This window comes from Cyprinodon tularosa, unplaced genomic scaffold (genome assembly GCF_016077235.1).
Source record: "Cyprinodon tularosa strain WSP-4 unplaced genomic scaffold, ASM1607723v1 ctg1312, whole genome shotgun sequence".
Taxonomy (NCBI): domain Eukaryota; kingdom Metazoa; phylum Chordata; class Actinopteri; order Cyprinodontiformes; family Cyprinodontidae; genus Cyprinodon; species Cyprinodon tularosa.
Window position 1 is genome coordinate 9,638 of NW_024038129.1, and position 71,691 is coordinate 81,328.

The window sequence follows — 71,691 nt, forward strand, 5'->3', positions numbered from 1 at the left end:
TCCACATCACTAAGTTTGCTACCAATCTTTGAATATTTTTTGTGGAGCATTCTAATTTCATCATCAGTGAATGTACTCGGAGGCTCTTTCTTTGTTTCAGGGCCATCTTCTCCTGGTTCCTGCTGTCTTTTTGAGTCCTGAAGGGATGAAATCTGCAGCTTTTCCTGAGATGACATGCCAGCAACATTTTCTGTTGAGTTATTCTCAGAGACGTCTATCACGTCTGATACTGCTGGTGAAACCTTGGAGGAATATTTACCTTTAAACAGGTTTGTGAAAAAGCGTTTACATGCAGCAACTGCAGGAAAGGTTTCCTTTTCTGGTAGCTCCTTCTCATCAAAGATTGCATAAATATCTTCCTCTTCAGAATCGTCATCTTCCTCACTAACATTTAGCTCCCTCTGATATTTTTCGTAGAGCCGTTGAACTTCAAGATCAATCAATACACTTGGATGCTGTGGTTCAGTTTCTGTTTGCTGGTGTTTTGAGTCTTCAGAGGAATAACTTTGCTTTCCCAAAGTTGCCAGCAACATGGTTCCTATGCCAGCAACATTGTTCTGTATTGTAGAGTGTTTCTCAGTGACAGAGACGTCTGTCACATCTGATGAAGACTGTGAATCCTCTCCAAAACATTTACCTTTGCAAAGCTTACTGATATGATACTTGGATCTGGCACCCTTAGATTTTTTAGGTACAGCAAACTCTTCCTTTTCTGCATCTTTCCCTTCCTGTTCAGACTCATCTTTGATGTGTCCTGATATGTCATTTTCTTTTGCTAATTTTGTCCCACACTTCAGCTCTATGGGATCAACTTCTCCAAGGCACTGTTCCAAAAACTGCCTAATTCTTTGTTTGAAGTCATTTCCTTCCAGCCTTTCACTTAAGTCTGATCGTGTTGAGAGATAATTCATTACTCTTGTAAACGCCTCAGAGATCAAATACTTGTCCAGAACATTTGAGCTTACATACCTTAATTGCTGGCTTCCATCTTTCCCCTGATTAAAATTTTTCAAAATCAGTTCAATTACATGGGGAACATATTTATTTATCATCTCAGAAATCCGCTTTTGTGTTTCACAATGAATTCTGCCCGAATGCAAACAAATCCACTCCTGTTCAGTCAATTCATTGAAAATATTAAGAGTATCCACTCTAAACTGGTCATAAAATGCCACAACTTCAAGATTTGATTCACTTTTTCCTTCCATCTTTAAATCAATGAGTTTGTTTGCAAATAAATTTCTTGTAACACTTTAGTTTGTTTAAACAGCAATTCTGATGACTTGCCAAACACAACAGTAATAATTCTGTATTGTTTGAAAGAAATGTTAGCTAAATAGAACTGGTGTGTTACCTCCAGAAACTGCAGCCTCAAATGACACGTAGCACCTTGAAGCAAGTCAGTTGAAATGGTCTGAGCAGAAAATAACCACAGACATTCTAAAACTGACGATGACATCATAGTCCACGCCCACAAAGAACACATGTCCACGCCCAAAGAACACATGTCAATCTAGCTTGTTGCCTAGCAACCATAAAAAAAGACTAAAATGCTCTGGATTCCATGTGGTCAGGGTCAGTTAGAGAACTCAGGCAAAAAGTTATATTTTCACAGAATTAAAATATATTGCAATACATTTTATATAAAATTGTATTCCTTACTTTCCTTTTGAATTTAATAAAGCAATGTTTCATTCCACTGAATGACCAGATACATTCTTATCTATGGAAAAATAGTGCTAATATTTTTCTATATACCGCAATATATTAATTAACATACCTAAGACGATTTCCTTTGATTTTCAGTCATTTTCAACCCTTTCTATGCCCTAACCCTAAAACTAACCCTTACCAGTGCATACCCCACCCTAACCCAATTGACCCCTTAGCCATAAACCTATCCATTAGCAAAATAGCTTGTGAGGACCAGCAAACTGTCCTTACTTTGCAACAGCTGGTCCTCAATCTGATGGTGAAAATGGAATCAGAATCTGTAAGTGGTCTTCCAGCTGCTCGGAGGAAGGATCTGTGATAACGTTCCCTGGTGCATTTAGGGTGCTGCAGTCTGTCACTGAAGGACATTTCCAGCTCTGCACCAGCTTCATGCATTGGTTGGGAGACATTATCCATTATTCCCACCTCCTGCCCTGAGGTGGCATTCCTGATCAGCTTATCAAGCTGCTTCCTCTCAGCTACAGATAAGCCACTGCTTCAACAGACTGACTATGACTGTCTATGACTCTTCTATGACTCTGTTGTGCCATCAGCATAGAAGATGGCTGATGGCACAACAGAGTCATAGAAGGTCTTTAGGAGCGCCCCCTGCATTCCAAAAGACCTCAGTCTCCTCAGCAAGAAGAGTCTTCTCTGACCTTTCTTATACAGAGCCTCAGTGTTGTGAGTCCAGTCCAGTTTGTTATTCAGGGGAACACCCAGGTACTTCTAAGAGTCCACTCTCTCAATGGCAGTGGTGTCAAAAGTACACACATTTGTTACTTAAGTAGAAGTATAGATACTGCAGTTTAAAAACAAGTTGAAGTATCAATTTGACCTCTTTACTTAAGTAAAAGTGAAAAAGTATGTGCTCCAAAAACTACTTAAAGTATAAAAGTATAAAGTAACCTTTAAAAAATGCCACTATATGAATGGAAAGCTTAATTTACACACTGATTAGTTCTACATGTGGCCCAAGACACAACATAATCATTAACCCATTAGTCAAAGACAAAGTCACTCAAGGAGCATGTTCTCCCTCAAACTTTATTAGAATTCAATTCCAAACAGAGGTAGTATTCAAGCCTGCAGAACTGTGTGAGTTCCATCAAATACCTAAGGTAAACTATACCCTTTGGTGCAAAAACATTCTATGTAGTTTGTGTGTGGAGAGAGAGAGAGAGAGAGAGAGAGAGAGAGAGAGAGAGAGAGAGAGAGAGAGAGAGAGAGAGAGAGAGAGAGAGAGAGAGAGAGAGAGAGAGAAAGAGAGGCCTCCTCCTTCCCTCTTCCCCCTGCCCTGTGTCGCCTCCTCCTTCCCTCCTCCCCCTGCCCTGTGTCGCCTCCTCCTTCCCTCCTCCCCCTGCCCTGTGTCGCCTCCTCCTTCCCTCTTCCCCCTGCCCTGTGTCGCCTCCTCCTTCCCTCTTCCCCCTGCCCTGTGTCGCCTCCTCCTTCCCTCCTCCCCCTGCCCTGTGTCGCCTCCTCCTTCCCTCCTCCCCCTGCCCTGTGTCGCCTCCTCCTTCCCTCCTCCCCCTGCCCTGTGTCGCCTCCTCCTTCCCTCTTCCCCCTGCCCTGTGTCGCCTCCTCCTTCCCTCTTCCCCCTGCCCTGTGTCGCCTCCTCCTTCCCTCTTCCCCCTTCCCTGTGTCGCCTCCTCCTTCCCCCTTCCCTGTGTCGCCTCCTCCTTCCCCCTTCCCTGTGTCGCCTCCTCCTTCCCTCCTCCCCCTGCCCTGTGTCGCCTCCTCCTTCCCTCTTCCCCCTGCCCTGTGTCGCCTCCTCCTTCCCTCTTCCCCCTGCCCTGTGTCGCCTCCTCCTTCCCTCTTCCCCCTGCCCTGTGTCGCCTCCTCCTTCCCTCTTCCCCCTGCCCTGTGTCGCCTCCTCCTTCCCTCTTCCCCCTGCCCTGTGTCGCCTCCTCCTTCCCTCTTCCCCCTGCCCTGTGTCGCCTCCTCCTTCCCTCTTCTCCCTGCCCTGCTCCCTGCCCTGTGTCGCCTCCTCCTTCCCTCTTCCCCCCTGCCCTGTGTCGCCTCCTCCTTCCCTCTTCCCCCTGCCCTGTGTCGCCTCCTCCTTCCCTCTTCCCCCTGCCCTGTGTCGCCTCCTCCTTCCCTCTTCTCCCTGCCCTGCTCCCTGCCCTGTGTCGCCTCCTCCTTCCCTCTTCCCCCTGCCCTGTGTCGCCTCCTCCTTCCCTCTTCCCCCTGCCCTGTGTCGCCTCCTCCTTCCCTCCTCCCCCTGCCCTGTGTCGCCTCCTCCTTCCCTCCTCCCCCTGCCCTGTGTCGCCTCCTCCTTCCCTCCTCCCCCTGCCCTGTGTCGCCTCCTCCTTCCCTCTTCCCCCTGCCCTGTGTCGCCTCCTCCTTCCCTCTTCCCCCTTCCCTGTGTCGCCTCCTCCTTCCCTCTTCTCCCTGCCCTGCTCCCTGCCCTGTGTCGCCTCCTCCTTCCCTCTTCTCCCTTCCCTGTGTCGCCTCCTCCTTCCCTCTTCCTCCTGCCCTGTGTCGCCTCCTCCTTCCCTCTTCCCCCTGCCCTGTGTCGCCTCCTCCTTCCTCTCTCCCCCTGCCCTGTGTCGCCTCCTCCTTCCTCTCCCCTGCCCTGTGTCGCCTCCTCCTTCCCTCCTCCCCCTGCCCTGTGTCGCCTCCTCCTTCCCTCCTTCCCCCCTGCCCTGTGTCGCCTCCTCCTTCCCTCTTCCCCCTGCCCTGTGTCGCCTCCTCCTTCCCTCTTCCCCCTGCCCTGTGTCGCCTCCTCCTTCCCTCTTCTCCCTGCCCTGCTCCCTGCCCTGTGTCGCCTCCTCCTTCCCTCTTCCCCCTGCCCTGTGTCGCCTCCTCCTTCCCTCTTCCCTCCTGCCCTGTGTCGCCTCCTCCTTCCCTCTTCCCCCTTCCCTGTGTCGCCTCCTCCTTCCCTCCTCCCCCTGCCCTGTGTCGCCTCCTCCTTCCCTCTTCCCCCTGCCCTGTGTCGCCTCCTCCTTCCCTGTGTCGCCTCCTCCTTCCCTCTTCCCCCTTCCCTGTGTCGCCTCCTCCTTCCCCCTTCCCTGTGTCGCCTCCTCCTTCCCTCCTCCCCCTGCCCTGTGTCGCCTCCTCCTTCCCTCCTCCCCCTGCCCTGTGTCGCCTCCTCCTTCCCTCCTCCCCCTGCCCTGTGTCGCCTCCTCCTTCCCTCCTCCCCCTGCCCTGTGTCGCCTCCTCCTTCCCTCTTCCCCCTGCCCTGTGTCGCCTCCTCCTTCCCTCTTCCCCCTGCCCTGTGTCGCCTCCTCCTTCCCTCTTCCCCCCTGCCCTGTGTCGCCTCCTCCTTCCCTCTTCCCCCTGCCCTGTGTCGCCTCCTCCTTCCCTCTTCCCCCTTCCCTGTGTCGCCTCCTCCTTCCCCCTTCCCTGTGTCGCCTCCTCCTTCCCCCTTCCCTGTGTCGCCTCCTCCTTCCCTCCTCCCCCTGCCCTGTGTCGCCTCCTCCTTCCCTCTTCCCCCTGCCCTGTGTCGCCTCCTCCTTCCCTCTTCCCCCTGCCCTGTGTCGCGTCCTCCTTCCCTCTTCCCCCTGCCCTGTGTCGCCTCCTCCTTCCCTCTTCCCCCTGCCCTGTGTCGCCTCCTCCTTCCCTCTTCCCCCTGCCCTGTGTCGCCTCCTCCTTCCCTCTTCCCCCTGCCCTGTGTCGCCTCCTCCTTCCCTCTTCCCCCTGCCCTGTGTCGCCTCCTCCTTCCCTCTTCCCCCTGCCCTGTGTCGCCTCCTCCTTCCCTCTTCCCCCTGCCCTGTGTCGCCTCCTCCTTCCCTCTTCCCCCTGCCCTGTGTCGCCTCCTCCTTCCCTCTTCCCCCTGCCCTGTGTCGCCTCCTCCTTCCCTCTTCCCCCTGCCCTGTGTCGCCTCCTCCTTCCCTCTTCCCCCTGCCCTGTGTCGCCTCCTCCTTCCCTCTTCTCCCTGCCCTGCTCCCTGCCCTGTGTCGCCTCCTCCTTCCCTCTTCCCCCTGCCCTGTGTCGCCTCCTCCTTCCCTCTTCCCCCTGCCCTGTGTCGCCTCCTCCTTCCCTCTTCCCCCTGCCCTGTGTCGCCTCCTCCTTCCCTCTTCCCCCTGCCCTGTGTCGCCTCCTCCTTCCCTCTTCTCCCTGCCCTGCTCCCTGCCCTGTGTCGCCTCCTCCTTCCCTCTTCCCCCCTGCCCTGTGTCGCCTCCTCCTTCCCTCTTCCCCCTGCCCCTGTGTCGCCTCCTCCTTCCCTCTTCCCCCTGCCCTGTGTCGCCTCCTCCTTCCCTCCTCCCCCTGCCCTGTGTCGCCTCCTCCTTCCCTCTTCCCCCTGCCCTGTGTCGCCTCCTCCTTCCCTCTTCCCCCTGCCCCTGTGTCGCCTCCTCCTTCCCTCTTCCCCCTCTTCCCCTGCCCTGTGTCGCCTCCTCCTTCCCTCTTCCTCCCTGCCCTGTGTCGCCTCCTCCTTCCCTCTTCCCCCTGCCCTGTGTCGCCTCCTCCTTCCCTCTTCCCCCTGCCCTGTGTCGCCTCCTCCTTCCCTCTTCCCCCTGCCCTGTGTCGCCTCCTCCTTCCCTCTTCCCCCTGCCCTGTGTCGCCTCCTCCTTCCCTCTTCCCCCTGCCCTGTGTCGCCTCCTCCTTCCCTCTTCCCCCTGCCCTGTGTCGCCCTCCTCCTTCCCTCTTCCCCCTGCCCTGTGTCGCCTCCTCCTTCCCTCTTCCCCCTGCCCTGTGTCGCCTCCTCCTTCCCTCTTCTCCCTGCCCTGCTCCCTGCCCCTGTGTCGCCTCCTCCTTCCCTCTTCCCCCTGCCCTGTGTCGCCTCCTCCTTCCCTCTTCCCCCTGCCCTGTGTCGCCTCCTCCTTCCCTCTTCCCCCTTCCCTGTGGTCGCCTCCTCCTTCCCTCCTCCCCCTGCCCTGTGTCGCCTCCTCCTTCCCCTCTTCCCCCTGCCCTGTGTCGCCTCCTCCTTCCCTGTGTCGCCTCCTCCTTCCCTCTTCCCCTGTCCCTGTGTCGCCTCCTCTGTCCCTCCTTCCCCCCTGTGTCGCCTCCTCCTTCCCTCCTCCCCCTGCCCTGTGTCGCCTCCTCCTTCCCTCCTCCCCCTGCCCTGTGTCGCCTCCTCCTTCCCTCCTCCCCCTGCCCTGTGTCGCCTCCCTCCTTCCCTCCTCCCCCCTGCCCTGTGTCGCCTCCTCCTTCCCTCTTCCCCCTGCCCTGTGTCGCCTCCTCCTTCCCTCTTCCCCCTGCCCTGTGTCGCCTCCTCCTTCCCTCTTCCCCCTGCCCTGTGTCGCCTCCTCCTTCCCTCTTCCCCCTGCCCTGTGTCGCCTCCTCCTTCCCTCTTCCCCCTGCCCTGTGTCGCCTCCTCCTTCCCTCTTCCCCCTGCCCTGTGTCGCCTCCTCCTTCCCTCTTCCCCCTGCCCTGTGTCGCCTCCTCCTTCCCTCTTCCCCCCTGCCCTGTGTCGCCTCCTCCTTCCCTCTTCCCCCTGCCCTGTGTCGCCTCCTCCTTCCCTCTTCCCCCTGCCCTGTGTCGCCTCCTCCTTCCCTCTTCCCCCTGCCCTGTGTCGCTCCTCCTTCCCTCTTCCCCCTGCCCTGTGTCGCCTCCTCCTTCCCTCTTCCCTGCCTGTGTCGCCTCCTCCTTCCCTCTTCCCCCTGCCCTGTGTCGCCTCCTCCTTCCCTCTTCCCCCTTGCCCTGTGTCGCCTCCTCCTTCCTCTTCCCCCCTGCCTGTGTCGCCTCCTCCTTCCCTCTTCCCCCTGCCTGTGTCGCCTCCTCCTTCCCTCTTCCCCCTGCCCTGTGTCGCCTCCTCCTTCCTCTTTCCCTGCCCTGCTCCCTGCCCTGTGTCGCCTCCTCCTTCCCTCTTCCCCCTGCCCTGTGTCGCCTCCTCCTTCCCTCTTCCTCCTGCCCTGTGTCGCCTCCTCCTTCCCTCTTCCCCCTTCCCTGTGTCGCCTCCTCCTTCCCTCTTCCCCTTCCCTGTGTCGCTCCTCCTTCCCCTTCCTGTGTCGCCTCCTCCTTCCCTCCTCCCCCTGCCTGTGTCGCCTCTCACTTCCCTCCTCCCCCTGCCCTGTGTCGCCTCCTCCTTCCCTCCTCCTCCTGCCCTGTGTCGCCTCCTCCTTCCCTCTTCCCCCTGCCCTGTGTCGCCTCCTCCTTCCCTCTTCCCCCTGCCCTGTGTCGCCTCCTCCTTCCCTCTTCTCCCTGCCCTGCTCCCTGCCCTGTGTCGCCTCCTCCTTCCCTCTTCCCCCTTCCCTGTGTCGTCTCCTCCTTCCCTCTTCCCCCTTCCCTGTGTCGCCTCCTCCTTCCCCTCTTCCCCCTTCCCTGTGTCGCCTCCTCCTTCCCCCTTCCCTGTGTCGCCTCCTCCTTCCCTCCTCCCCCTGCCCTGTGTCGCCTCCTCCTTCCCTCCTCCCCCTGCCCTGTGTCGCCTCCTCCCTTCCCTCTTCCTCCTGCCCTGTGTCGCCTCCTCCTTCCCTCTTCCCCTGCCCTGTGTCGCCTCCTCCTTCCCTCTTCCCCCTGCCCTGTGTCGCCTCCTCCTTCCCTCTTCCCCCTGCCCTGTGTCGCCTCCTCCTTCCCTCCTCCCCCTGCCCTGTGTCGCCTCCTCCTTCCCTCCTTCCCCCTGCCCTGTGTCGCCTCCTCCTTCCCTCTTCCCCCTGCCCTGTGTCGCCTCCTCCTTCCCTCTTCCCCCTGCCCTGTGTCGCCTCCTCCTTCCCTCTTCCCCCTGCCCTGTGTCGCCTCCTCCTTCCCTCTTCCCCCTGCCCTGTGTCGCCTCCTCCTTCCCTCTTCCCCCTGCCGTGTGTCGCCTCCTCCTTCCCTATTCCCCCTGCCCTGTGTCGCCTCCTCCTTCCCTCTTCTCCCTGCCCTGCTCCCTGCCCTGTGTCGCCTCCTCCTTCCCTCTTCCCCCTTCCCTGTGTCGCCTCCTCCTTCCCTCTTCCCCCTTCCCTGTGTCGCCTCCTCCTTCCCTCTTCCCCCTTCCCTGTGTCGCCTCCTCCTTCCCTCTTCCCCCTTCCCTGTGTCGCCTCCTCCTTCCCTCTTCCCCCTTCCCTGTGTCGCCTCCTCCTTCCCTCCTCCCCCTGCCCTGTGTCGCCTCCTCCTTCCCTCCTCCCCCTTCCCTGTGTCGCCTCCTCCTTCCCTCTTCCCCCTTCCCTGTGTCGCATCCTCCTTCCCTCTTCCCCCTTCCCTGTGTCGCATCCTCCTTCCCTCTTCCCCCTGCCCTGTGTCGCCTCCTCCTTCCCTCTTCCCCCTGCCCTGTGTCGCCTCCTCCTTCCCTCCTTCCCCCTGCCCCTGTGTCGCCTCCTCCTTCCCTCTTCCCCCTGCCCTGTGTCGCCTCCTCCTTCCCTCTTCCCCCTGCCCTGTGTCGCCTCCTCCTTCCCTCTTCCCCCTGCCCTGTGTCGCCTCCTCCTTCCCTCTTCCCCCTGCCCTGTGTCGCCTCCTCCTTCCCTCTTCCCCCCTGCCCTGTGTCGCCTCCTCCTTCCCTCTTCCCCCTGCCCTGTGTCGCCTCCTCCTTCCCTCTTCCCCCTGCCCTGTGTCGCCTCCTCCTTCCCTCTTCCCCCTGCCCTGTGTCGCCTCCTCCTTCCCTCTTCCCCCTGCCCTGTGTCGCCTCCTCCTTCCCTCTTCCCCCTGCCCTGTGTCGCCTCCTCCTTCCCTCTTCCCCCTGCCCTGTGTCGCCTCCTCCTTCCCTCTTCCCCCTGCCCTGTGTCGCCTCCTCCTTCCCTCTTCCCCCTGCCCCTGTGTCGCCTCCTCCTTCCCTCTTCCCCCTGCCCTGTGTCGCCTCCTCCTTCCCTCTTCCCCCTGCCCTGTGTCGCCTCCTCCTTCCCTCTTCCCCCTGCCCTGTGTCGCCTCCTCCTTCCCTCTTCCCCCTGCCCTGTGTCGCCTCCTCCTTCCCTCTTCTCCCTGCCCTGCTCCCTGCCCTGTGTCGCCTCCTCCTTCCCTCTTCCCCCTGCCCTGTGTCGCCTCCTCCTTCCCTCTTCCTCCTGCCCTGTGTCGCCTCCTCCTTCCCTCTTCCCCCTTCCCTGTGTCGCCTCCTCCTTCCCTCTTCCCCCTTCCCTGTGTCGCCTCCTCCTTCCCCCTTCCCTGTGTCGCCTCCTCCTTCCCTCCTCCCCCTGCCCTGTGTCGCCTCCTCCTTCCCTCCTCCCCCTGCCCTGTGTCGCCTCCTCCTTCCCTCTTCCTCCTGCCCTGTGTCGCCTCCTCCTTCCCTCTTCCCCCTGCCCTGTGTCGCCTCCTCCTTCCCTCTTCCCCCTGCCCTGTGTCGCCTCCTCCTTCCCTCTTTTCCCTGCCCTGCTCCCTGCCCTGTTTCGCCTCCTCCTTCCCTCTTCCCCCTTCCCTGTGTCGTATCCTCCTTCCCTCTTCCCCCTTCCCTGTGTCGCCTCCTCCTTCCCTCTTCCCCCTTCCCTGTGTCGCCTCCTCCTTCCCCCTTCCCTGTGTCGCCTCCTCCTTCCCTCCTCCCCCTGCCCTGTGTCGCCTCCTCCTTCCCTCCTCCCCCTGCCCTGTGTCGCCTCCTCCTTCCCTCTTCCTCCTGCCCTGTGTCGCCTCCTCCTTCCCTCTTCCCCCTGCCCTGTGTCGCCTCCTCCTTCCCTCTTCCCCCTGCCCTGTGTCGCCTCCTCCTTCCCTCTTCCCCCTGCCCTGTGTCGCCTCCTCCTTCCCTCTTCCCCCTGCCCTGTGTCGCCTCCTCCTTCCCTCTTCCCCCTGCCCTGTGTCGCCTCCTCCTTCCCTCTTCCCCCTGCCCTGTGTCGCCTCCTCCTTCCCTCTTCCCCCTGCCCTGTGTCGCCTCCTCCTTCCCTCTTCCTCCTGCCCTGTGTCGCCTCCTCCTTCCCTCTTCCCCCTGCCCTGTGTCGCCTCCTCCTTCCCTCTTCCCCCTGCCGTGTGTCGCCTCCTCCTTCCCTATTCCCCCTGCCCTGTGTCGCCTCCTCCTTCCCTCTTCTCCCTGCCCTGCTCCCTGCCCTGTGTCGCCTCCTCCTTCCCTCTTCCCCCTTCCCTGTGTCGCCTCCTCCTTCCCTCTTCCCCCTTCCCTGTGTCGCCTCCTCCTTCCCTCTTCCCCCTTCCCTGTGTCGCCTCCTCCTTCCCTCTTCCCCCTTCCCTGTGTCGTATCCTCCTTCCCTCTTCCCCCTTCCCTGTGTCGCCTCCTCCTTCCCTCTTCCCCCTGCCCTGTGTCGCCTCCTCCTTCCCTCTTCCCCCTTCCCTGTGTCGCCTCCTCCTTCCCTCTTCCCCCTTCCCTGTGTCGTATCCTCCTTCCCTCTTCCCCCTTCCCTGTGTCGTATCCTCCTTCCCTCTTCCCCCTTCCCTGTGTCGCCTCCTCCTTCCCACTTCCCCCTGCCCTGTGTCGCCTCCTCCTTCCCTCTTCCCCCTTCCCTGTGTCGCCTCCTCCTTCCCACTTCCCCCTGCCCTGTGTCGCCTCCTCCTTCCCACTTCCCCCTGCCCTGTGTCGCCTCCTCCTTCCCTCTTCCCTCTTAACACATCCATAAATGAAAGTTCAGAATTAATTACATTAAACAAAACACCTTCATAGTCCCAAATATTATGAAAAGTATTTAGTTCATCCATTTTTAGATAATATTTAAATTCTAACATAACTCTTGCCCTAACCATACTCTTAAAGAGCATTACACAATCCATATTCTGTCCATTCTTAATTTTAAATGTTCTGCTTAAATAAATAGCAAGCTTTGCTTGACCCAGAAAAAAATGTAACAATCGTCCAATTTTCTTCTTTCCTTTGTCATATAAAAACCCCAAAATAAAAAGCTGCTCTGTGAAATTTTCTCCAAATCTCTTCCAAATATCTCTTAGAAAAGCAAATTAATTCATTAATCTAAAACACTGTACAAAACAATGAAAAATGGTTTCTCTCATTAAACAAAAGGGACATTTATCTGAAACACCAGGATTAATAATAGAAACAAAAGCATTAACTGCAATAATACCATGCAAGATTCTCCATTGTAAATCACCACCATTTTTAGTCAATGGTGGTTTATAAAGTAACCCCCATGCAGGTTTCACCTCAAGTCCAACTTTAAAAAAATCTCTCCAAGGAGTATCTTTTTTTTCTTTTAGCTTTACTTTGTTCAAAGCCTTAACACATTTCGTATATATCGCCTTTCCCCTCACTGAATCAAAAAGTTTCCATTCATTTTTTTCTTTCTCTAAAAAAAGTCCAGGACATTCAAAGTCTTTCAATTGTGCCTTAAAACACAATTTAAAGAAAGGATCTGCTTTATCTGGTGTTAGACGTCCATCAAACCATTCCTTTATGAGTCTTTTGTCTTCTTCTGACAACATTCGCTTAAACATTGTCAGCATCATGCCTACAGTTCAGAGTGAATCTCCAATTTTCGGGCCAATGAAACAACATCATCCATTTCAGGTCCAACAAGTTCAAGGAAATGTTTCAGTGTGACCACCCCTTTTTCCATCAACAGCTCAGAAATCATCACCATGTTGAGACCTTGAGGACAGGTTCCAATAGTAACCAGTTTAAAGATGTGGACGCTCCAACTCTCTTCATTTCCATGAGGTTCCAAGATTTTAACACACTTACATAAAAAGATGGCAAACACTTTACATTATATTTTGAAATATCAACAATAAACAACATTTTTCCAAAACCTAAATTACCAACTTTTGAAAAAAAAAACATTCTGTGACTTGTTTCCATAAAACATTTTGATCACCATACAAGAAACTCTGTATAAACTGTAATCTGAAGGCTGCTTTTTTTTACTCTCTAAATGAACTAAACCTTGTCCTCCTTCTTCCTTTGGTAAATACAAAACACTCTGAGGGACCCAATGTAATCTGTCCCAAAAGAAATCTAAAATGATAGTCTGTAGTTTTACTAAAAGCCCTGGTGGGGGCTCCAAAACAGATAAACGATGCCACAAAGTTGAAGCAACAAGATTATTAATAATTAGAGTACGACCCCTGTAAGACAATCGTGGCAACAGCCAGTGCCATTTCTTTAACCTACCTTCCATCAGTTCGATAAAACCTTCCCAATTTTTCCTTACCTCTATTTGATCTCCCAAGTAAACACCCAAATATTTAAAACCATTTTTCAACCACTTTAATTCACCAGGTAATTTAGGTTCTTTTTTTTCCACTTACCAACTAGCAAAGCTTTACTCTTGCTCCAGTTAACTTTGGATGAAGAAATTTTGGCAAACCGCTCAATAATTTTAGTTAAAGTGGAAACATCTGATTTTTCTGTAATAGCCACTATAATATCATCCGCTTATGCAGAAAGATGAAAGGGTAAGGAAACTTCATTCAACTTTACCCCTTGCAACCTTTTCCTAATTTGACATAACAAAGGTTCTATACTCAACAAATACAACATTCCTGACATTGCACAACCTTGACGAATACCTCGCTTAACATTAAAAGGTGCACTTAAACCACCATTGACTTTCAATACACTTTCGATGTAACAATAGAGTGTTTTGATCATGGCAATAAAACTAGAGGAGAAACCAAAAGCTTTCAAACTGTTCCATAAATATTGGTGCTCCACTCGATCAAAAGCCTTTTCTTGGTCAATGGAAATTAGACCAAAGTTCAAACCCAATAAATCAGAGAGATCCAAATAGTCTCGAATTAAAGTTATATTATCTCTGATTGATCTGCCAGGGATGCAGTAGGACTGATCGACAAGTATCACTTGATCAATCACTTTTCTCAGTCTGGACGCCAACACTTTTGTAATCAGTACACAACAGACCGACAGGTCTCCAGTTCCTTATTTCATACAGATCACCCTTCTTGGGGAGAAGAGTGAGCACAGCTCTGCGACAGCTAAGGGGCATTCCCCTTGCCACACTACTATTGAGGACTTCCAGCAGATCTTCAGCCAGCACAGGCCAACACGATTTTTAAAACTCCACAGGCAAACCATCTATTCCTGGAGCTTTGCCATTCTCCATGCTCATCAGCGCCTCCTGCAGTTCTTCCAACGTCAGAGCATGCTCCAAAATGGCATTGTCTTGATCTGACACCTTTGGCAGATCGCTGTGAAACTCTTCTGTCATCACAGAGTCTTCTCTAAGCTCATTGGCATATAACATTGAGAAAAAGTCAACAGCCCTTTTCCGCAGTTCAGTGGGATCAGTCAACTCTTTTCCATCTTCAGAACGAATACAATGAATAAGACGATTTTGTCCATTTTTCTTCTCCAAACTGAAGAAGAATTTTGAAGGAGCATCCATTTCAGAGATATTTTGAAAACGTGAACGTACCACTGCTCCCTGCGCTCTGAGCCCAAGCAGATCAGCCAAAGCAGATTTTTTCATTTTGAGAGCCTGAAAATGGCCTCGACTTCCTGTGGACTCGCAAAAACTCTGAAGATCCACAATTTCATTCTCTAATTCTTCAATGGATCTTACCAGTTCTCTTGTGACATTGTAAGTATATTGATTACAAAACTGCTGAATTTTAATTTTACCAATATCCCACCACTGCTGTACAGACGTAAACTGACATTTCATAAGTCTCTACTGCTTCCAAAAAAAAGAAAATCCTTTTTTTAAAACAACCATCGTTTAACAAAACAGTATTGAAATGCCAATATGCACTTTTAGGTCTTAAATTATTAATAAACACATTCCCTATAATCATACAATGATCAGAAAAGCCGACTGGACATAAAGTACATGATTTAAATATTTGTAAATGGTGCCCAAAACAATAGAACCTATCTAATCTAGCCAAAGTAATATAATTCTCTTTACAGTGAGTCCAGGAATATTGCCTTATCTTTCCATTTTTAAACCGCCACACATCAGCTAAATCAAATGTTTCAATAATACGTTTCAATTTTTTCCTTGACTGTAGATGTGGCTCCAAATGATTCCTATCTAAATCATCTACTGTACAGTTAAAATCACCTCCTAAAATTAAATAATCTGTTGGCACACAATTTAAAAGTGTATCTGCTACCTTTTCTAAAAACACACAATGTTCACTTGGATTCACAGGAGCATACACATTCAGTAAAATAAACTTTATATTTTCATACTTAACAGTAACTTTTAACAATATTCCTTTAACAACGTTTTCAGTCTCAATAGAAACTGGAAGAAAGTTCCTCGAAAAAAGAATAGCTACTCCAGTACTTCGCGAAGTTTTATGACTCAGAACAAGATTTCCATCCCATTCTTTCTTCCAATCAACCTCATTATCAACATCACTATGAGTTTCTTGAGCAAAAGCTATATCAATACATTTAGATTTTAAAAGTTCAAAATACACAGCCCTTTTTTTCACATCCCTTGCACCATTAAGGTTTAAAGATGAGATTTTAAATCTGCTCATATTCACACAAGAACAAAACAAAAGGAAAGAAACCACACTAACTTTCATGAAAATCACAAAAGTTGAGCTCTGACCTTTTGCACCAGTTTTCGAAGTCTATACACTTCAGTGTCTCTTAACCCATCGGAATTCCTTTGTCTCATCAACCATTTAGCAGAGTCAACAAACAATTTTCTATTTGGAAAGAAATCATCTACGACCACATCCCGTTTTCCTTTTGTTACTTCCAAAAACCTTCTAATCTGCTCTAGACTGTAGCCATTAGTATTCTGTCCATCAGGAATAGAGGAATCAGATTCTCTATCACTATCAGAATCAGATAAAGCCTCAGAGTCACTTTCCTTCCCACTCTTTTCTTTCAACTGAGTCTTTTTGGGTTTTACCCCTTTAGTTTCTCTAGATTTTCTTTTAGTGTTTGGTACTTTAAAAACACTTTCATCATCCCTGTTCAGATTCCTTTCACTATGAACTAAGTCATCAACATCCATCTCTTCTTGTGTAGTTGTTTGACTCTTTTTACTCTCTTCAGGAGAAGTAATGACTTCCTCAATGTCACGTTCTGAAACATTAGACTGGTTTTGGTCTCCTGTTGAAACTCCCTCCCCAGGGTTGATTTCTTGATCTCCTTCCCCAGCATCAGCCACCGGAGTTCCCTCCCCAGCTGCGCTCACTGTCGCTCCAATCACAGCATCTGCTGATGTCCCTGGCTCTGGATTTTCATTAACCTGAACAGTCTCTTTTTGAACTTTTTCAGGGCAATTACGAACCGAATGGCCCTCCTGGTTACATCCAAAACACTTCATAGTTTCAGTTGTTGCAAAAATAGTATAATCAAAGCCATCAACTTTAAATTTCATCACTATGCTCAGTTCCTCGATATCATTCTTGAGAATCATAAACACTTGTCTTCGAAATGAAACAACGTGTTTCAGCTTCGCTGATTTGCATCCCGACGGGAGCATTTTCATTGCCGACACGATCTGACCGTGACGTGACAGTTCCTTCATCAATACATCATCACTGATGAAAGGTGGCAAGTTTGACAGGATGATCTTTTTAGCAGGGTTCATTAAAGGGAAAACAGTAGTATGTGTGTTTCTCAAAACAATTCCCCTCTCAACTACGCTGTTCACCTTGTCAATCGAGTCCAAAAACATAACCACTGCATTATTCATCCTGGACGCTGCCTTCACACTTTCACACCCAACAAGTTCCCCAACAGCCAAACCACACTCCTCAACCGAAAAATCCACGCCAACTGGTATTTTAATACCATGTCGGCGTGAAAGGCTCCTAAAGCCTAGCCTGGGTGCCATTCCGAACTTAGTCCCGCCCACAAAGTTTGAGGTCGGGAAGTTCGGTCTGGCTCTGCTCCATAGTAGCGCAAGTATTATCGCCCACTGTCAGGCGATCCAATCAAATTGTCAGGGCGGGCTTTATACGATGATGGACAGATGACCAACAGTAACGTAATCAACCACGTGACCAATGCGCGCTTGGGTGACAACAATAATGGCTGCCGCTGGAGAGTTTAGGTGAGTAGATTCTGCTATTAGGTCTGTTCTAGAAGATATCGACAGCAAATTAATTTTAAAAGAGGAACAGAGAAACACGATCAGGGCTCATCTTCTTATTCTAGGTGTGCAACTGCACGCTTTGATTTTTGTTGACAACAACTATGCCTCGCTTAACATACGTCACGCACTCAATTCAATTCAATTCAATTCAGTTTATTTATATAGCGCCAAATTCACAACACATGTCATCTCAAGGCACTTTACAGTTCAACCAGATCATACAGTCAAATTGATACAAAGTTTTCTATCTAAGGAAAACCAGTTGATTGCATTGACTCATTGACTCAAATACAATCCCCCACACTAAGCATGCTTGTAGCGACAGTGGAGAGGAAAAACTCCCTTTTAACAGGAAGAAACCTCCAGCAGAACCAGGCTCAGTGTGAGCGGCCATCTGCCGAGGCCGACTGGGGTTCAAGGAGACAGAAGCAGAGATACAAAAAGCAGCTGTAAAAGGCGGCCCCGTCCAGGAAACACACAGCCAGGCAGACGAGCTCCAAGGCAGCTCCCATGCCAGAGGACGAAGAGAGCACATCCACTCAGTCACGGTCAGAGAAACAGGACCACACTGGAAAACAGGCCGATCTCCAACATCTATTAACAAGGGTGTTGATAGAAGCAGCACAGCTGATGTTTTTTTCCAGGATGACGTCACAGCCAAACAGGAACAGACGAGGCAAAGCTACTCTGAGGAAAAGCAGAGAGAGCAGAAGGTTAGAGATTGAACTAACAGATTCTGCAGAATAGGAGAACAGAGAGAGAATGAAGCAGAATGATGAAATGGGGGTCCCTATGTCCTCCAAAAGTCTAAGCCTATAGCAGCATAACTATAGAGATAGCTCAGGATAACCTGAGCCACTCTAACTATAAGCTTTATCAAAAATGAAAGTTTTAAGCCTAGCCTTAAAAGTAGACAGGGTGTCTGCCTCACGGACTAAAACTGGTAGTTGGTTCCACAGGAGAGGAGCCTGATAACTAAAAGATCTGCCTCCCATTCTACTTTTAGAAATTCTAGGAACCACTAGTAAACCTGCAGATTGAGAGCAAAGTGCTCTGTTAGGAACATAAGGAACAATCAGATCTCTGATATAAGATGGAGCTTGGCCATTTAAGGCTTTATATGTGAGAAGGAGGATTTTAAATTCTATTCTTGATTTAACAGGAAGCCAATGAAGAGAAGCCAGGATAGGAGAGATATGATCTCTCTTTTTCATTTTCATTAGAACTCTGGCTGCAGCATTTTGGATCAGCTGAAGGCTTTTAACTACAGTTTGTGGACTTCCTGATAGTAAAGAATTACAATAGTCCAGCCTTGAAGTAACAAATGCATGGACTAGTTTCTCAGCATCACCCCTGGACAGGATATTTCTAATTTTTGCAATGTTCCTCAGATGAAAGAAGGAAATTCTAGAAACCTCTTTGATATGGGATTTAAATGACAGGTCCTGATCAAAAATAACACCAAGATTTTTTACTTTATTATCTGAAATCAGTTTAATCCCATCCAAATGAAGTGACTGGCTAATCAGTTTCTTTTTCAGAGACTCTGGTCCAAAGACTATAACTTCTGTTTTGTCTGCATTCAGAAGCAGAAAATTAAGAGTCATCCAGGTTTTTATGTCTTCAAGACATGCCTGTAATCTATGTAATGGGTTAGCTTCATCTGGATTTATAGACAGATATAGCTGGGTATCATCAGCATAACAGTGGAAATTAATCCCATGCTGTCTAATAACTCTACCAATTGGGAGCATGTATAAAGTAAAGAGAATTGGTCCTAGCACTGATCCCTGTGGTACTCCACAGGTAACCTTTGAGCGTGTTGAAGATCTATCATTAACATGAACAAACTGAATTCGATCAGATAGATAAGATTTAAACCAGTCTAGTGCTGTTCCTTTAATTCCAACAAAATATTCAAGTCTTTCTAAAAGAATATTATGGTCAACTGTATCAAATGCAGCACTAAGATCCAACAGGACGAGCACAGATACAAGTCCATTATCTGAGGCCATGAGAATATCATTAGTGACTTTCACCAGAGCTGTTTCAGTGCTATGATGAGCTCTAAAGCCAGACTGAAACTCTTCAAAAAGTTCATTATGGTGGAAGTGATCGCAAACTTGTTTGGCAACTACTTTCTCAAGAATTTTGGATAAGAAAGGAAGATTGGATATAGGTCTATAATTGACCAAGTCATCTGGGTCAAGAGACGGTTTCTTAAGCAGAGGTTTAATTACAGCAATCTTAAAAGCTTTAGGTACATATCCCTGTAACAGAGATAGATTAATCACATCTAAAATGGAGGAGGAGATCAAAGGGAATACCTCCTTAAATAACCTGGTTGGAACTGGATCTAACATACAAGTTGAAGGCTTAGATGAAGACAATAATTTTGCTAATTCAGAGAGTTCAACTGGATCAAAGCAGTCTAAACCCGGTTCAGATTCCATGACTACCTCAGGTACAATCGCGGATAGAGGAGTGCTTATGATCTTATTTTTAATAAGATCAATCTTATTTATAAAGAATCCCATAAAATCATTGCTGCTAAGAGCAGGTGGAATGGACGGTTCAACAGAGCTATGGCCGTTGCTCTTATTGGTTGTAGGTCTATCCAATTGAGTGCAGAGGCATTTTTTTTCCTGGTTCGTTCGAAACACGCCCCATAATCACAGCTCTATGGAGCAGTATCAGACTCATATTCTGACTAGAATTGAGTCGGACTACGTCAGACTACCTAAAGCCTGCAGTGTCGTAACTTTTCCCGGCCATCGCACCGAGCTAAAAGCTTGATGCGGCTGAAAAAAGACACTATTGAAACACCAGTGAAACAGTGAAAACAGCTCGTGTTAAAGTGCGAAACAAGTGAATCACCAGTGTAAAAAGTGAAAATCAAACCTTTAGAAACCTCCCACTCATTCTCCTTCCACTCCACACATGCAGCAGACGCTCACACATGCGCACTCGAGAGAGAGAGAGAGAGAGAGAGAGAGAGAGAGAGAGAAAGAAAGACACATTCTGCGCACACAGTAGTATATGAGGTATTCATGTTTTTCCCACCCCCGTCACAGCTGACAAGTCAAGACCAAAACTGAAATGAGAATGAACTCTACATCACTATAAACAAATCCCTTAAGAGCGCTTAACAAGTTCTGAAAATTGTACAGAGTAGGAGAGTGCCACAATTTTGCATTCAAACTAATAGTATTAGAGTCCCATCAAAAAAACTAAAACTTCAAATTCTACTGCATATAACACGGTTTCCCCATAGTCATAACTGACGATCAAGACCCCAAGACAGCATACCTGATCAGACTACCAGAATGCTTTCTTGAGCCTCAAAAGAAGCTGATTCTCAAAGTTCTTGTGATCAATACGTGCCCTTTTTGGACGGAAGATCAGTCCCGCTACACTAAACAGTCTCTCACATGCAGCTGAGGCTGGGAGTGCAGTGTTGAGCCTCAGGGAAAGGTTGCAGATAGCTGGGAAAGTCTTAACTGAATCCATTGTATCACCTGGGGAGCCAAGGTAAGTCTCCAGCTGTTTGGCATTTTCTTGGGAACTGGTCTGTTTGATTGAAGAAAAGAAGTCCTCCTCTGAAGAAGCCGACGAGCTCTCAGCTTGGTTGCCCTCAGCTTGGTCCTTCAAGTGACTTTTGATGTAGTCAAGGCCTAATGAATATGGGGAAAAGACAAAAACACTGACATTACAACAGTAAAAAATTGCACAATGATTAACTGTATATGGGATATAAACAAATACACCAGCAAATGCGTGTGTTAGAGCTGAAACAGTTGTCACCCTCCTTGACTGGTTGGTATTTGAGGGAAATTCACGCTGGCCATGGAAACCAATAGAATGTATAGTCTGCAGTCAATTAGATATTGACTGATCCAGTATTTCTCTGAATGCTACCACAGATGACATCTGACCTATATCATGTCATACCTTTTATCCCTGCTAAAAGACACTTGTGAAGGGTGCCATGTTGAATGAGGAAAATTATTGCATTTCAGCTGCTTTGGATAATAAAAAAGCCTGATTTGGTCATTCAAAAAACTTCTAACCCTAACCCTAAACTATGTTCAAAAATAAATAATTAATCCTGAAGGGTGCCAACAGCCTCCCCCACCTGTATTACCGTTAAAAAAAAGCAGCACTTACCGAGTCTCAGGGTGGAGTCGTCACTTGTCCAGCTGGTTTTGAATCTGGGCATGAGAATTGCAGCAGCGATCAGCTCCGGATCTGTGAGGACGTGTTCGAAACGCTTCTCAAGGCCTTTTAGTAGAGCATCAATTAAAGGCCTACAGAACTTGGTGGAAAGGCGGAGGTTTTGGAGCTTATTCTTGAGTATTGTGATCGTTGGCACCAACCAGCCCATCTGCACATTCGTCTCGCCCTGCAGGACATCCAGGGCCTTCGCCACCGGGGCCATGGTCTTCATGTATTTGGCCAGGAATGCAAGCTCAACAGGTGTGAACCTGTTGAATCAGAGAAAGAACAGAAAACACCTTCAATTAAGTAACTAATAAATGTTACAAATCATCTGCTCAATGAGTTAGTAAAACATACTGTAATAAGAGGACATGCATTAATGTGTATTTTATATCTTTTCTGTTCATACTGATTGAAATAATACAAAAAATAAAAAGTGTTGGTACATACAAGGCTATCTTCAGTGCGCTGCATACAGCTGTGATGGCCCCTTCTCCCTGCTCCCTTGTAATTCTGATGATCCTCTCAACTGCCAAGAACTGGGAATTCCATCTTGTTGCATTTGGCCTCAATAACTGCAGTTTGCAGTTATTTTCAATGACCTCTGCTGCTATGGTAGATTTTGCGCTTTTGTTCCAAAGTCCCCAACACTTCGAAAAAGCTGAGCGTGAAACCCGCTTGTAGGCGCTGTTGACATTGGCCTCCTCAACATCAACAGTTGACACCAAATTAAGAAGGTGGCAAGCGCAGCGATGGTGTCTGGGTAGTTGGTATTCCAGGCAGTCATCCTCATCAAGTATCGCTCCAGCCTCAACGAACTCCATCCCCTCACTCTCCTGTTCGTCATCACTCCCATCATCATTGTCATCTTTGGCTTCAGCTCTCTCGACACTAGGACCTGGGTTGTTGTTTTCATCAGTTTGCCCATATAGCTTAAAAGCTTTTATGAATTTGGACCCATTGTCAGTCGTGGTGCGTGTGATTTTGTCTCGGATGTTGAATTCACTGTGAATTTGGTTTAATGCACTGGCAAGGACAGAGAAGGTGTGTGGCCCAGTTATCTGTTTACAGGCTAGGGCAGCGCACTGTCTTTTCATACTCTGAGGGTCTATCCAATGTGATGTTACGCCAAGAAATCCACCCCTGTATGCTGTCCAGCAATCTGTTGTTGTGCCAATGAAATCAATTTTGCTCATTGCTGCTTTTAAATTGTTTCTCATTTCAAGAGAGGCTTTCTGAATTTTGTTGACTAGAGTGTTGCGGGACATGACATTTAAATTAGGCTGGAGATGCTGTATGAGATCTATAAATCCCTGCTGTTCCACGGTGTTAGTTGCATGTAGACCTTGCACAACATAGTAAAGGATTTTTTTATCGACACTGGCCTGGGACACTGGCCTGTTACCCCATAATCTGGCTTGTTTGGGTGCTGGGCCTTGCTGTGGTGGTGCTCCGTCTGCTTTTCTTTTGGGGGCCGTTGAAGTGAGGGCTTTGTATCTCTCTAAATGATTTCCGTGTTTTCTCTGCAAAATATACAACAAAACATTTAATAATTAGTTCATTACGAGGGCACGGTCAGCATTGTTACACTTTTGTTCAGCCACATTTCCTTTACTTATACACTAAGTGGCCACCATCTCACACAATTCACACTTGGACACAATTGCCCAGGGTAAAAACGTGATGAAAATATTTGGATATTGAATTCAAGCAATTTTGGAGAGATGACATGAAGGAAGGCTTTGAAATTATTAATTCAATTGCCTAGGACGCACAACTGACACAATTGAAGAAAGTGAAAAACGCTGAAGGCACACGATTACTTAACATGGCAAAATAAACCAGAAATTAGACGTTTTAAGCTTACAAAAGTGTAGTAGCTGTTATGGAAATATATAATTACTTATATATTAATAGTGTATTTTGAAGTTAAATAGATATCAACTTTAAACCCAGTAACCTAAATATGAGAATGTCTCCAGAGCACAAAAGGGGATTCAGACTTCAGCAGGCGTGTACCAGACACGGGATGGAACGGGGGATTTATGACAGCCTTGTGAGCAGATAACGCTATTAAGATTCTTCTCTCAAGGTCTCAATGTTGTTTCAGTTGACTCCCAGGAACCAAGCTAGGGTCATAGATTATATTTAACGGTCAATTGTCAGGTAACACATGTTTTGGGCAGACTCAGTGTCTGCACTGGACTGCAGGCAGCTCAGGGGAGGATCGGTCCGGCCCCCTCTTGGAGCCGCCCCTGGGTTGAAAAGCAGGGTGCAAACGTGATGGCGCTGAGACACACTTTTACAACTCACAGAGAGCATTTTTGGGTTAAGATTAGGATAACCGCTTCGGTGATAAAACTTGTAAATTGTCTCCCACTTTGGAATTCCAAATTGTAATAAGTATATGTTTAAAGGAATAGTACACCCAAAACAGTATTAGCCTTCATTTTCTACTCACCCCCATGCTGAACAACACTCTGGAGTACTTTTTTGATATCTTAAATGCATCTGGAGATCTGGGAGGCTTCTTGCTGTCTGCTGACAGAGGCCCATAGAGCCCGAGGCAGAAAGGTCCATAAAAGTCCACAAAAAACGTGCCAATATTCCTCCATACTGCTCGTCCAATGTATTCCATGTGTCCTGAGTGGGTAGCGTCCATAATTTACTCGAAACGAAGTCATTTAGAATGTTTTTAGAGCATAAACAATAGTGTATAGGGTTTCCTGAAAGCACGTTCACGAGCCTACGGAAACAGCGGCAGACCAAACGAGATGAAAGGCTAATTATGTTTTGGGTGTACTATTCCTTTAACTGTTTTTGCCTTTGATTCATTGCCTCCTCTCTCTTGCTGCCAAATCATCGAACCGATGAATGAGACGGGGCCGTGGTATAGGAACGGGCCCTTATGAGTCTCGAAATAGCTCACACTGTAGAGATTGGGGGCACCTTATTCCGAAAAAATCAAAGAGGCAAGGCTAACGCCTTCGACAATCTTAGCTGCTACGCGGACATGTCTTGGCATGTCCCTATGCTAGCCAAGCTGCAGCAAAATATGCATTATCACAGTTCGGTAGTAACAAAGAATAAGCTTACAACTTACCTCTACATGTTTTTTCAAATTGGAGGGAGAGTTCTTGAACGCCAAAATAACGTGGGTCTTGGGTTTGCAGAGTTTGCATAGCATTTTCCACGAGTCATTTTTGCTCCCGACTATTTTGAAAAATTCTCCGAGATAGGGCCAAGGATGCGGGAGGTCTTGTTTGTCTTAACATTTGCAGCTTAAAGAACACCCGCTTCTGATTATTTCCTTTTGCGTCAGCACAAATTTGACGAATAGCTAACCAATGAGTGTTTGCGTTATATGACTCATCCAATTACACTAGTTCTCACTAGGTGTGGATGGAGCCAATGATCTGCATTGGATGGCACACATTACGTGAAATAAATATTTATAAATATTAAACTGAAGCCAAGAGTAATGAGTAACCTTTGTTTTAAAAATGTAAGGAATAGAAAGTACAGATACTTGTGTGAAAATGTAATGAGTAGAAGTCAGAAGTAGGAAGAAAAATAAGTAATGGAGTAAAGGATAGATACCTAAAAAGTGTACTTAAGTACAGTACAGAGTATTTGTACTTCGCTACTTGACACCTCTGCTCAATGGCCGCTCACAGTGGGATGGTTCCGCTTCTGCGAAAGTTCACCACTAGCTCCTTGGTTTTCCCTGCATTAATCAGAAGGTGGTTCTGCTGGCACCACACCACGAAGTCCTCAGTGCACTGTCTGTACTCTGAGTCGTCCCCACCTGTGATTAGGTCAAGTATGGCCGAAACGTGAGAAAACTTCTGGAGGTGGCAGCGTGAGGAGTTGATGGAGAAGTCTGCAGTGTAGACGGTGATGGCGAATGGTAGCACTGTTCTCTGTGGGACCCCTATAGTGCAGACCAACCTATCTTAGACACAGCCCTGTGCCCTCACATACTGTGGACGGCCAGTGAGGTAGCCCAGTATCCAATTGGGCATGTGCTGGTCCACTGTTGAAAGCTGCATGCTTGTCCCTTAGGGGTACTGGCTGAACAATGTTGAAAACACTTGAAAAATCAAAGATCATGATCCTTACAGTGCTTCCAGGTTTTTCTAGGTGAGTGAGAGCTTGGTGCAGGAGGAAGATAATGGAATCATCTGCGCCAATCCCAGGAGGGTAGGCAAACTGCAGTGGATCCAATGAAGTCTTCACCAGGGGGAGTAGATGGTGTAAGACCAACTACTCCCTGTTCGAGGGTCTTCATGAGTTGAGAAGTCAGCACTACGGGCCTGTAGCTGCTTAGGTCCTTTGGATGTTTTGTCTTTGGCTCCGCGGTACCGAACAAGAGGTCTTCCACAGCTGTGGTACTTCTCCCAGCCTCAGGCTTAAAGGTGCTGTAGGAGATCTTGGAAAAACGGTTAAAGCAAGCTATATTTTTAAACATACACAACCATGCCTCTACCTTCAGACCACCCCTTGAAACCATGCCTTCAAAACACATGACGTACTTGCTCTCTACAGCGCATCTGAGCAGCTGCTGGCAGGGAGACAAGCAGCACTGATGATGAAGAGTGCTATGATCAAGCCTCTGAAACAGTTTAAAGCCTAAAAAAGCCTCTCTTATTATCCTGGCTGCTGTTGAATGGGATTCCTATAGTGAAAGAGCACCGCCGGTGTACGGGGGTCTAAGCGGCTCCGACAGAAATAAATTTGAAGGCAGGATGGTAATCTGGATGGATTGACTGCACAGAAGATGTTTTCAGGTGGATTTTCTCACTTCAAAATAGATTCAAGCTATTTATTCCCCTCTGATCACAGCAAATAAAGCTGCCATTGTTACAGGCAAAGAAAGGGTAGGGTAGCTCCGCCCCAACGCGCATCAGACCCACTTTTTCCACCGTGCAGCCAGAGCAGCCAAGATAGGGTGACCAGACGTCCTCTTTTTCCCGGACATGTCCCACTTTTCAGACCTAAAAAAATGTCGGGGGGGAATTTCAAAATCATCAAGTCAGGGGACGGAGCAACCGAATCTGACCCGGTAACGGTAGCCTGGATATAGGCGGCCCCTTGCTTCTGCCTTACCGGTCCCCAGCCCCCCTCCTCTGGCTGAGGACGGGCAAGCCGTGGCTCTCTGTTGAGGTCCAGTCCAGTCAGCGACCCAGCAGTCCACAAAAAAAGTGTCCTCCTTTTCATAAACCCAAATCTGGTCACACTAACAAAGATGCCTCAGCCTCGCATCAGAACTTAACATGTATCAAGCATCAAAAATGAAGCAGCACGCACCTTTTTGCTGCTCTTGCTGCTTTAGGTGTGAACGTAGCATAACGGTGGCTAGCTTCCTGCCATGTCGTCTTGCACGAGCATTGGGGGGGTCGATTCGTTCATGTGTCAGGGTACACGCACGGGGGAGGGACAAATAGCTGACCATGATCGACGTGTCAGGAACCAATCGTGTACAACGGACCGTCTTTTGTGATTGGTTGGGGTTATTCATTGATTTCTCACAGTAGCGGGGACCATTTATTTTTGTTTCACTTCCAGACCTTCTATTTCACTGCTTGCAAAGTGGTTGTGGGGAGATTTTTAGGCCACATGCTGAAAAATGCGTGAGAAAAGATCTCCAACTGCACCTTAAGGTTGAAGATATAGCACAAGATGACACACAGTTTATCTGAGAAACATCTCAGAATCCTGGAACTGATGCCATCTGGATCCGAAGCCTTTCGCACCTTGATCTTTCGCAGCTCGTTAGATGGGGGAGGAGGGGTGGGCTGTATGGTGGAATTCTTTGGAGTGGGGGGGTTGGATGATGGTTTGGAGCTGGGAGGTTTGAAGTGGTCAGTCATCGAAGAAGGTAAAGGTAACAGCAGGGGGTTCTTGGTTGGACGGAGGGGTGGGTGGCTGATTAAACCTGTTGAAAAACTGGTTCAGATCGTTAACCCACTTCAAGTCTCCAACAGCCTGGGTGTTCTGATTTTAGCCTGAGATTGTCTTCTTTTCCAGATCCTTCTAATGTTGTTCTGCTGCAGTTGATCCTCTGTCTTCTTCTTGTAGCTGTTCTGCCCATCCCTGATTTTCTTCCTCAGTTCGTTCAGCTCTGCACCCAGCTCCTCCTTGCTCCCTGATAAGGATCTCCTTTATTCTTTCAGAAGTGCCTTAACCTAAGGGCTGATGCATGGTTTGCTGTTGGAGAAGTGATGAATCTTTCTGATAGGCACAGTGTTGTCCATGCAGAAGTTAATGTGATTGGTGATGCAGTCTGTGGTACTATTGATGTCCTGTTCATTAGAAGCACAGAGCTCTTCCCACACAGTATTGGAGAAACAGTTCCTGAGAGCTTACTCTTGGCATTCAGTAGATCCAGTGTTTTATTTTCTCTGATCTGGCAGTTAACGTAATGTGTGAATGTGGGAAGGGTGGAAGATGCGCAGACATGGTTGAAGTTCCCAGAGATCAGAAAAGAGCCTGTGGTGGTATTGTGCAGGATATACACAGATATCATAATAACATGTGTAAATTCCTGGGGCAGGTAGTTGTACCTTAATGCTAACTCCTAGCAACCCAATGTCTTTGCTGCAGAGCATCACTTTAATGGATAGGTGTTCAGAGTAACACCATCTATTGTTTACAAACACAGCCAGACCCCTCCACTCTTCTTAACACTCTCCCTGGTTCTGTCAGCAAGAAGTTGATGAAATCTGTCCATGTTTACTCGAGAGTCCGGAGTTAGCACAATTAGCCACATCTCTGATAGGCATAGGAGGCTAGTCTCTCGGTAGCATGTTTCATGGTAAGTTAAAGCCGCCAACTCATCCACCGTGTTAGAGAGAGATCTGATGGTTCCCATGATGATCGACGGATGTTTTTAAAACATCCATCCTTCTGAAGTTTAGGTGCAAAATTAGTCTCTGTGTCCCCTGTAGTGTAATCCTTCCTGTGACTCAAGAAAGAAAGTGTCCAATGTCTCTCCAAACAAAAAGACCATTGTTCATTTTGAAACATTTCCATCCGTAGTGTTATCAGTGCTATTCAAACAAAACAACCTAAACCTAAGATGTTAGCAAACAAACAGAAACAATGACAAACATATAAGAAAACAAAACCCCCTGTGGTGTATCCAATCTCTCCCAAAATGTATAGGTTCATCATGTCATTCATTTAATGCCTCTGTCAGCATGACTGCTCTTAATGGAGACCATATTCCACCCCAACAAAAGTCCTCGAGCTTCAAACCACCATATCCATCTGTACCTCATAGGTTAAATCAGAACCACAGAGAAATTAAAACAAACTCAGAGCTCTCCAGAATGGCCTTCAGCCAGGAACAAAACATGTTGCTCACAATCTCTAAACACTGTATTTGGCATGCTACATTCTTACACCATCTCTCGGATGTCCTAATCAATGATTCGGATCCAGTCCAGTTATTAACCAAGTCAGTCTAGTCAGTCAGAACCTATTTAAATCCTCTTATCAAAGGTTTCAACCATCTGAACCCCTCTCTCTCTGGCTGCTTTCAGTCAAGTTGTTCATTTCATTTGCCAGGACTTCTGTACCTGCTGGGAAAGTAAGGGTTAATGCACATCTTTAACAAAACACAATAAAGGATGAGACTTTGCCAGCCTGTCCTGGAAGAAAAATGTTAATATTTAAGGATTGTTACAATCACAGCCTATAAAAAAACATATTTAAGCAAAACAACCTCCTGATTCTTCTTAAATGGGCCTCTGAATGATCATGCCTGCTCCCTGACAGCCTCACTGTCAGTATCTACAAACAGGGCAAAAGTAAATGACCCCTCAGGTTTGTTACCACGAAAATGCAATCAAACAGTTCATCAATTAGTCAATAGTTAATCACTTCATTAACAAAAATTAGTAGAATTTAACAAGGCATGCAAAGAAAGTAATGATCAGATGAACAATGAAAAGATAATTGTTAGTAATGGTTAGAGATGCAAATGAATCACTTTGCAGTTTCCAAATGATGGGTTTTGAGTCTGGCTTTGAATAAGGGGAGAAAGTCAATACTGCGGAGGTCGGGAGGAAGTGAGTTCCAGAGCTGGGGAGCAGAGCGGCTGAAGGCTCTGCTCCCCATGGTGACAAGACGAGCTGGGGGTACAGTGAGGTGGATGGAGGAGGAGGATCTAAGGGAGCGGGAGGAGTTTATGCCCCCAGAGCTCCTTCTGAATCCTGTAAAAATGCTAATCATATTAATGTCAATCCGTGTATCATTCGTTCTTTCTATTTTCAATTGCCAATCAAAAAATAAAAAATTAACTGGTTATTTTGTTATTTGTTTTTTATGGTTAAACCAAAAACGAAAAAGGATTTGTTTTTCATATATCAATTCTAAGCTCAGATCAAGAATACGAAATGGAAAAACGGACAGCAACGCAGAATTTGATTTTAATATTTAATCGGTACAGTTTACGTGACCCGGAAATAGCTCTTTGCGCAGCAGTTGGGGTAATGAAGTGGCTACCATGGCGACGCTAGAACCACACACTATGTTGATCGAGAAGCTGTTTGTTGTTGCTAGTTAAAAGTACAGTGCACAGAAAAGTTTCAAGAAAAAAGTTATACCTGGAAAATCCTGCAAATTTTCTCCGTTGTCATGTCCTCCTCCTTAAGAGTCACACGCTTGGATCCTCGAAATAAAACGTAACTGTCCATGGCTGATAGGTCCGACTGCCTTATCTGGTGCAGTTTGATCGAACGTGGTGGGGGTAAGCCAATAGTTTTTTTAGCTAACGCTCCACCAAACTTCCGGGTCACGTAAACTGTACCGATTAAATATTAAAATCAAATTCTGCGTTGCTGTCCGTTTTTCCATTTCGTATTCTTGATCTGAGCTTAGAATTGAAATATGAAAAACCAATCCTTTTTTCGTTTTTGGTTTAACCATAAAAAACAAAATAACCAGTCAATTCTTTATTTTTTGATTGGCAATTGAAAATAGAAAGAACGAATGATACACGGATTAATGTCACATCAAAAACATAATTTCATCATCTGTAAGCTACTTTATAATTACTAAAATGATTAAAAATAAAGGCTTCAGATATTCCACTCTGTATAATTAATCAAAAAGTCTCCCCTCTTATTAGTGAAAACTAGGGCTGCAAACTAATGATTAAATACTCCACCTCTGCAGTCACTCAGTGCTGGTTCCTTGTCATTGCTGTACTTGTCTTCTCAGCTCGTCTCACCCTGGCTACTCAGGATTGTTTTCCTCTGATATCTCCATGGTTTTTGGTTTGTTTAACATTTTAGTTGGATTACTGGATTGCTGCCTCTGTTTCCTGTGTTCTTAAATTAAATCTGTCAGAACTCATCTCTGCTTCATTCGTCTCTGCATCTGGGTCCTCAAGCAACCTCACCACCCACTGTTGACACTGTTTTGCAGTCTATACCAGAGGTCACAGATTAGTGGACTGCGTTCTGGATCAGCTGCTGGCTAGTCCGAACCCATCTGATTTAAAGCATTTATAAATCACTGCATGTTGTCCAACGACAGTGTCTAACTTCACTGCACCGCTTCTCCTGTTAATACGGTAAAGAACTCGGGAGCGTCCGGCACCAGGCTGCACGTGATCCAAATGATCTAATGAGCTGCTGTCAATTTATATTTTTGATACTTTAAGATGTTTATTGCCCTCCCCAGTAGGAGTGGTAAATATCTTATTTAATCAGATATTATTTTTCGGCTGGTAAATACTGTTTATGAACAGACGCCCTACTAGCTGTGCGTTAGAACAATAAATGAAAGAGGGATTCGAGCACTAATCATGGTCAAACAGTTAATTCAGCACATACATGGAATAAATTCACCACAACTTCTGTTCAAAATATAATAGTTTATTAACAAAAATCAATTCAGCTCCAGGTCAAACATATTTCAGTTTAACTCTCTGATAAATATGGATTTTATATTTTATGTTCTTTGACAGTCATACAAGTTTTACAAGATTTCGCGAGCTCTCGGTGCCATGCTCTGAGCATAACGTAACTTGTTTTTGGTTTCGGCTGTCCACAAGCCCTGGTTGGGTTCAGGGGATGCCGGAAACATATTTTGGTCTCTTTATTCATGCCCTACAGGCGTGAGAGGGAGCAATCATTTTCCTGATTGGGCGAAAGATTCTCCTTTGAAGTTTGGCATAAATGACGGGTGGAGGTTGGCACTGGCAGTCTGCTAGGGTTGCTTACGAACGCCTAGTTGCGCGGGTTACTGCCTTGCCAGGGTCGCCGCCCCTGTCCGTCATGGAGGCGCCCCTGTCTGCCATGGCGGCACCCCTGTCTGCCATGGCGGCACCCCTGTCTGCCATGGCAGCAGCTCTGTCTGCCATGGCTGTACCCCTGTCTGCCATGGCTGTACCCCTGTTCGCCATGGCTGTACCCCTGTCCGCCATGGCTGTACCCCTGTCTGCAATAGCGGCACCCAATGGCTGTACCCCTGTCTGCCATGGCGGCACCCCTGTCTGCCATGGCAGCAGCTCTGTCTGCCATGGCTGTACCCCTGTCTGCCATGGCTGTACCCCTGTTCGCCATGGCTGTACCCCTGTCCGCCATGGCTGTACCCCTGTCTGCAATAGCGGCACCCAATGGCTGTACCCCTGTCTGCCATGGCTGTACCCCTGTCCGCCGTTCGGCAATAAAGATGAACACACAAACTGTTTCTGCTAGAATAAAAATGTGCCATTTATGGCACACTTCAAAGTAAAATCTTTCACCCAATCAGGAAAAGTGACCGCTCCCTCTCACGCCTGGAGTGCATGATTACAGAAACCAAAATATGGAACCGGCATCCCCGAACCCACCCAGGGCTCGTGGACAGCCGAAACCAAAAACAAAATGACATAATGATCAAATACAAAAACAAGTTACTTCATGCCCAGCACCTGGTACCAATCACTTCTTCATCTGTGTTACCTTCCCAGAGCTACTGACCCTCCCCAGAGCTCATTATGCCCAGTATCTGTTCCCCAGAGCTCATGGACACAGTGTAAAAAAAAAAATGGTCCTGCTTCGATACAAACTTATATCCACCTTATTTTGGAACGCGGAAGTAACTCTGGGTTCAACTTCCGTTTGTGTGTGCCGCACTTCCGTTTCAGCGCTTTCCTATGCAAACTATCGCTAGCTTAACAGATTTAGTAATCAATGTCGTTGCAACATTTTCCTAATTTGCTAAGCGATCAGAGTGGCAGGTCAGTGCCACACCCTCGAACTATTCGTGAGTGGGAGGATGATATGAAAAAATTTCCTCATATTACATATGAGGGTAACTACAAGAGTAAAGAGGCGTATCAGTACCTCCACAGCGGAAAAGTTGGCAAGGTGTTAATCAGTAACAACATCAACGATCTGATATTCCTGAAAGCTGATGTCAACCCAAGCCAAAGCAAATCCGACGCTCATTCGGCATGGATCCTGACCACATCAACCGGCACTGTTGAGACGGCCGGGTGCACCTGTGTTGCGGGTTTGGGGAAATCCTGCAGTCATGCTGCAGCGATTTTATGGAAGGTAGGCTTTGAAGGCATTTTATTTATTTATTTATTTATCCTTTATTTAACCAGGTAATACCCATTGAGATTAAAAATCTCTTTTGCAAGGGAGACCTTGCAAAATAAAATTGTGAAATAAAATTCACTAGTCTTTATGAATAATATTTTTATTTTAAATCAACAGATTGTGTGCCTTTTTCACTATTAACTGCATATATTTTTGATATACAAATATTATCATAATATATAAAAAAAAAACTCATGGTAGTTTTTAAACTTTGTTTTAAAGGTGCAGTATGCTGTATCGAAAGGTCTCACTGGATGGTCCTGCACAGATGAGCAGCGGCACTGGAATTCAGGCACACAGCGCAATTTAGTCCCTAAAAGTTTCCTAGGTTCCATGGGAACACTGCAACCAGGTATGGCCAGGAGAATGAGGAGGTGGCCTATGCATGGCTGGAAAGCTGTGGTTCTGTGGTAGAAAAGAGGGGCACCGTAGTGAGTGTCACAGAACCATGGCTTTCTGCAAGCCCCGATGGTGTCGTTAATTCGACAGAGCTGCTGGAGATTAAATGTCCTGTTCTGACCAAAAACTGTGCATCTCTGGCTGATGTTTTTTCCAGCAAGTTCACAGATGTGAAGATGGTAGATGGGGTTCCACGGCTGCAACAAAATGGTTCCCGTGGGTACTATCTTCAAGTCCAACTTGGCATGTTTTGCACACAGCTTGAGAAATGCAAGCTACTTATGTGGGCTCCATAAGCGTCGTTAGACCTATTTAAGGGTGGCTTCAGTCATCCTTTCTTTGGCATTAGCCACCCTATAATTATTTTGCGATTTAAAAAAAAAAATTTTTTTTTTCTGTATTTATTTTTTCCTCATATTTTCCCAAAACAAATGCAGTAAAGCACCGAATAAAAGCTATAAAGAAGACAAGTTAATCTGAACAATCATAGGCGTAACTTCCTTAAGGACTGGTGTGGACATGTCCCCACCAATATTTTGTACACGTATTTTGCTTTCGGTGCTGTGTATATCTGATTAAAACCCCATTCATGCCGCTCCTCAGAAAGAAAATAAAAAAAGTTCTCCCCGCTGCTCACCGTCCACAAACCCCGACAAATAACTCAGAAAAAAAGAATCTGTTGCCTCTCGCTTTCTCCCCATCACCCCCCTCCGCCCTCTCCCCATAACATTTGAATTGAAGATATCCGCGGGTGACGGGTCGGGTTCGGTAGTCATCCTAACGGGTTCGGGCGGGTGCGGGTTGGTAAAACTCGACACATGCAGGTCTCTAAGCTACACTACATTCAGTATCGTTGCCATAGAAACAGACAACAGCGCCAATATATCAGAATTACTAAAACACACGCAAATAATTTCCCACATAAAAAACAGGACTTTCAGTCCATTACAGTTTTCCGTTTTTAGAGGGTTGTTTATTTTGCGTTTATTAAGCAGTGATTGATTAATTTAAACACCTGCTCTACTGATGGTCTATCAGAGTTGGTGTTTAGGTTGAACATAAAGAACACATAACTCTGATTACCGATTACTTTTAAGCTGGTTGAACATACTGCGACAGACTGGTGACCTGTCCAGGGTGATCCCCCCTCTCACCCAGAACGTGGCTGGAGATATGCACCAGCACCTCCTGATCCCACTGAGGGATAAGGTTAAAGAAAATGGATGGTTGAACATAGTCCGCTCTCCCAGATTCTATCAAATCAGTAGTGATACCCTCAGGGGCGGATTTAGGAAATTTGGGGCCATAGGCAAAGACAGGCAGGGGGCCCCCTGAGAAGTAAACCCATAAAACAGACCCATTCTACAGATAGAGAAATGTTAATAGAATAGACATCCATTATTTGTTCTAGGTTTTGTCCCTCTCTTCTTGTCCCTTTTTCCTCTCTATTTATCAGCGTTCTGATGGCATTTTAGCCAAAGGATTTTTATCAAAAACATAATTAATGTGCACAAATAAGGAATAGTTGTATTAACCATACATGGAAACAGAGTTTTATGGGGCCCCCAGAACTTGGGGCCCTAGGCAACTGCCTAGTATTGCCTAATGGTAAATCCCCCCCTGGATACCCTGCTGGTGGATGTTCTTGACAGAAAGACGGAGTTGCTTAATCATATTCTGCTTAAGGTCCCATAAGATCTTGTCCGAGTCCTGGTTTAAAAGTAAATTAATTTTAAAAAGTGACCCAAAATTGACTGTCAATAAATGTTCTACAAAATTGATATATTTATTTGATTTCTTTGATTTGTACTGTCTGTTTAGATTTATATGATATTTTTTGCACAAAATATATAAGTGAATATTGTACCGTAACAGTTATGTTTTCAACTGTAAGCATTAAATTGATAAATGTTATTCGCATTTTTTTGGCTTTATCCTTTCCAACAAAAAAAAAAAGGCGTCGCGCAGGTAGCTCCCTTTCCTTATGAGCCGTCCCCAACAACTTTCAACACAAAGTTACACCCTTGTCTTAGACAACGCCTTAGCAGGTGCACTGAAAAAATGCGCGCAATATCTTCTAGGGGCTGAGCCACCCTTGTCTCTTAAACCTAGAGACGCCCCTGGTGGGCTCCATCAGAGAAAATTGTTATTGATGTCCCATTTGATTTGGAATATTGTTTACAAATTCTACCTAAACTCAAGTCATTCTATTTTAGTCAGATGCTGCCAAGGATTGTAGATGAGTTTCTGGCAGGCAGACTGACACTGTGCAAAAAATATGAAAATCTATGTAAATAAGTTGAGATTCTAATCTTTAACCCACAGTATGTGTGTGCCACACCAGCTTTCCTGTTTCTGTGCTATGTGATGCTACCCAACTGTTAACCGTTATGACGCTTTGTTATGCCAGTTCCTTGGTGTTTTTATTTTTATGACAGAATAAGAATTTGTTTATAATAATTAAAATGTTTCCATAAGTGAAATAATAAAATAAATTTGTAAAAGACTGCATCTTCTTGTTTGTTTATGCACATAAGATACACTACAGTTCTTTACATCTGGGTAAGACAGACTGATCAAAATAACTAAGCACAAATTACATTGGACTGAACAATTTATTAATAGAGATTTTATTTGGACACATGTTTTTTTGTATCTGTAAACTTAAATGTCTAACAATAATTGTGAACACTTTTTTATTATAATTCATCAGTAGTGCACAATATAAATCTGGAAAAATAATTATATATATATATATACACTATATTGCCAAAAGTATTTGCTCACCCATCCAAATTATTGGAATCAGGTGTTCCAATCACTTCCATGGCCACAGGTGTATAAATTCAAGCACCTAGGCATGCAGACTGTTTTTACAAACATTTGTGAAAGAATGGGTCGCTCTCAGGAGCTCAGTGAATTCCAGCGTGGAACTGTGATAGGATGCCACCTGTGCAACAAATCCAGTCGTGAAATTTCCTCGCTCCTAAATATTCCACAGTCAACTGTCAGCTGTATTATAAGAAAATGGAAGTGTTTGGGAACGACAGCAACTCAGCCACGAAGTGGTAGGCCACGTAAACTGACGGAGCGGGGTCAGCGGATGCTGACGCGCATAGTGCGAAGAGGTCGCCAACTTTCTGCAGAGTCAATCACTACAGACCTCCAAACTTCATGTGGCCTTCAGATTAGCTCAAGAACAGTGCGCAGAGAGCTTCATGGAATGGGTTTCCATGGTCGAGCAGCTGCATCCAAGCCATACATCACCAAGTGCAATGCAAAGCGTCGGATGCGGTGGTGTAAAGCACGCCGCCACTGGACTCTAGAGCAGTAGAGACGCGTTCTCTGGAGTGACGAATCGCGCTTCTCCATCTGGCAATCTGATGGACGGGTCTGGGTTTGGCGGTTGCCAGGAGAACGGTACTTGTCTGACTGCATTGTGCCAAGTGTAAAGTTTGGTGGAGGGGGGATTATGGTGTGGGGTTGTTTTTCAGGAGCTGGGCTTGGCCCCTTAGTTCCAGTGAAAGGAACTCTGAATGCTTCAGCATACCAAGACATTTTGGACAATTCCATGCTCCCAACTTTGTGGGAACAGTTTGGAGCTGGCCCCTTCCTCTTCCAACATGACTGTGCACCAGTGCACAAAGCAAGGTCCATAAAGACATGGATGACAGAGTCTGGTGTGGATGAACTTGACTGGCCTGCACAGAGTCCTGACCTCAACCCGATAGAACACCTTTGGGATGAATTAGAGCGGAGACTGAGAGCCAGGCCTTCTCGTCCAACATCAGTGTGCGACCTCACAAATGCGCTTCTGGAAGAATGGTCAAAAATTCCCATAAACACACTCCTAAACCTTGTGGACAGCCTTCCCAGAAGAGTTGAAGCTGTTCTAGCTGCAAAGGGTGGACCGACGTCATATTGAACCCTATGGATTAGGAACGGGATGTCACTTAAGCTCATATGTGAGTCAAGGCAGGTGAGCAAATACTTTTGGCAATATAGTGTATATATATATATATATATACACACACACACACAAAGGAAGGCACAATCAAGGCCCTGTAAACTGTCAAATAACTATATACAAATTTGAAATTTCAGTGGAAGTCTGGATCTTTTTGTATAACCAAAACCTGCACGCTCAATCAGCATCCTCGTGAATAATTTCACCCTGCATGTTTACCAGGGCTGCACAGATCCTCAGGATTTTGTCCATTTTGTATGCTAAGTTGATTGGTACTGTCTGGGAGATAATTTTGAAAACTTTCAGTCTCCGGATGACTCTTTCTACATGTATGCGGACATTTGCAATCCTTCTTGTCGCAGTTACATCCTCATCAAACAACTGTCCTCCTTTACGAGTGAATGCAGGTAGAGCAAGGTTAACTTTTCTCTCAAAAAGCAAATCTCTGATGGGAAAACCTCTGTCTGCCATCACTTCATCACCAGGACGAAGATACTCCAGGAACCCAGACTCCTGAGTGATGAACTTATCACTACACCTACCTCCATAAGCAGGAGAAATGAACATAACAAGTCCAAAAGGGGCAATGGCAACTAAATACTTAATAGTCTTACTTGAATAATAATGGCTGTATGACTCCCCTCTGTGCAGTCAATGATGCAGGTGGTGTTGGGGAACGTCTCCCGGAAGCACTGAGGCATTGTGCTCCGGATTGTCTCCCGTGAAAGCCAAGGAATGTAGATCCTCATGTTCTCCTCCATTGTGTCGATCCAGTAGGAGATGATCCGGCTCACTAATCCCTGGGATACAGCAAAACGTTCCGCAAGATCGGCCTGGAGTAGATTTAACTTAAGTTTCATTGTGGTCATCAATATTTGATCCACTAAGTGTGTCTTAAAATTTGCTTTATAGAACTGTTCCAGATATTTAACAAGATCAAAAAAGGCACAGAGAGAAAGGCTTGTGTATAATACACAGCTAGTGTCATTCTTCAGAATGCCATGGGCAAGAGGTTCTTGTCCACCACATTGTGTTTCTCTGTTGCATACATCCTTCTTTTGTCCTACGTAGGTGTGATCTATCAGTGCCTGAACCTCCCACTGAGTGTCAGCATCTTTATGCATCGGTGACTCTGACTGTGAAGCGGCTTGGTCAGCCCCAACATCACAGTGGCTGTCATCTGTCAAGCACAAAACCACAAAAGCCCACAATCAGCTTAGCAAACATAAAACATATAAAGAAAATGTATATGTCAGAGCTCATTCAAATAATCTTATGACATGCATTCCTTCCAACATTTATAAACACCTTGTGCTAATATCTGTGGGGCCATTTGTACAGTTACACAGTCAAAAAGTACAAATATTTTATGATTTATAGCCCATATTAATAATAATGATGATGAATATTCGTCTTTATATTAATTATTAAAATTTTCTTTGTAAAATATGTATTCAATTTGCTAACTTAACAGTTTTTAAACTAAATATTTAGGTCCAGATTACATATATTGTTTACAAACTAAATGTTATGTTTACAGCTAAATATATAGCTTGGTAATCTAATTTAACTTTTATTTATTTAACTTTTAAACATATATAAATTACATCACAATATCAACAAAATAACCACAGTTTTATCTCTTGACAGGCTAAATACCCCAAAATATTACTGTACATTTTTGTGTAACTTTACAGACGGTACTCCATACAAGAAGGGATTGAAAATATACAGATAGACATAATAAAAATACAGAGAGAACAAACTTAAACGCTGATTTCATGTGAGAGCATATACGTAAACACGAGGGACACAAACGGAGAAGAGTTAAAAACAGCAATCAAAAATGCTAAAGCTTACCTGTGTCTGCCCTCCTCTTGAGGCGCCTCCTCGGAGTTTTTAATGGAAGTTCATAACCCAGCCACTTTTCTGGTATCGGGTGGTCTGCTGTAGGTCTCTTGTCGACGAAGTGAAAACAAACGCACGAACGGTCGCTTCGGTGGTTTCTTCAAATTCAAAGCTTTCAACCAAAGACGAAAGGATTGTTCATTCTTCGGCGGGGGGTGAAAGTCGTAGGGCGCCTCACATCCACACTCAGCTCTCGTACGCGGCCGATGAATATAACACTCCTCCGCCATGTAAACCTTTCTTTTACGCCAATTATTGTGACATCCTCTAACTGCACTGTACTCCTCGAAGTCATAATTACGAATAATTCGAGACGAGGTGGGCGCATGTGTTGCTTTCCAGCAAGCTATCCAGTGACCGGAAGTGAGCGGGCGGAAGTCTCACACAAACTCGCTGCCTCCGTGTTTCCGTCAAAAATAAGGTGGATAAAAAGAGTACTTCATTTGTGATACAAAACTTGTATGATTGTCAAAGAACATAAAATATAAAACCCATATATATCACATGGCCACACCCCTGTCTGCCATGGCGGCATCCCTGTCTACCTAGGCCCTTGGTTTGATCTGGAAGAACCGACCGGCAGTAAACTTCCTTTTTTTATTATTTATTAAACAAACATTAATTTACATTTTCAAGTAGGAATCTCCTCTTTTCATTCTTATCCAAAAAAAATACATCATTCTGCATACAGTTCCTCGCATTGTGTTAACTTTAGCATTTTGTCGAGTCAAAGGAACAGAAATTTTGACCTGTCACTACATAGTTTTTGTATATGTCCATATTTGCCGGCTGACAGAGATAAAGATGAATAGAAAATTTTGAGTTCGTTTTTGAAACTTATTAATCAAGGTTTTTGATTTTTCCATTTACATACATGTATATGATATCTTCCCATACTCATGACAATATTGACCATGTCGGATAAATCCTTTGCAATGTCCTTCTTGTATGTTAATATTTGATTTATCTCAAAAGGTGTTATATTATCTATTTTGTTAGAAAGCCTGGCGGCAATCTTTTATTTTTCTGATCAACACATTTTTTGCAGTCAACTTTTTTGCAGGCAATTTTTTTTGCAGGCTATTTTTTTGCAGGCAATTTTTTTTGCAGCTGAAGTTTCACCAGATGCTAATTCAGTGTAAGGAGTTCAATGTGTAAAAAAAGCAGTGTTTAAAATTAGATGGTCAAAAAAGAGAGACTGTTTTTCTTCCATACATTGGTGGCGGTAACGCACTTTAACTAGGCTCTGTTCGAAAACCTAGGACGCATCCTTAGAAGACCGGATTCGAAGGCCGATTACGTCATAGCGCGGCGCCGAGGTCTGGTCGGATTCCAAGAGTCCTCGTTATGCGGCCTTAAAATGCGTCCTTCTTTTTGCCCGATTTGAAGGACGGGTCCGATGTATCCTCGGTATTCTTGGATATCCCAGGATTCATTGCGAGACCAAGCAAGCCGTGATCAGAGGAAAGGTTACTTGGCACCGAACAGTGGTGAAAATTGGAAGTTCAGTTTAATATAAAAGAACTCTGTGAATAGTTCCGTCTGAAATGAATGAAAATTGTTGTTTTAATGGTTATTGAGTCAGATATGTGGCGGTAATGTTTGGTTTATCTAAAGGTTTTAATCTGTTACTGTGTAAATGGGTTTGGCTGTAATTTAAGGACAGATTCTAATATATTTGCAGGGTGGGGACTATAAATCTCATAGGATTTTTATCTTTTTATTGCTATTTTGCACAATTTTGCTTAACTTCCTATTTTTTGTTGTTGAATATTAGAGATTTTGCAGATATATTTTTTATACATATATTGTTTAGATTTACTTATATATTTCTAACCCTTTTATAGAGTAGAATAGAAAATCCCCTCATTTTCCCACAATGGGCAAATTTACAGCAGCAGAAAGATTATTGAAAATGGTCACACAAATGTGGACCTTAGAAAAATGTATAAGAATAACATAATAGGGAAGAGTTAAAATATAAACAATAAAATACTGTAAAGTGTTTTAACAATATAAAACTGGGGAATAAATAACCAATATGCAACTATGGACATTTTTCCAGTCATGGATATTTGAAAATAGCAGCAACATCAGAGATGTGCAAAATGACAGCAGCAGGTTATTTAACTGACTAAGGTTTCTATCATTACATTTGATTTGTTCCTGCTCCCGGTGGTTGGAACCTTTATTCCACTCTGGATTCTTGTGAGTGTAGTCTTTGTTCACTTCACAATAAAAAAGAAATAAATAAACAGTTTTGAAAACTTCTGTATTCATTCTTTTCCTGCTTTGTGTGTCAACGTTCACGGTTGCTAAGCAACAGAGCATGCGGCGGTAAAACCCGCCAAAGGGTAGACCTGGTCGAATTTACCATAGATATCCATAATAAAGGCTAGATGTCTTACGGCGGAGTCTCAAACGTCATCACCGGCGGCCATCTTGCCTCAGGCAGGCTTTCTGTTGTGCTCTGTGGTACTTAATGTAAGGTGAGTGATCAGCACGAACACAAACACTCTTACCTCACTGAATTCTTGACGGATTTACAAACAGTTTGGTTTCTTACAAACATTATGAACGTGGCTATTATTCTTGATGCTTGAACATGTAGAAATTGCAGATTTTCTTGTCGAAAAATGACTTAATCGTGCAGCATAGTTGTGCATCACGGCTACTTGCGCAAGTTATCAAGGCTGAGACTATTGGTCAATTATATAGGTTTTACTGACACCAATAACGATTGTATGACAGTTAATCTTTGGTGTAAATTACAATCTTTGTGGATGTGGTTGTAGTTATTAATTGGCTAATAACAATAATCTGAGTGTTGTTGTATTTTCATTATTAGCCTAACGTTAGCTGGCTAATAACAAGAAGCTGCAAACTGAGACCTAACGTTAGTAAGTTAGCAGCTAACGTTACAGTTTAGCTAGCTGCTAACGTTAACCAGCAACTTTATATCAGTGGAAGAGGCAGAATTTAACATGATTTCCAATCGATTTGGTCTGTCAACACATCTTACATTATGTTACAGGAATTTGCTGGGTTTAATAAAAGGAAGATGCCAGACTTTTGCTATGACATAATAGTATTACAAGATTGTTGTTGACTCAAAGCTTTTATAAGTTTGTATTAGTTTCATTTGGACAACTTAAAGATGGTGTTGTGCCAAACATTTTCAACTTTCCAGCTCATCTTCAAAGGGCATGTGTATCATTGAAATTTAATCACATATTGATATACCAATCTTATACACCGTGAATTGTTGTTGGTCACTTTTGTTTTTGTTTCTGCAGGTTATATAAAGTGTATAGCAGAGAAGATCTTCCATCCCCGTTTGCTGACATTCCTGCACTAGTACATGACCACAGCTACCTTCCTGTCCGCTTTGATGGCCTTGTGGACAACGCTCTCTTGTACATTACACAGAAGCTCAATAAAACCTTCCTTTTCAAAGGGCATTAGCCAAGCTATGTTTTTTGGGTCATTTTTTAAATCTCTGTCTTCCATGTGTATACCATCACAGTAGTGTAGGTGGGGATTTCAACATGCTACATCTATATATACTTGTGAAGGGGACTATTGTACCAATTTTAAAAGCAAATAAATGTCAATTTTATAATGGTTTAAAAATAGGAACTTTTGTGTAATTACCCCTGATATATAATCCGAATAGTCTACATGAAACTTCAAAGTGTTACCTTTAATTTGAAACCTGGATTATGCTGCTACACCAAGAGGTTGCCACACAATAAGCCTTTTTTGTCAGTATTTCATATTTTATTATAACAATAATATTCATATTATAAAAGTATGTATGTAAATATAAATAAATTAGGACTGTGAAATAATTAATCACACCCAAATAAAGGTGTTTATTTATATATATAAATATGTATGTATATATATAAATATATATATATATATGCATATTTTTATATATATACATATATATAAATATGTATATATACGTATGTATGTATATATATAAATATATATATATGCATATTTTTATATATATACATATATATATATAAATATGTATATATACGTATGTGTATATATATATATATACATAAATATGTATATATATAAATATATATTTATATATATATATAGGTATCTATATATAGATATCTATCTATATATAGATATCTATATAGATATATATCTATTTATATAGATATATCTATATATATAGTATTCAGTACACTGAGTTTTAATAGCATATATTGATTTAACATAAATACCTTGTGCATGAGTGTATTTATTGCACCTGTATGTTCTATTCAATGTTCTTTTCATATGAAATTATATGGTTATAATTATTCATAAGTGTGCAGTGTCATAACTACATGTCTGACTTTTGTTTAACAAATCAAACAGTTTGAGAATCGTTAGACAATTGAGGAAGTTATGGTTATTTAAGTACATGCGCTTTAAAATATGGCAAGCCAAGAAGGTCATATTTCGCATTGAATTGTCGCGTTAAGATTGAAGTTAACCCGCAAAAAACGCGCGTTCTCCCGAGATTACGCCGCTTTTTACGCCGTCTTTTACCAACAAGCGCCGCCTTTTACGCGCGTCATGATAGTACCACAAGACGCGCGTTAAATACGCGCGTTGTGCCGGTCAGAACGCGCGTTAAATACGCGCGTTGTGTCGGTCAGAACGCGCGTATTTAACGCGCGTTTTCCTAATATGATAATGATGTCCTCCCTTCTTTTCCCACAGCCAATGCATTTGAACTGGTTGCATCCAATGGCTGATCAAGGCAGCCAGACCAAGAAAGTTCAGCACAGATCTGCTTTGTGGAAAACTGCACAGACCTCAATGTTGCAGCATTGCCAGAATTCACTGCATTGCCGTTTCACAAAGCCTTAATTTTAGGAATATATCCACTACTTACACTTTGCTGTTATTTTGAATCCATTCCATGCCTATTTTCACGTAAAAACGTTTTGCATCAACATGCATCGCCAACTAATGTTTTGTATTCACAGGTATTAGAAGGAATGTTTCACCATTTAATACTACCGAGAGGTGGCGTGGTGACTTAGGTAACCGCCTTCAATGCGATGCTTTTGCTTCGTGGCAGGTTCGAATCCGACAGAGGCCGTCCAACTTTTCCCTTTATATTCTGTCTTGTCTCCAACCAAGCCCATTTATTTATTTCTTTTTTTTCTGAGAATATAATCATAAATGTAGCCTACTTCATTGTTTTTGATCCATCGCCATGCATTCTGTCATGTAAAAACTTTTTATATTGTACTAATAAAATGACTATAAAGGGGACACTTATCTTCCAGAAAATTTGTCGGTCTGACTTGTTTTCTGTATATTTTCCTGCATATCACCAACCTTTTTCCATAATGCTTTCTACAGCCATGGAGCAACTGCTGTTAAAATTAAATTAACAGGAACATTTCTGATTAAAAGTGTTATTAGTGCAATGAGAAAAAACTTGCTTAGTTGAGCCAGTGGAGGTTTGATAATCCCGATAGCTCATGTTCTCTGTCTCCTACATATACATATAAATATATATATATATTATATTATAATATATATATATATATATATATATATATATATATATATATATATATTTATATGTATAAATATATATATATTATAATATATATATATATATATATATATTAACCACGTCACATAAATGTTCTTTCAGTCTGCAGATGGCGCCATATAACGAGTAGGCTACTGGCAGAGCAGCAAACAGGTGTTTGCACCAAAGCTGGGGAACAATATAGGCAAGGTGTGTCTCTTTTTCAAGAGAGAACTGGATACTGGATTCTTTCATCTTATTTATTTATTATGAACTATTATCTATTTCCCACTACCTTTGACCACTAGTCAGTACATTTACTTATGTGTACTAGAACAAGATCCAAATGTGCAAGAGTGTAATTACATTTTCATTGTGGAGTAGGAGACAAGGTATGGGTGCAGCACCTTCTATTGGGGGTGTATCCAGAAAACAGGTACTACGTTATTTAGATGTTACATTTAATTTTAACAGCAGTTGTTCCGTGGCTGCAGAAAGCATTATGAGCTTGGGAAAAGGTTAGCGATATGCAGGAAACATACAGAAAACAAGTCAGACAGACACATTTTCTGGTTGGATAAGTGGCCCCTTTAATGTCATTTTATTAGCACAATGTAAAAAGTTGTTACATGACGGAATGAATGGCGATGGATCAAAAACAACAGAAGTGGGCTACATATATGGATTATATTCTTGGTTAGAGGCAAGAGAGAATATCAAAGGCATAGGTTTGATTTCAGCTTTGGTAGGGACACTATTGGTCTTCAGTTTCATTGGTCTAATGTCATTGGTCCTTTGCAAAAAGATGCATACTCTTTTTTTTAATGCTTAATGTGAGCATCAGGCTTTGATGTGTTTAAAGAGAACAGCATAATTTCTTCCTAGATTAATACAAATCTTATAAGCACTACACTCACTAGATGCTGTTTAGCAATGTTTGAAGCATCACTGGCTCTGATCAATGTGCAATTAGGACTTTTTCCACTTTGAAAATGTTTGCATTTAAACTTACCAGTAAGACAGAAGGTAAATACATTCCTATTTAACCAAATATAGTCTAAATATGCCTGTTATATGTTGACGTATCGTGTTTTCTTTTGAAGATGTATAATTGTGCAGAGGTAAACAGGTGAAATCCACTCTTATTCTAGGCTAAAACAGGCGAAAGCTTCTGACTGCAGTTCTGTGAAGAAGCAGGAGATAGTTTGGATTTTTGGAACTTGAGAAATGAAAGTAACCAAAGTTAGGATTTCTTTTATAAAACAAAATATTCTGAGTCAGACAGGAGTTCTGAAAACTGCTGTTGAAATGAGCAGTCTGTAATCTATCAACATTTCTGATTCCCTTTCACCAATATTTCTTTTCTATTACTGTTTTCCTTTTTTTTTGACGGCAGTTCAGGTGTATATAAAAGCTTTTAATTTATTTTGTAGAACATAACAACACGAGAAGGATGCTGACGTTCTTCTATTTTTTTGTTTTCCACATAAAAATAGTTCTATTTAATTGATTCTACTTCTAGAAATAGGATGAAGACAAACAGAGGAACTCTATTTACACTGATTCTATTTTTCTAGATTTCCACACAGTACATAAGTAAATTAGTACATTAATGTCTGGTAAATAATGCTTCAATCTGGCTGTTTATTTTGGATACTATTACATTACAGATAAGATAGTGTTATATTGTCTTTTATAATTGTTAAAAGTGATTTTATATTTGAATAAACTTTGGCTGATTCTTAGTGTTGTGTTTATAGATGATGCCACTAAAAAAGAAAATAGACATAAGGAGCTATTTAAACAGCAAGCAATATAGGATGATGATAAAAGGTTGTTACATTTAATCCTTTACTATTATAGACGCACTTGTAGAATAGAAACATTATATGATTGTAGGAAACAGATATAATGATGCAGGGCAGCCTCAGGGTGAAGCAGCTGCCCTTCACTGCTGCATGATGGAAGAAATGTGTTTGGAATGCTATCATAAAATTAGGGCTGCAACTAATGATTATTCTGCAAATTGATTAATCTGTTGATTATGTTTTTGATGAATTGATTAATATTCAGATCACCCAAAGGTTCCTAAAAGTAGATTTTTTTACGAAATGACCCCAGGTGAAACAGACGTTTCCTCTTGAGGAGTTCTGGATGGAGAATATTGACAGACTAAAAGTTTTTTTTGTCTTAAATGCAAAATGTTTACATATTTTTTCATAATCTTGGTATAATTCCTGCTCTAAGTGGGTCGCTCTATTGGCTAAAGGCACATTTTAGTGGCTCTGTACTCCAGTTAATTATTAATCAATTACTAAATCAGTTGACAATTATTTAAATTATTGATAGATATGATTAATTGTTTTAGCCATAGAAAAAAAATTATGAAATGGGCTACATAGAGTAACTACAGCCCAGATGTACAACTTGTATAGTGAAGTTAATATTTCAAAATGCTCAGTGTGAGTTCCTCTTATAGTTCCAGTGCACATGTAAATACAATAAATTTATTTGCCGTCCGTTGAATGTATTATTTTGCATGACACAGAGAGAGCATATTACATAAAAAAATAAGAGTGGATTTCACCTGTTTACCTCTGCACAATTATATATCTTCAAAAGAAAACCCATGATACGTCAACATATAACAGGCATATTTAGATTATATTTGGTTAAATAGGAATGTATTTACCTTCTGTCTTAGTGGCTGGTAAGTTTAAATGCAAACATTTTCAAAGTGGAAAAAGTCCTAATTGCACATTGATCAGAGCCAGTGATGCTTCAAACATTGCTAAATAGCATCTAGTGAGTGTAGTGCTTATAAGATTTGTATTAATCTAGGAAGAAATTATGCTGTTCTCTTTAAACACATCAAAGCCTGATGCTCACATTAAGCATAAAAAAAGAGTATGCATCTTTTTGCAAAGGACCAATGACATTAGACCAGTGAAACTGAAGACCAATAGTGTCCCTGCCAAAGCTGAAATCAAACCTATGCCTTTGATATTCTCTCTTGCCTCTAACCAAGAATATAATCCATAAATGTAACCCACTTCTCTGTTGTTTTTGATCCATCGCCATTCATTCTGTCATGTAACAACTTTTTACATAGTGCTAATAAAATGACAATAAAGGGGCCACTTGTCCTCCAGAAAATGTGTCTGTCTGACTTGTTTTCTGTATGTTTCCTGCATATCGCTAACCTTTTCCCAAGCTCATAATGCTTTCTGCAGCCACGGAACAACTGCTGTTAAAATTAAATGTAACATCTAAATAACGTAGTACCTGTTTTCTGGATACACCCCCAATAGAAGGTGCTGCACCCATACCTTGTCTCCTACTCCACAATGAAAATGTAATTAGACTCTTGCACATTTGGATCTTGTTCCAGTACACATAAGTAAAGGTATTGACTAGTGGTAAAAGGTAGTGGGAAATAGATAAATAATAGTTCATAATAAATAAAAAAGATGAAAGAATCCAGTATCCAGTTCTCTCTTGAAAAAGAGACACACCTTGCCTATATTGTTCCCCAGCTTTGGTGCAAACACCTGTTTGCTGCTCTGCCAGTAGCCTACCCGTTATATGGCGCCATCTGCAGACTGAAAGTATTGTAGACTGAAAGAACATTTATGTGACGTGGTTTATATATATATATATATATGTATATATGTGTGTGTGTATATGTAGGAGACAGAGAACATGAGCTATGGGGATCATCAAACCTCCACTGGCTCAACTAAGCAAGTTTTTTCTCATTGCACTAATAACACTTTTAATAAGAAATGTTCCTGTTAATTAAATTTTAACAGCAGTTGCTCCATGGCTGTAGAAAGCATTATGGGAAAAGGTTGGTGATATGCAGGAAAATATACAGAAAACAAGTCAGACCGGCAAATTTTCTGGAAGACAAGTGTCCCCTTTATTGTCATTTTATTAGTACAATATAAAATGTTTTTACATGACAGAATGCATGGCGATGGATCAAAAACAGTGAAGTAGGCTACATTTATGATTATATTCTCAGAAAAAAATAAATAAATTAATGGGCTTGGTTGGAGACAAGAAAGAACATAAAGGGAAAAGTCGGACTGCCTCTGCCGGATTCGAACCTGCCACGAAGCAAAAAAATCGCATTGAAGGCGGTTACTTAACCCACTACGCCGCCTCTCGGTGATGATAAGTGGTGAAACATTCCTCGTAATCCCGGTAAATACAAAACATCAGTTGGCGATGCAAAACGTTTTTACATGAAAATAGGCATGGAATGGATTCAAAATAACAGCAAAGTGTATGTAGTGGATATATTCCTCACATTAAGTCTTTGTGAAACGGCAATGCAGTGAATTTTGGCAATGCTGCAACTTTTTCCACAAAGCAGATCTATGCTGAACTTTCTTGGTCTGGCTGCCTTGATCAGCCATTGGATGCAACCAGTTCAAATGCATTGGCTGTGGGAAAAGAAGGAAGGACATCATTATCATATTAGGAAAACGCGCGTTAAATACGCGCGTTGTGACCGACACAACGCGCGTATTTAACGCGCGTTCTGACCGACACAACGCGCGTATTTAACGCGCGTTCTGACCGACACAACGCGCGTATTTAACGCGCGTTCTGACCGACACAACGCGCGTATTTAACGCGCGTCTTGCAGTACTATCATGACGCGCGTAAAAGGCGGCGCTTGTTGGTAAAAGACGGCGTAAAAAGCGGCGTAATCTCGGGGGAACGCGCGTTTTTTGCGGGTTAACTTCAATCTTAACGCGAGAATTCAATGCGAAATATGACCTTCTTGGCTTGCCATAGATGAGGCGTCATGAAACGTTTCGACACATTACCAAACTGTATTGATACTGTGTCGATACTGTGTCACTGAATACTGACACCTGCTGGACATTAAAAATCCCTACAGGCAACCTAGTTGACAGAGTTAACTGACACTGATTTGATGACCTATTATATACACTAATATGATGCAATTCATTGTATGATGCATTGTATTATTATTAAAACATATTTGATATTTTAGACACAGTCAATGAATAATGAGAACCTGCATCATAATGTAATAATCTCTAAGTAAACATGTAGTAAATGAAGATGCTTGTTCACTGGTATTTTTTTAACAATTTTTTATTAAAAAAAATAAGTTGTTGCAACGTTTTGAAATTCAGTCTGTTACGCTTTTTTTATATTAATTCTCCAGCTGTGGAAAACACCCGCTCACACGGCACAGATGAAGCTGGAGTGCACAAAAATTTTAAGGCCAGGCGGAAGAAGTTTGGATAAACCGTCCTTTGGTTTTTCCAATATAAAAGAGGATCCTGGGACCTCGCAATATTGCCCTCTGCCATGTATCTCTGCACCTCAAGGATGGCATCAGCTGTGGCACTTTTGGTCTGCCTCCCCACTTCGAGATCAAAATGTTCCCAAAGGTCATCTTAAAAAAATAAAATAAAATAGTATTTTAGTACATGATTTACAAACAACAAAGAAATGATGCTCAATATCATGCCTGAATTGGGGGCAGACAGCTGTTGTGAAGATGTTCCCGGCTGGGGCTCATTTGAGCTTCCAACTATTGAGGCACATTCTGTCCGCAGTCTGCTGTACTTCCATTTTCACTCGTTCCCGTTCCTCCTCATACTTTTTGGCCAACAGTTGTTTGATGGTCTGAAAACCACACCAAGTCAAACCAGAAGAAAATCAATATATTTAAAATAAATTTGATGAATAAACTACCACTTTAGATAATTTCCACACAAACCTTTCTGGTTGGCAAAACATATGAGGGCTCCAGGAGCTGAAGCAGCTCCCTGAAGCCTTCATTCTCCACAACAGCGAGGGGCTGGCAGTCCTTTACAATGAAATTAAGCACAGCCTCATCAAGCATCTGCTTCCTGGAAGCTTGATGGTTAAAAATGAGAAAGTGTAAATTATTCAGAATTATCAATAAAACAAAGTCAGTAAGTTGTAAAATACCTGTATACCTGAGTTCATCATGGGTGTATCATGGATTTCACTCTCATGCTTGGCCCTATAATGCCTCAGCATTCAGGAGGTGCTGTTATTTAAATATGCAAGCTCTGTTGAGCAATTGCGACATTTAACCTGTAGAAAATAACACGAACAGTAAACTAAAGGTCACTTTGAAATGAATTTCTACTCAGAAAATCAAGTGGAAACTCTGAGAGGAACAGGATGAAACAAGGAAATTAAAACAAATACCTTATTTTCCGAAATGACATCAAAGTGGTCCCACACGGCAGAAACCGTTCTTTTTGCTTGAGGAAGCTCCATAATTTTTGATGAATTTTATATTCGCAAACAGGGCCGTGCAGAGACCACTAAAGGGGCAGGTGCTCAAAAAAAAAAAAGGGCACATCTTATCGCATTTTAGGACAGAATATTAACAAAGTCACATAGCTTTCAGAGTTTAATGAACAATGATAAATGACAAAATTGTGAGACATACAATCAAAGCTAAGGGAAACACAAGAACAACAGCCTAATGTCTGTATGATAAAAATACTGAATCGATAGATAAGAACAGCTTTTCCTCACCTGGCTGTCTCCTCCCGCTCAGTAGTTCTTCAGAGAAAGGCGCGCCGCGTCCTATACTTTCCTCCGTTTAAACCGCTACTCTTTGCTAAAGTAGAGAAATTATACAACGTTCAAAGTTTTCCGTTGTCTGACAAGTAGGAAGCCTACTCCAGTATTTTCACCAAAAATTATGTTTTTTAATTCACAAAAAAACTGTTCTTTAATCATTACAGAACAGTTTTTTGTGAATTAAAAAACATAATTTTCAATGTAAAAGACTAAAAGCACAGAGCAAACGTGTTTTAGATCAAACAATACTGCATCATCCATGGGGCTCATTTGGTTTCACTTACATCTCTATTCAGGTTGACATTGGAGAGGCGGTGCAGACTGAAGACATAGCCATCCGTCCGATCATGGTTGATCTTGCTTAGGGCCAAATGAGCAGCGGCCACAGTGTAATGTGGAATATTCGCTACCTTTAGCTCCACAGTTAGCCGCCTTATCTGACTGTGCGAGAGGCAAGTGCGTCGTCACCGGCAAAAGGTCAAAGGTAACAATGTGACCGGAGGTGTTTTTGTAGCACCAGTATCACACCACTAACTGCGCCACTGGACCAGTTCTAGGCTCGAAGGAGTGGGGAGCAAAATAATAGCACCAGAGACCGCTGCTTAAGTGAAAATGGCCGGCAATTTAATGAATGCAAAACACACATAAAATACAATACATGAAACCAAAAATACTCTGCAGATTCTTAATAATGAGGTAAGTATAAATGGGGAGGAAAAGGGAGAAGGAAAAAAAAGAATATATCACTCTTTCGTTCACCTAGGTTATTTTAATTAGACTAATTTGGATTAATTAGACCAGTATCTTTTTCATAGGTTGCACCTATTTTAAGATTTAAATTTTTCCTGAGTTAACTCTTTTCCTTTCTTTTACAGGTTGCAAAATACCTTCAACACAGTTAAATCAAGTGGACCACAATTACTCAAATCACATTCAGAAATTAAACATATGAAAATCAAAGTATGGCACTTTAAATTCAAGTTCAAGTCCAAATGTAAATATCAGTTCGACGAAAAGAATCAGTTTGATTCAGTCCAAAAAAAATTATAAATTCAATCAGTCTCCAGTTATTTTTTAGTTCAGTTCAACCTAGTTTCTGATATCCCTACCGCTCTGGCAGGGGATTACCACACGCGGGAAAGTCCCTCCCTCAATGGACAAGATGAATTGAAGTTCTAGGTCTGGCTCGCCATCTTGAATCCCGTCTGTGAATGTGCACGCCGCACATGGCAGTGAGAGGGGGTGTGCGGGAGTTGCGGTCTCAGTCGGCTCGGTAACCGCACCGGAGCCAGTGTGAGCAAGGGGTAATCCTCGCTCCGACCAAGCTTCCAATCCAAACAAAAAACCTGACCTGTGTAACAGGCCAAAAACACAATAAAACTCTTTTTAAATACTCAAATTATGCAAATAAATTCTTCTTCATAAACTTCATATATTAACTGAATAACAGTTAATAACTCTCCACCAACAGAAAAATTACAACACAATGAAAATACAGAAAAATAAACACAAAACTCACTAAACCGATAAGGCTTAGTTCTCATAAAATCCTCGTCAGTTCCCGACCAGGTAAATTAAGTTTTGTTTACTAAAATATTAACTTTTAACCGTTAATTAATCACCGCTCTTTTTTTTCTCCGATTCCTCCTCTGCTCTCTCCTTCTGGTCTGCGTACTGCAGCGTCACCCAGACACTGCACCTATAACGCTGGTTTCTTAAAGGGACAGCGACGTTATTTTCTGTCTACAGACTTTTAACCAACTACTTATCCCTATTTATGTTAGATCCCTATTTATGTTAGATTTTAACATGGGTTACATTTTTCTTGCCAAAAAAAAAGATAATAATAATAATTTCAGTACATGTGTCAAATAAAAAAAAATTAAGATAAAAAAAAAAAAAAAAAAGGACCAAAAGGGCACATTGGGATCATGGAGCAAAAGGGGCAGGTGCTCAAGCCCCCTTAGCCCCCCCCTCTGCACGTCCCTGTTCGCAAAACACGCAAGATTGTTTTGGCAGATGCGCATCCTTATAAAGGTTTGTCAATCAGTTCGAAACATCGGTCACGTGACCGATGCAGGAACTGTTTCGGTCACGTGACTTTTCCGTAGCGATACACACGTCGACACAGGTTTCGCTCTATGAGACCGACACATGCGCCGACGCATCGGTGTTGCCCGACCCATCACTACCTTCTTGGCTTACCATATTAAAACACAATGTTACGAATGAGCGAGCGGCCTGTGGCAAGATGGCCGCCACGTGCGGACGTCGACCCCCATTGGCCAGCAGCGCGGACGAGACATCTAGCCTTTATTATGGATATCTATGGAATTTACAGCCAAAACTCTTCCGGTTATTTTCAAGGACTTCGAAGGATCCAGTCTAGGTAGACCGCGTCCTTGGAGGACCCGTCCTAGGTTTTCGAACAGAGCCATCGTTTGCCATAAAAGCTTACAAGCAGTTCTGTCAGCAGCAGTGTAGGCCTCCAAACGCGAGGTTTCGCTGCATGTTTCTTTGTTCCATTGTGAAAACAACCTTCTGGCTTGCCGTAGATTGTTTGAATAAACTTTATTGACAGTGGCATCTGTCCGTTCGGGACATATCCAGCATGGGTGCTCGGCTCGCGCGGATGTTCCGTAACTTTAACGTGGAGAACCGCGCGCTGCGAGAGATCTCCAAGGATAAACCGAGAGCTGCGCCCCGGTACCCCGACAGGGCGCCGCCGCCCTCCGTCAGCGCTGAGGGTGAGAGGCTGGGCGGCTTGTGTAACCGCAGGGGTCACGTTCTCGCTTCTCCTGGCTTCTGGACATTAACCGGTTTTATTGGTGTGTTCCAGCGGCGGAGTTGGTGAAGAAGAAGGACGAGTCGTTGTTGGGTCACCTGAGGTCTGTGTATGTGGAGTCCACGGATCCAGCTGCTGCTGCTGCAGAGGTCAGTGTGAGTCCTGCCTGTCCTCACCTGTCCCTGTCCCTAGCTCTGTCATCCTTTTCCTCTCAGTAAGCGCTCAGCTTATCTGAAATAAAGTCCACTTTAAATAGACTCTCATTTTATTTACTGTTTATGTTGTACTTTATATCCTAGCCCACAAACATCCTCATTAACATTTTCCCCTAAATGTTCACATTATGATATATGTTCACATAATTTATTGGCTGCATCTAAAAATATCAAAGATGTTTTAAATTTAAACATGAAATGATACAATATAACCTACAATAACTTATATGATATCATTGTTCTAGGTCATCAAATCAAAGTCTGTAAAATCAGCTGTCTGTAGTGTCTTTAAATGCCCAGCAGGTGTCAGTATTCTGTGAGACAGCATCAGGGCATCATCAATAGAGTTTAGCTAACAGATGCCTCATTATCTTTCACTAGCCATTACATTTCCAGTATGTCTAAACCCCTTTAAAATACTTTAATAATATCAGGGAGAAATTACTTTAGTAACATTACTCCTCCTGTAATAGAGTGACTATAGGACCACCATCAGTTTGGGGGTCCTTGGCTTGGAAAACATTGAAGAGTCGTGTTTTATACCATATCCGTTGGTTCTTCTGTTCTTTTTACAGCTCTGTAGAGGTGATGAAGCAGAATGAATCTCCCTTTTATCTCCTCTTTCTTTCATCTTTTCTTTTTCTGCTTTTCCTTTCCTGTTCTACTTACATTGCAGTGTCCATATAATCTGTAAAACTCCCTGCATGAATTATAATAAAGCAATTTATATGCATAAATCAAGCGGAAAGCTATGGCGATAGCCCTACTGCTCCACTTATGAAAGTAAAATCTTTTTGGTATCAAGACAATTATTCTTACAGGACAGGACACTGTAAAAAAAAAAAAAAAAAAAAAAAAAAAAAAACGTTTGAAGCTGTTCCACTCCCTACCAGTTGGTGGCAGTAATGCACATGTAAGCTATTCAAAAGCCAGTATTAAAGTAGAAGGAGAAGATAAAAATAGCCATCAATCCAATGCTGTATATTTCAGCTGCATTACTGCCACCTGCTGGTCAGGAGTGTAATAGCTTCATCTGAATTTGTAGAGCCATACTTAAAAGTTTGTGATTCGCACTTGTTTCATAAATAAAACACTTTTCCATGCATGTATGAGATCTTAACAATGAACAAATACAATTACATGGGCGACAGTGGCGTCAGATGTATGAGTTTGCCCTGAAATTGAAGGATTGAAGGTCGTTGTGTTGTATGAAGACACTTCACATGCATTGTTTACTGATTGTGGCGCCAGTGTACAGTGTGACAGATCAACTGGGGAGGAGATCAACTGGTGACGGCAGCTGGAAAACCGCTGATATTTGCAGATGTGTCTGTGGGCGGGGCTTTTCAGGACCCCTCGCCTCAAACAGGAAGTAAACTGCGTGTAGACTCCAAGAACTACAAATTATTTTGTTAGCTGATCGATACGAAATACGTTGAGATTTTAAGAAGTCACCATCACAAAGGTATTTAATTGCATTAAGAAAGCATATAGCATGTTTTAGGGTTTTCTCCAAACCCGCACACAGAGATTTGAGGAACTTGTCCTGCTGTTGTTTATCTGTTTGTTTCAGAGCCTCAGCGATGAGAGAAAGAACAGAGTAGAAAAACCACAGAAAGCTGTATGAGAAGTAAAAACAGCCAGTGCAATAAAAGGTCAATGGGAACAACTAACGGTGTATTTTTTCCATTTTTTTCGCGTCCTGTATGTCTTGTAAGTTAAAACGAGCGAAAATAAAAATTTCCTCTTTTTTTTTTCTGAAAAGCGCCGACTGTTTATATGGAGGGAAACTAATTAATTACAGTCCAACTCGTTCCCAGAGGAGTTATAAATGTCTTTAAAGTTTAAGATGTGTTGCAGGAACAAAGCAAAATAACATAACTGCTGCGGGGAAGAGTGAAATCTCTGAATTCAGTTTATATATTGTGTGAATATATGTTATAGTTTGGGCATCGGGGCGAACAAATGCAGAACCTGCTGTACTAAAGCATTAAAAGAAGCAGCACAGCCTCCAGGCTAACTGCTGCCAAGCAATGAATAAATAAAACAGGGAGAATTTACGGTAGATATCTGATCGGAAAAAAAAAGATCTGGTTATTATTTTTTCTTTTAATAGTATAGCATAACCTACTGTCTATCTCTTAACGGGGAGGCCCCATTCTGTTCTAAGAGTAAAGAAGGAAAAAATAGTAATAATATCTGATATTCTGGAATTCAAACATGTTTTAAGCGAACAGCGGACTCTGAAACATTAACTGTCACCAGTTGATCTGGATCAGCTCTGCAACAGGCAAAGCAGACACACGCAACAGGTTCATTATCGCAGGTGGGGTCAGATGAAGTGCACGTATCAATGGCTCGGCAGATAAACAGACGCTTTGCAAATTAAAACAACGTCGGCCGCGGGTTCGATCCCAGTTATACTCTTATGCCCTCGTTTTATTTTAACAGATTTTCCACAGATGGTCAAGATAATATTATCTCCTAACTCTGAAATGACAAACATTTTCTCGCAATCAACGGTTTGTGCTGAGTTGCTTTTTGTCATTCTAATTGTACCAGTGAAGCAAACAATTTAGACCAATAGTAAAAAGTAGACAAAGCAATACTCTATTGCCAGTAACTTGAAAAACGTGAATGATTTAAAGTTGTTCTGCATGCAAACCAAAGAATGTGGCGTCCTCAAAGCAATAGAAGGGAATAAGATGATAGCTGACTGCGTGAACATGGTCACACATCATGACAGGTTCGTAATTGCGTAAGAAAAATAATCAACAATAACAGTTAAAAATTTAAAGTAGCCTGCTACAACCCTAATTGAGGATAAGATAATAACATCCAAACATCCCAGGAGATGGAGTGTTTTACAGCCCATATTCCTCCAGATCCCGCTGGATCACAAGTTAATCTGTGACACTCTGCAGATTCTGACGCTTTCAGATCCTCACGATGCGTTTATTTGATCCCCAAACTTAAATGACTCATAATATTTCACATTATCCACAGACAACAGACGTATGTTGGATAGATATTAGGCCAGGATAAATTATAACCTTTATACTGACCCGTTTGTTTACATTTGCGGTATTTTGATCGGGCAACCACGCAGCCAACTAATCTCTCCAAACAGCTGTGCTGTGGACCCCGTCACAAATTAATCTAGTTCTTCGTTTAAGAAAATCTGCATTTTTCTACAAGATAAAACATAAAGCAGGCATGGCGACTCATACCCACACCATAGCGGTAGCTGCGAACTCTGGGATTTAAATTCTACTGTGAAAACAGAAAAAGTAAAGTTTCCGCATCAACAGGTATGTGATTCAGATTCTATTAGCTGCAATGCGCCTAAGTAAATACATTTTACCCCTTTTTACATATGGGGCAGTAAAACCAGTTCAGCAGCAGCCCGTTATGGTCTCATAACTGGATATTATAAACAGACTGAACACAATAGCAATAAAAATAAAGGTGTGTGACCTGATACAGTTCATCATACGGAACAAAGTTTTGGGATCCACTAAAAAAAAAACAACACCGTTGTAGAGACTTGTATTTGTGTCCAGACAGGAGAATAAAGGAAAGATGAGAGCATGGAATCTAAGAAAATAACTTTTTGTCAATATTCAAAAAATAAAGTGGGAATAGTTGGAAGGATGAGAAGCCCAATTGTTCTGTTTGCAGTCAGTTTTTCTTTAAAATGTGCTGCTTACACACGTGCCTTCTGAATGACAGGCCTCATTAATGGATTTATTTTTACATTCAGGAATTTATAAAGTGGGCGGACTTTATTGTCCAAGCTACAGGTTTTCATTTATAGCTTATCGTTCAACAGGAGAAATGACACTCCAGTGTGAGACAGACTTTTATGTGAATTTTTTCTTTACACTTGTGAACGACGCTGTTCTCTGTGTGGGATTCTGCTTTGCTGAGGATAGAAGTTCGTTACCACATCGTTCTTATCTGAATAAACAAAACAAAACAGAAATTTATTCATTAGATATGTCGGTTGATTTTTTTTGGCAAACAGTTTTGTTACGTTAGGAATATTTTTTCGCCAGGCATCAACACAGCCACCTAAGCTTCAGTAACATCTGCGGTGCGCATAGATTCTAACCAGTTAATCTCGTCCCCAGTTGATCTGTCACACCAGCAGCCCTGCTTCTGTCAGTGAGCCCCAGGGCAGCTGTGGCTACCATGTAGCTTGCTACCATCATTGTGTGAGTGAATGGGTGAATTACTGAATGTAGTGTACTATATAAGTACAGGCCATTTTCCATTTACTTACCATTTACAAACCTAAAGTTTATGTATTTAGATGGGTGCTTGTTTCTTGGTTCTCTGGGGCTGGTCTCTGAAAGACCCAGTGTTCTGTCAGATGAGCATACCCAGTCAGACCAGTATACACATAGTCAATACCCGTTTATCCCTTTAGTTTTGTATGAAAAACACACTTTGAACCACCTCAAGGGGCGTGTATCCCTTTAATTATTTACAAAAAAACAATTTAATTACTTACTTTTTGGTGTTTTTTTATAAGTGTATGGCAATCTGACCTTAAATTTTTTTTTGTACATGACATTGAGGCTGTTGAGGTAGTTTGAAGTTTTTTTTTTGTACAAAACTAAAGAGATAAACTAGGGATGCACGATATAATCGGCCCCCGATCGGTATCATCCTTAAAATTTAATATCGGACATCGGCCACCACACCGATATTTAACCCGATATTTGAAGTCTAAAAAAAAAAAAAAAAATACTACTCCTTCTTCTTCCTCAAAAACTTCTTTTTTACAGACTTAAAAACTTCTAAAGACGAGGGAAAAAATATTGATGCATTAAAATATCCCAATATCTTCATATGCTGATATATTGCTATATTTCATCGTTATGCTACGAAATCCCCCGAAAATTCACGAAATTCTGCCATATTTTTATATGTTGATATATTGACGCGGTATCGATCTATTTTACTAACAAAATCTCACAAGAATTTGCAAAATATCACGAGAGTTTGTAACAGAACGATGAAATTCCACGAGATTTTGAAAGTAAAATAGATCGATACCGCGTTTTTAAAAACCAATTTGATATCAGCATATGAAAATATATTTGAGTATATTATTTTTCAAAGTGTCAGAAATGGAAAACAAAACTGCTATTTTCAATGACTACTTATTTTTGTCCAGCTTTAACATCGGTATCAATATCGGTGATCGGCTACATGAGTTTTAAAATATCGGATATCGGCCAAAATCCCAATATCGTGCATCCCTAGGATAAACTCAAAATGGAGGTCTTGCGTATTGACTGTAGGTATGCTGGTCTGACAGAATACTGGCAGGCGTCGGTCTACTCGGCTGCTTTAATCACCTGTGAAAAGTTCACATCATCCTGAACGCAGAACCCCATCTGTGAAGCATGGTGGTGGCAGCATCATGCTTTGGAATGAGTTAAATGAAGAAGCCCCGATGGAGGCTTCAGGAGCTTTCGGATTGGCCCGGAGATTAATTTCCCAGCAGGACAAGCGTCCTGGAGATGAACTGGTCTGTGTGTCTGAGAAACGTGTTCAGCTGTTGTTCTTTGTGATTCCCTCCCAGGTGTCAGACAGTGTGGCAGCAGCTGAAGGAGCAGAGCGGAGGCCCCTCAGGGTCAGCTTCCCAGGACACATGTTTGGTCTAGCAGAGCTTTCAGACGTTCCCAAAGGGAAACTGACCATCGCAGAGGCTCTCAAGGCCCTCGGCAGCCACCAGCACCAGCCTCAGACGTGGACGGCTGAGAAGATCGCTCAGGAATATTCCCTTGACTTAAAAGACACAAAATCATTGATGGAGTTCTTCATCCCCTTCAAAGTGGAGATCATCCCTCCTAAGACCAGAACTGCCAAGCAGATAAAGGCTTCCTAGGACCCACACAACCCAGAAGCTTTACCTGACTTATTTATCAGCTATAGTAGGCGCCCCTAAAGTTGGTCCTGGAGGGCTGCTGTCCTGCAGGGTTTACAGGTTTCCCTGCTTTAGCACAGCTGAATCTGATGATTGCTTTCAATGAAAATCAGCTGTGCTGGAGCAGGAAACCTCTGAAACCTGCAGGACAGCAGCCCTCCACTACCCACTTTGGGGATGCCTGTTCTGTGTTTGAGCAGGAGAGGGAATATTGGTGTTTAGATCGAATCCATCCATCAGAAAACGGCTGTAATGCTTTCAGGAAGGCTTCCATCAGGGAGAAATATAACGGTGAGGGGGAGAATTCAGATTCAGAAAGGTTTCTGTCATATCAAACAGCTGAGGCTGGATGCCTGGGTCAGATAAGGTTGAAAATCCAGATAGCTTTAGGTGACAACAGCTGTTCTACTCCCCATCTGAGACATCCAGTCTGCTCCAGAGGAGCAAGGAGGAACCTGTGCAATCAGATCGCTGCAGAAAACGCACATCTTCCAGAATAAATGGTTGATATCTCATGCTTTTGGTGGCTTTTTTTTTCTCTTTTGTCTGAGTTCAAATGAACCGGGGTGCGTCTGTCAGGAGAAGAGGAATTACTCTAAGCCAGGCATCCCCAAACTCGGTCCTCGAGGCCCGCTGTCCTGCAGGTTTTAGAGGTTTCTCTGCTTCAGCACAGCTGTTTATAATGATTGCAGTAGACCCAAAGCCTGTTAATCAGCTTTCAATTAAAATCAGCTGTGCTGGAGCAAGGAAACCTCTAAAACCTGCAGGACAGGGGGCCTGAGGAACGAGTTTGGGGATGCCTGCTCTAAAGCCAGGCTTAAACTATGTTTAGTTTATTTTATTTTTCCTTTTTCGGGACGATTATCCCACTGCGAGAATTTTATATATAATTAGATCTAGATGTATGTGCACTTTTTAAATATTTTACAGTTTAAAGTGCATAATAAAGGCTTTCTTTTCCTACATTTTCAAACTCTTGTTTTATAATAACATTTTCTCCTAGATCAATCAACTAATTAAAAGAAAAAATTGATGAGGAGAAAAATAATGGATAGCTGGAGCCCTTACATACTAATGACACCTAGAATGTGTCCCATGTAGAAGTGATCTGCGGTTACTTCATCTCTTATTCAGTCGTTCTTTATAATAAAACAATTTAATAAAATATTTGCTAGCTTTTTATCAAAGATTCCCAAATCTGCTGCATAAGGACGACTGTCTGCAGAGCAGCCCATCCAACCAAGGAGGAGGTTTCCTCTGAGATGGATGACGTCTTCCAATGTAAGCATTTACCCGAACAATAGGCAGCATCTAAGATAAGAGGAAAGTCAGTCATTATCTGGAAAATGTTCCTGTCAGGATCACTGATGTCTATTCACTGGATTGCTGATAGGCAGTTGGTAGTAAGGGGTTGAAGTGAGGCCACCGGCCGCCATATTGGTACTCCCTAGTTAGACCGGTCGCAGTGTAAACAATATGTGCGCAACAGCATCGAACAACGATGATGTTCTCATTTTCAGGAGGACTTAAAACTTTTAAAATAAAGATAAATTCATCACTTTGACACACACTGGCTGTTTCATAGCATCAGTAGATTACTTTAACTTATGATTAAAAAAATTAGGCACATCACATTGCATAGTTATTATGAACTCTATAAATCATGTAATATAACATATACAATTTATTTTATTTTTATTTATTTGAATAAGGACAAAGCACATTAATGAACATCAGTATAAAAACAAATGTAAACATGCCGGATTATAGCTACAAAGCTAGTTTTCATCCATAGTCCCTAGGCCGGCAAATACATAAGAAAGAACATATAATATACAATATAAGCATCACAAGGAAATGTTAAGAGTTTAGTGGTCACATGACTGGTTTGTTTTCATCTGTAGTTTGAGTTGAGCTCTAAAGCTGATCAGTGTAGGGCTCTCCCGTATGTGCAGAGGAAGACTGTTCCAGATGTTAGTGGCTCTCACAGAGAGAATGTTCTGACCAAAAGTTGTTCTTCTGTGAGGAACCTCACAGTCTCCTCTGGAGGAGGCCCTGCTTCTCAGGCCACTTGAAGTCTTGGGTTTGAACAGAGTAGACAAAGGAGGTGGGCTAGTCCATGCAGCGCTTTATAAATGAAGCATACATACTTAAAATTTATACAATTTTCTAAATTTGAAAGATTGTACTTGTTCAAAATATTACATACATGGAAAGAATTGGGTTTTTGGTCAAACACTTTTAGAGATTTTTTATACAGTGATTCAATTAATTTTAAATTGGTAACTGTGGTGAGAGACCAACTTGTGATGCAGTATTCAATGTGAGATAAAATCAGGGGCGGATCTAGAAAAATATTTATGGGGTGGCGAGGGGGGCAGGAATTTTTGAGGGGTGGCAACATATGGCATTTGTTTACACTGAATTTAATCAAGGTTATCACAGTTTGGTGAGAATAGTATGTACAGTAAGTGTTTCATGTGAAACAGTTCATATTAGAAATACATCGTACAATGTGATCTCACTTAATAGGAGATAGAAGAATGATAACACTACTTCTAGAGGGGCATTATGACAGGAAAGGTATTAAGGTAAGACACAGGTGCTGAGTCGCAGATGTGTGAGATTGACTGTCAGAGAGGCAGCTTTGCAGCGTTTGCACAAGAAGAAACTATAGAAAGAAAAACTAACCCATCAGAAAATATTAAAAAGGCAAAGAAATAAAGAAGCCAATTAAAAGAGTTATATACCTTTATGACTAGCTGTATAATTTAATTTCTACTAACATTTATTTGTTGTTTGTATTTTTGGTGGCAATTAATTGTATACTTATTTATTTATTGAGCATTTATTTATTTCTGTATTTATTTTTAAATATGGCAGAGTTGGTCCTCCATACTGCTGTATCAACAAATCAACAAAAAGGCGGGTTCTGTATGTTACATCAAAATCTCCACAAATCTGAAAAGAAGCGACATAAAAATACATTTTGCTTGTGAGTAGGTTCATACGGGTCATTTCTGGATAGTTTCATACTATATATACAAAAAAGAAACAACAACACTGCTTCATATTGAGCAGGATTCACACCAGTATCACATTTTTAACTTTTAACACTTTTGGTTTTATTAAAGGAAATATCAGATTTTCTCAGGTGCCAAAACAAAATGTAACAGCTCTGTAAAGGCTCACCAGAGAGCATAACATAAAGTTAACATGACTATAACAGCTGAATGCAGTGATTTCCATGTTGCTCAGCAAAATGCTTCACAAATTTATTTAGATCCAATGCCTTTGTGCATTTTGATTTGAGTACAACCAAACTTGATAGTCTCTTTTCTGTCATAGTTGACCGCATATATGTCTTTATGAGGCTGAGACGTCAGGCTTAACTAACATCATACTTAGAGAAATAACGTTCTGCAACCTGATTTTTATCATCTGTAAATCAGCATTGCAGCTATGCTAGCAACATTGTGCTTTCATTATGATTTCATTTCTCGATAGATAGTTAATCAGTTTTTACCTGTTTCATCCCGTTTCTCCTCTCCCTATGACCCCTGGCTCCCTCGCTTTGCCTCATTCGGTTTTCAAAACAATCAGTCTCAGTCGCTCTCGCGTCATCTCGTGCTGCATTCACTGCAGTCCGACATTGGAAATTAGCAGTCGTAATTCTCAAATGATCGATAATTTATAAGCCTCGCCGCCCCTACTGCCAACTGGGGTGGCAGCAGGGGTGGCAGCAGGGGTGGCAAGGCTGTCATTTAGGGTGGCATTTGCCACCCTATGCCACCCCAGTAGATCCGCCTATGGCTGTGTCTTACCCTACGCTCACACCTAAAGCAGCAGAGGCAGCAGGAGCAGCTAGTTTACAAGCTAAGTCAATAATTGACACGCATCAAGGCGCAGCAAAATGTCCCAAAAAAACAACCTGCTTGCGGTCTGAACGTAGCACAACTTCGCATGGCACGTGTTTTGGCTGCTCTTGCTGCTTGCGGTCTCAACATAGTTATGCTACGTTCAGACCGCACGCGTTTTGGCTGCTCATCCTGCTTGCGGTCTCAACATAGTTATGCTACGTTCAGACCGCACACGTTTTGGCTGCTCATGCTGCTTGTGGTCTGAACATAGTTATGCTACGTTCAGACCGCAAGCGTTTTGGCTGCTCTTGATGCATGCGGTCTCAACATAGTTATGCTACGTTCAGACCGCACGCGTTTTGGCTGCTCATGCTGCTTCCGGTCTAAACATAGTTATGCTACGTTCAGACCGCAAGCGTTTTGGCTGCTCTTTATGCATGCGGTCTCAACATAGTTATGCTACGTTCAGACCGCACGCGTTTTGGCTGCTCATGCTGCTTGCGGTCTAAACATAGTTATGCTACGTTCAGACCGCAAGCGTTTTGGCTGCTCTTGATGCATGCGGTCTCAACATAGTTATGCTATAATCAGACCGCACACGTTTTGGCTGCTCATGCTGCTTGCGGTCTGAACATAGTTATGCTACGTTCAGACCGCACGCCTTTTGGCTATGCTACGTTCAAACCGCATGTGTTTTGGCTGCTCTTGCCATGGGTGTCTGAATATTTTAGCATTTGTTTTAAAAATGTAAGGAATAGAAAGTACAGGTACTTGTGTGAAATTGTAATGAGTAGAAGTCAGAAGTAGGAAGAAAGATAAGTAATGGAGTAGTGTATAGTTACGTGAAAAGTGTACTTAAGTACAGTAATGAAGTATTGGTACTTCGTTACTTGAGACCACTGATTACTGCCACAAATATGGAGGACCAGCTGTACTATATTCAGTGTTGGGCATATTACTTTAAAAAAGTAATTAGTTATAGTTACTAGTTACTTCTTCCAAAAAGTAACTGAGTTAGTAACTGAGTTACTCCACAATAAAAGTAACTATTTACTAGTAAAAGTAACTACTGCCTTACTTTTGCGTTTCTCGCCCCCGTAACCATCACCACCCAGCCCCCACCTTCTCGGCGTGTGTTTCAAAGCCAGCTGAATAAAGCGGACGACAAAGACAAGAACCTGCAGAGAGTTTTGCATTTATTGCAACTCAACGTAAATGACATCAGGGGGGAACGCTTTCTGATGGGCTTCTAAACCCCATCAGAGAGAGTTCCCCCTGCTTAACATGGGGTTTAGGTATCTGATGCGGTGTCAATATCATCAGGCTGCATTACCTCTACTCATAGGTGTGAAACAGGGCGGTCAGATCTGGTGAGTGAATGAAATTAATAACTAGGGATGTCTAATTCTGAAATCCTGTGTGTTTGGTCTGAACGTAGTTATGCTACGTTCAGACCACACGCCATTTGGCTGCTCTTGCTGCTTGCGGTCTCAACATAGTTATGCTACGTTCAGACCGCGCGCGTTTTGGCTGCTCATGCTGCTTGCGGTCTCAACATAGTTATGCTACGTTCAGACCGCAAGCGTTTTGGCTGCTGTTGCTGCTTGCGGTCTCAACATAGTTATGCTACGTTCAGACCGCACGCGTTTTGGCTGCTCATGCTGCTTGCGGTCTGAACATAGTTATGCTACGTTCAGACCGCAAGCCTTTTGGCTGCTCTTGCTGCTTGCGGTCTCAACATAGTTATGCTACATTCAGACTGCACGCGTTTTGGCTGCTCATGCTGCTTGCGGTCTGAACATAGTTATGCTACGTACAGACCGCAAGCGTTTTGGCTGCTCTTGCTGCTTGCGGTCTCAACATAGTTATGCTACGTTCAGACCGCATGCCTTTTGGCTGCTCTTGCTGCTTGCGGTCTCAACATAGTTACGCTACGTTCAGACTGCACGCGTTTTGGCTGCTCATGCTGCTTGCGGTCTGAACATAGTTATGCTACGTTCAGACCGCACGCGTTTTGGCTGCTCTTGCTGCTTGCGGTCTCAACATAGTTATGCTACGTTCAGACCGCATGCCTTTTGGCTGCTCTTGCTGATTGCGGTCTCAACATAGTTATGCTACGTTCAGACCGAACGCGTTTTGGCTGCTCATGCTGCTTGCGGTCTGAACATAGTTTTGCTACGTTCAGACCGCAAGCGTTTTGGCTGCTCATGCTGCTTGCGGTCTGAACATAGTTATGCTACGTTCAGACCGCACGCGTTTTGACTGCTCATGCTGCTTGCGGTCTGAACATAGTTATGCTACGTTCAGACCGCAAGCGTTTTGCCTGCTCGTGCTGCTTGCGGTCTCAACATAGTTACGCTACGTTCAGACCGCACGCGTTTTGGCTGCTCATGCTGCTTGCAGTCTGAACATAGTTATGCTACGTTCAGACCGCACGCCTTTTGGCTGCTCTTGCTGCTTGCGGTCTCAACATAGTTTTGCTACGTTCAGACCGCACGCGTTTTGGCTGCTCTTGCTGCTTGCGGTCTCAACATAGTTTTGCTACGTTCAGACCGCACACGTTTTGGCTGCTCATGCTGCTTGCGGTCTCACCATAGTTATGCTACGTTCAGACCGCACGTGTTTTGGCTGCTCATGCTGCTTGCGGTCTGAACATAGTTATGCTACGTTCAGACCGCAAGCGTTTTGGCTGCTCTTGCTGCTTGCGGTCTGAACATAGTTCAGACCGTTCAAGATAAGGTTTCAGCTTTTTAAGTTAATTTAGACGTTAATAAACTGTTTCAGAGGACTGATCATAGTGCTATGTATCATCAGCGATGTGTCTGTCTCCCTGGCATCTCCCAGATCAGTGCCTCTGATTGGTTGATGCGGCGCATTGAGCAGCAAAAGTTAAATTTTTTCTTCTCGAGCAGCAGCGCGTTTACGGTGCGTCGCGCGCGTCAGATGCTAAACGCTCCCGACGCGCTGCTTCAGCTGCTTAGACGCGCTGCGTCTGCTGCTCAAAATGCGCTGCGGGACCTTTTGCTGAGCCTTCACGCGCGTCAACCATTGACTTTGCATGTAAACTCGCTGCTTCTGCTGCGCCTGCGGTGTGAATGCAGCATTATGCTACGTTCACACCTAAAGCAGCAGAGGCAGCAGGAGCAGCTAGTTTACAAGCTAAGTCAATGGTTTACACATCAAGGCGCAGCAAAACATCCCAAAAAAATGTCCTGCTTGCGGTCTGAACATAGCATTACTTCGCATAACACGCGTTTTGGCTGCTCTTTCTGCTTGCGGTCTGAACATAATTAATCAATTAATTGATTAATTTATTGAGCATTTATTTATCTTTGAATATGGTAGAGCTGGTCCTCCATACACCAACTGATATGCAGTTAAAGGAGGAAACAGAAAATAAGACTAACCCCCCCAATAAATAAAACATAAAATTATAACTTTCCAAACTATTTTATTTAACCCAACATAATGTTAAAGTGAGGAGGATTTGTCCCCTTGGAAGTAAAGGCTGTAGCGCCCCGGGGGCCTCCTCATCGGTTCTTTTCCTGGGAGCAAGTTATTTACTACTCTTAACTCAAACTGGGTAAAACCATATAAAAAAGGACTATAAAACAGGAGTAAAAAAGTAACAGAGTTTATTCCAGATCAGGTCGTTACAGGACAGAGAAAAATGCTTCGAGCTATGCACAGCTGTGGTCTCAAAAATCACGTCCGCAAGCGTCCGGCAAAGTTTGAGCCCCGAACAACGTCATCTCCTGCTTCTTATACCTTCTGAGTCTGTGTTGCATCATGTGGATGCTTAGCTGTCCGTATCAGAAACTGACACGCCATCCATGTCTTGAACTCCATGCAGGTTGCCTCTCTGTCTCAGGGTTACAGATACAGCAGCTCTCCTATCAGACCGGCTCCAAGATGTGCCCATATCCTGTGTATTCTTAAAGACACGAAGGCTGTCTTGATTAGATGACCTCCGTACACACCGTGACATCCACAATGTGAAGGAAGGCCTTCTGCTCTGTCTAATCTGACTAACAAAATAACAATGCACATGATGTATAAATAATAAAACCTAACAACTCCCCCTGATAAGTTACCGTTTTTACAGGTAACTTAAAATCACAAGAAGCGACACATCTTTGAAGGACCGGGTGACTCAGAGAGCCTCTATAATTAGTCATGTATCATTAATTAGGGATCAAAAGTAATCACAATCAAAGCTTCACAGACCAAATTTTCTCACTCAAGACCACAGTTTCAGCATTTAACTACAATTTGGGTGTCTTCTAATTAAAGGAAAGCTGTTTTAGTTTCCTATGCGCACATTATTTTAAGTTACCTTAGACTAGATAACCTAAGCCTATCAATCTAATAAGGCCAAATTAATCTACTCTCACTCCCACCTGGAGGCCTCCTAAATGTGACCGCTCCTCATGGATAAACCATCTATCCAACTTTACCAATCATTCAGTCACAGTAGGGGACATCACAGGACAGGTTGGGCCGTTCTCCACCGGAAAACGCTACCCTCTGAAAGGTAGTAAAAACCGGGGTGACCCCAGGGAAATCCCACTCTCGGCCAATCTGAGCAAGAAAAACCCCGTTTTGAATCTGATAATTATCATTACCAACTACTTAAAGAACCTGTAAGTCAATAAGGTTCGGAGTCTTTCTACATCAAAGAAAACAGTGGCATAAAACTTGATCTTGGTCGGTCTGGAGCAAAATGTTTCCATGATTTTTATCAAAACAGAGTCAAAATAAATCAAAACATATACATCACAATTAGGTTAAATCAAGAATTATCCTGGTCCGAGTTAAAAACAAATGATGAATATCAGTGATGATGATGAATTCTTTCAGTGTCTCTATCACTCATCAATCTAAGTAATCAATCAGAGTCTCGTATGGCCTCCTCCACAGCCACTTTGGTCTCCATGCAGTCCAATGGCAGATAGATACTGAATCCATGTGGTGGTTCTCATGGACTGTTCTCATCACAGTTCATCAATCAATTCTGCCGGGATCCTTCGACACACAGAGAGTGCAGTCAGTGTTCTTATCACGATAAACAATGTCTTCAATGAGCAATTCTTTATTCACTCAAAATCTAAGTGCAGTCACGACCAGATATTCCTATCCACAATTACCTTCCCTTTATCCCTTAAATCCCCATTAAATTGACAACATTTAAATTAATTATCCATGGACTCTGTGTTTTTTCAGCAGATTATTTCAGTGTCTATTAAAAAAAAAACAAAAAATAAAAATCCCCAAAAACATTAAATTTAACCTACCTTTCAATGCCTGGCAGTTGAAAGGTATTTATAAATAGTATGTACTCAGCCTGAACATCCTATGGATGTTTCAGCTCATTATTTTTTGTTCATATAAGCTCAAAATCACTGCAACTAATATTAGCTCATTCAAGGAACCTGTAAATACTTAGAAAACATTCAACCCTTTTTTACACATTGTAACACTCAATTCATCGATTAAATAAATGAATTTTAAAACCATTTCTACATCATAGCATATTAAGTTTTAGTTTCGTCCAAAGTTATAACTGCATTTTAGTTTACTTTTATCCCCTCCCCATTGAAAATGATGAAAAGTTCTTTAATCTCTAAGAAAAAACCCAGCTTGGCGCAGATTCCCTCCCTTTAAAAACTCCCCCATCAGACCTTGTATCCGTGAATGTTAGTGCATGAAAGAAAACCTCATTCCCATGTGGACCCTTGTGTGTTCTTCGAGTCATTAACCGTGTGTGGGCGTGTTGTTACATGACAGTATGTGTGTGTGTGTCTATGTGAGTGGATCTATATGTGGGAAACTGGTCAGGAGCCATCCCGCTACTGGTTTGGAAGAAAAAGTGTATCTTGGAGCAGGGATCCTCTCCAACATGCAAAAAAGTTTGATGTTCGGACAAGTCCATCAGGTTTCCCTCTGTTACCACAGCAGCTTTGAACCATAAGAGTCTTGGGGCCATGTGTCCCCACACCCCCTGAAGGATAAGTCTTTATCTGTGTCATCAGCAGTATCACATAGAGGTAGAAGGAAACAGTGCGTCAAAGGTGTTCCTCCCTTCAAGAGGAAATGTCATATTGAATTGTTCATCTGCTCAGAGCACAGGATTGTACTCTGACTTGCTGCTGCGTTCCCAAAACTCAGCAGTACACAGTTCCTGAAGGTGTTGAATTCGACTGCACCCCCTCTATGCAAAGTGTCCAGCTATAGTCCATTTAAAATATTCTCCAAAAAAGCAGTGCTCCGATGAGGAAAAAAAAAACACAAACAAAAAACAAAAAAAAAATAAACGAAGAAATAAAACAAAAAGAAAATCTGTTCCAACATCCCCAGAACCAGTCAATTATAGGGCCAAAATGGTAGCTTTAATATTTGCAAATGTGTGTGGAGAGTTGTGTGTCTGTATCTCGATTTGTGTGTGCAGTGGGATTTGAAAATGTGTAAATAAATCTGTAAATGTGTGAGGAGATTTGTGTGTCTGTACAACAATCTGCAAATGTGTAAAACTACTTGTGTGTAATCCGTTTTGCAAATGTGTAAAAAATCCACAAATCTGTATTCAGATCTGCAAATGTGTACTGAGATTTGCAAATGTGTAAAAAATCCACAAATCTGTATTCAGATCTGCAAATGTGTACTGAGACTTGCAAATGTGTAGATCAATCTGTAAGCACACACAGAGACACTTGTGTCTGAAGTATTTTCGCTTCAAGACCCAGAAATACAGACAAATCATTGGTTACAAGTCAAGCGGTTTTTCGGTTGGCTCTCTTTACACACGTGATTTTTGCTACTCTTCTGCCGCGTGAGATGCACAAATGCGTAGAAGGATTTGTATGTGTATTTTCGCGATTTGTAACCCCTTGCGCAGGCTCGCAGGCTCACATGCTGCCCTGACCGCAGGCTCGCAGGCTCACAGGCTCACAGACAGCTTCACTCTGTGTACTCCGACGTCGAGGTGCTAACGTCTCTGTTAAACACTTTAAAAAACTCTGAAAATGGAATACGAAAGGTGGATTCTTGATTCACAACGTCGGAGTACACAGAGTGAAGCGAAAAGACTACAACTGTGTAAACAGGCCCCATTTCCGTTTCCGGTGGCAGGAGAATATTGACTATTCCAACAGAACTCAATGGGATTTACAAAATGCTAAATAAAACACTACAGGAACGTTTTTTCTTCACGAAAACTTTTTTTGGAACGTCATTGAACAGCGCTGACGACCCGGTGAGTAGCATATTTAAAAAAAAGAACGTTTAAGGTTGTTTTAAGGACATTATCGGACATGCACTAGGGAAGCCATTCTAAAGCAGCCAGGGGGGGATTCTAAATGAGCCAAAAAGCAGAGACAGGACCAATTGTCAAAATTTTGGTGTCGATCATTCGATTTCATCCTGGACACTACAGAAAATGGGCTTAAAGTGTTAAAAAGTGAACTTCTCCTTTAAGCACTTAACTCACAGAAATTTGTAAAGTTAGTAGAATCTAACACGTCATGCAAAGAAAGTAAGGCCCAGATGAACAGTGAAAAGTGTTAGTAATGATTAGAGATGCAAATTAATCAGTTTGTGCTTAGGCAGTTTCCAAACGGCATTATACACAGATAAAAATACTTATGGATAAAAACTGAAGGCTGAAAAAACCCAGGGTCAGGTCACACCGAAATTGTTCTTAACTCTCCAGCCTTGTTTATAAAAGTTGACCCCGCTAATCTGCTGAGCTCCTGCGGGTATCTTGGCCATATGCTGTGTCCAGTTCCAGCTCAAAGTGGGATTTATCCTGTCCCTAATCAATCTCTAATAAAATCCTAATGAGAGAAAAATGAAACTAATCAATCTCTAACGCAATTCTAATGATTGAAAATGAAACCACCTTTAAATTAAAATCATGTAATGCCCCCGTCTGAGATTTTAGTTTCCCAAAAAGTAAAAACACCCATTCTGCTTCTTTCTGGATAATTACTTATATATTTAATTATTTTTCTAATCTATAATCTATTAATCTACAGTATCTCAGCTGCACTCCACACCCAAAAATTACCTCACACCTTACAACAGCAACCTGCTCTGGTCTTGTCAGGGCCTCTCATAGGTGGGGCCCCTGAGCAACATGTTTGA

At 43.2% G+C, this 71,691-nt stretch overlaps 1 protein-coding gene and 2 long non-coding RNA genes across 4 annotated transcripts; 2 read left to right on the plus strand and 1 right to left on the minus strand.

The window, feature by feature from the left end:
• The first annotated feature begins 32,014 nt into the window (after positions 1 to 32,014).
• Positions 32,015 to 32,619, plus strand: LOC119778309. Its single transcript, XR_005280042.1, has 2 exons — positions 32,015 to 32,248; positions 32,519 to 32,619. It is a non-coding gene; the product is annotated as an uncharacterized LOC119778309 (long non-coding RNA).
• Positions 32,620 to 49,656: 17,037 nt separating this feature from the next.
• LOC119778310 lies at positions 49,657 to 50,467 on the minus strand. The gene is made up of 4 exons (XR_005280043.1): positions 50,365 to 50,467; positions 50,127 to 50,247; positions 49,904 to 50,043; positions 49,657 to 49,809 (listed from the first exon to the last, which is right to left on the minus strand). It is a non-coding gene; the product is annotated as an uncharacterized LOC119778310 (long non-coding RNA).
• A 2,834-nt stretch (positions 50,468 to 53,301) lies between these two features.
• ndufaf4 (NADH:ubiquinone oxidoreductase complex assembly factor 4) lies at positions 53,302 to 60,204 on the plus strand. 2 transcript variants are annotated; one of them, XM_038277478.1, is made up of 3 exons: positions 53,302 to 53,495; positions 53,588 to 53,688; positions 59,345 to 60,204. In XM_038277478.1, exons 1-3 carry the CDS (start codon positions 53,360 to 53,362, stop codon positions 59,648 to 59,650), a joined length of 543 nt encoding a protein of 180 aa, XP_038133406.1. In that variant the 5' UTR covers positions 53,302 to 53,359; the 3' UTR covers positions 59,651 to 60,204. The 2 variants fall into 2 exon arrangements, with proteins under 2 accessions (XP_038133406.1, XP_038133407.1); XM_038277479.1 differs by having other exon boundaries at positions 53,303 to 53,495; positions 53,588 to 53,682.
• Positions 60,205 to 71,691: the final 11,487 nt, after the last annotated feature.

What these genes read in the sequence shown, in the direction of transcription:
- ndufaf4 (XM_038277478.1), top strand. Translation starts at nt 53,360, where the DNA reads ATGGGTGCTCGGCTCGCGCGGATGTTCCGTAACTTTAACGTGGAGAAC. An exon ending in GCCCTCCGTCAGCGCTGAGG is followed by an intron (nt 53,496 to 53,587) that starts GTGAGAGGCTGG and finishes GGTGTGTTCCAG; the next exon opens with CGGCGGAGTTGGTGAAGAAG. An exon ending in CTGCTGCTGCAGAGGTCAGT is followed by an intron (nt 53,689 to 59,344) that starts GTGAGTCCTGCC and finishes ATTCCCTCCCAG; the next exon opens with GTGTCAGACAGTGTGGCAGC.